This window comes from Ambystoma mexicanum, chromosome 5q (assembly GCF_040938575.1).
Source record: "Ambystoma mexicanum isolate Mex_15411 chromosome 5q, UKY_AmexF1_1, whole genome shotgun sequence".
Taxonomy (NCBI): Eukaryota; Metazoa; Chordata; class Amphibia; order Caudata; family Ambystomatidae; genus Ambystoma; species Ambystoma mexicanum.
The window spans coordinates 1183443772-1183515860 of NC_090933.1; positions in this window are offsets into that span (position 1 = coordinate 1183443772).

A 72089-nucleotide genomic window follows, 5' to 3' on the forward strand; every position below is an offset into this window, starting at 1 on the left:
ATACTCAATATGATTTCAACAAAACAATGTAATCACTTTTCTCTGGCAATCCCCCCCTTTTATGCAATGCAAGGAAATGGAAGGAAAGCACACAGTTCTCAGAAATGCAATCAAATGTAATTCAGTTCACCCCAGCAAGCTTAGACTACAGAAGTTTGAAACACAGGCCCAAAATGCTTTTATATGTGCTGGCAATGAAGTGAAAAATATGCTAAAATGCTTTTAATTCCCTCTAGAGGTTCAGGGTGAGTGGTATCTAGTTAATATTAGTCCAGGCTCACTCTAGCAATGATTCAGGGATGGTTCTTAAGAGGCAAACGAATTTTTTAGCAAGGAAAGCAATGAAGCTGCGGTTTTCACACGTGGAGAAATTTGCAAATCGCGGTAAAATTCGTGTATGGAATAGGAATGCGGTTCTAGGTTCGTTGAAAAGCCAAGATTCCCAGCTTTCAGAGGAAAGTTACTGCAAGTCTCTAAGACAAACGGTCATGGAGATATGAGCGATATGGTAAAGGTCGTTTTTCAGATTTGAAATTTTAAAGTTCAAAGTGACAAGTGACAGCTAGCAGCTAGAAAATGACAGGTGACAGCTTTTAGGCAGTTCTACTTAGATTAAAATAGATTGAATTATATTATTTTAACTAAGAGATTGGTTCTGCACAGTTCTGCTAGGTACTCACAATATATTTTTGAATTAGGCCTCGCCATGGATCTGGTCAGGTTTTGGACTGGACTCCGGTCTGGTCTGGGTCTCTTCACAGTGATCTGGGTCAGCTCTCTGGTTCTGCTAACAGCGGTCTGGGTCAGCTCTGCTCTGCTGGTCTAGCCTCTCTGGATTCTGGAGATTGATGGATTTGAAGTCTGGATCTCTGGATGTTGTATGGTCCGGCAGCATGCTCCGCAGCAAATGGAATTGAATGTCCCTATCTGTCCTGACTGTCTGCTTTTATGTGTTTTGAAAATGGGTGGAAAGGCTAGCTTCCTAGGCCCTACCCCTCTCCACTTGTCATTGGCCACTTCATCCTCTTCCCCTTGATTGGGGGAATGAAATGAAGTGTCATCATGATGAGGTCTGTTTATGATACAGAGAACCCACCCCTGTCAAATTACACACAATCTATATTTTGACCCAAAAGACATATTTGCACAGGTACACATTTGTTTAAAATTACATGCACCCATCACATATCACAGGAGGTATCTCCTGTTCAAAATCTGCTCTTCCTGAGAGCTTGCATTGAGAAATGGCAACATATTTCACTTTTTGGTCAATACCAATATCAGATTCTTACTCAAATTTACCCAAATGTGTGCAAGGCATGCAGGCATTAATTGATGAAGTATCAGACTTTTCACATGCAGACATTTTAAGTAATACCCTCTTAACTGCTAGTTTGCCCCCAGATCATGCCACTGGTTCTAAAAACCTCTTAAAATGTGGGCAGAAAAATCACAAGAATTATGGTATCATTTAAATAATTATGACAAGTCCGTACTATGAGTTATTCATCTTTTTCTAAAACCATATTCTGGCTACAGGGGTGTGTCTTTTCAGGTCACATGGTACAGAAACCAGTCTTTCCACTTTCTTCAAGCTCAGCCTCTGTCTCCAGTTTCTCCCCCTCCCAGTTTCTGCCAAGCCAGCTTGCTCTCACATGCAGTGCTCCTCCCCTTTCCTTCCAGGAGGAAGCCACATTTACGACTCCCACCAATAAAACATTTGCCTGAGTCAGGACAGGGCTTTGTTCAATTTCCTGCAGAGCCCAGGTAATTCAATCAGAGAAGTGTCAGATCCCTTTTGGTGGGAACAGCAAAAGGCAGCTGGCCTGGGAACACAACTATAGTGCAAGTCTCATCTCCTGTCGGGGGTAGCTGGTGGGCAGAATTCAGTTCCTTAAGCCAGGCCCCAGCTAATGTCACTTTTAGTTACCCAGTTTTCTGCATTCAAATAAAACTAACCATTTTTACATATGCAGCTAGAATTCTGATTCTAAGTTTAAAACTATGACATTTAAACAATTGCAACCTATGTGGCACTCAAAAGTAGGTCACTCATTTCTTTTAAACATTTAGGTTTTTAGTGTCTTTCAGTCCAAATTTACATAAACTGCTGAAATCCACAGCTCAGCCAGTCTTGTTATAAACCTTCAAGTCACTTCAGAATATAACTTTACATTGGATCCACCTCTCAGTAAGTCTTTCTTTGGCCTGCTTTGGGTTCATTTATTCAGTTTTACACAAAAAGAGAAAAAAGTCTGGTGTTGTTTTAAAATGCCGGCTTTCTGATAGTGGTGAGTACTGGTAATGCACCCATTTTTGGGATTTAAGAAAATGAATTCCCCACAATTCTAGGTTGCTTTTGGCAATCAGCATTGCCATTCCCAATGGTTTCAGGCTACTGTGTGGGTAGTCCAATGGTGGTTTTAGGCAGTGCCCTTCTGTGCCCATAACATCGGCAAAATGGGTGGCGGCCTATTCTTCATGCACTTCCCTGGGCATTTTCTGGGAAGCTCTGGCCATCATGATGTTTTCCATGTCAGTATTGCACAGTTTTGAGGTAGGGCTTGGATGCATGGATAAAAACATCCCACAAGCCCCCCTCTTGCGATGGCCATTCTGTTTCACTGATGGGACTCGCAAGACCTGGGATGTTTCCTCATCTTCTTCCAATAGATGGCACAGTTCAGCATCTTTTCCTCCATCCGGTCGGATCGATCGGTTCTCCTCGCCGGTCCTGATGGGAGTATTGGGCGGTACACTGGGCCCCTTGCGTCTCTGCTCCCGGTCTCCGGATCGTCCTCCTTGGCCCGTCTCCAGGTTTTCTTTCTCCTAGGACGACAAAGGAAGAGCGGCAATACCTATTCATAGACATTTTTCCCCCACCATTGATATAGTGGGGTGGCATATAAATTTATAGTCAAAACATATGGACATGCAAATTTCTTTTTGCATTCAAAAATGAAAACACCCACATTGAGAAACTCAGAATTTGATAGGCGATATGTAGGATATTTTAAGTTAGAACTGAATTAATCTGAGACAGTACCCTCTAGGATTCCAGAGGATTCCTCCAGTTGTTGCAGAGTGTGCCTGGGATGGCAACACTTCAACTGGTTTATGTGGACCCACTTGTCTTCCCCCTCTGCCAAACCGCCTTTGGGGATGCGGATCTTGTAGGCCACAGGGGAGATTTTGTCTATAATCTCAAAGGGTCCCTTCCATGTAGGCAAACATTTTCGCTGTTTGGCCTGGTTCCTTTGGAAATTGTATAGATAGACCCGGTCCCCCACCTGATATTCCTTCCTGGAAGTCTTCAGGTCATAGTGGGTCTTCATGCTATCAGCTGATCTTTCTAGATTCCGCTGAGCATAAGCAAAAGCATGTTGAAGGTGTTTCCTTAAATTCTCCACATACTCATGAGTTGTGGAGCCATTTATCAGTTTCTGCTCTTGGGTCCGGTAGAGCAAATGCTGAGGAAGCACCATCTTGCGCCCAGTCATAAACTCAAATGGTGACATTTTGGTTGCAGATGAAGGGGTAGATCTGATGGCCATTAGGACCAGAGGTAATCGGATATCCCAACTTGGCCCAGAATCTGCCACAAACTTCTTTAATATGCTCACAATGGTTCGGTTATATCTCTCTACTGCCCCAGAAGAAGCTGGCCGGTAAGCAATATGCAACTTCCTTTTGACCCCCAGTATCTCCCACATCTTTGTCATCACTTCACTGGTGAAGTGGCTACCTCTGTCTGACTCAATCCTTTGAGGTAGACCAAAACGGGAAAAGATGTGGTTAATCATCAAGGCGGCTGCCGTTTCTGCCTTGCAGTTTGGGGCTGGGAGACATTCCACCCACTTGGTAAACAAGCATGTCACAGTCAACATGTACTTATTCCCCCTAGCAGAGCGAATCACGGGGCCTACAAAGTCGATTTGTAAATCTGACCATGGCAGTGTCATCCCCCTCTTTTGGAGAGGCGCACGGTGCGTGAGGGATGATGGCTGAAATTGTGCACACACAAGACAACCCTTCAAATATTGGTCGAGGTCCTGCCCCATGTGTGGCCAGTATGCAACCTCTCTTAAGATTTCCAATGTTGTGTGAAACCCCCTATGACCGGCGGTGGCCGCATCATGGACGTGACTTAACATCAGGCTTCGGAATGAGGTAGGAACCACCCACTGATCGTGGCCAGCTTTGGATTTCCTTACCAGCAAACCGTCTTGGATCCGGAACAATTTTGGACATTTCATCAACACCCTTAGGTCCTCTTTCCCAATGTAATCGGTATCCGTCAGGGGAAAGTTCTCAGGGTCCTCAAGGTGCTGGTAAAATTTACCAATTATTGGATCCCCCTTCTGAGCGGTAATCACATCAGCATCAGGGGTCTCCTTACTCCATTGTGCAATTGAAAGGTCGTTGTGAGCATTTGTCTGGGACCTAGTGATAGCAGTGACCTGGAGTTCCCCCAACAGGGACTCAATCTCAATTAGATCCCCTTGGATGGCCCCGGTTTTGGCCAGCTGATCAGCTAAGTCATTTCCAGTTTTGTCTGGTCCCTCTACTTTGGAATGACCCTTGATCTTTTTCCAATAGATGGTCATCTCATTCGAGGTGACCAGATCATCAATGTTTTGGATCAACTTCCCATGTTTCAAGGGTTTGTTGTTAGCACATAACATGCCTCTGGCTTTCCAATTAACCAGGTGCTCCACGAACCCGTTCCGTACATAATCCGAATCTGTGATTATGACCAGTTCGTGGAGTTGATGCTGGACAGCAGTGAGGATGGCCTGATGCACAGCCATCAATTCTGCCACCTGACTACTTCGGGGACCAATTTTGTATCCAGCGGAGGGTTCTGGGGACTCATTCACCCATGCATTCCCTACGAAGGCCACCAGTTCTTTCTCCCCGTTGTTGTCAACATGGTAAGAGCATCCATCCACATAGACAGTGGGCATTCCCTCACACTTGTCCTCTTCAAAGACTTTGTGGGGGGAATTAAGGTATGCCTCCATGTTGTCCTTGATTTTTAGACTTTCGTCCCTGAGACAGTTTTCTCTGGCACAATCATGCAAGTCAGCCAGACCTTGCGCGAGGGGACTCTTCTTGTTCTGGCCATATCTGACCTCCACAGGAAAGCCTTGCATTGACAGAATCCAGGAAGTAATTCGGGAATTACTCACATTTCCGGCCTGGATTCTGTCACCTTGGAGATATTGCAGAGGCTGGTGTGGAGTTTCCACTATGATGTGTTCCCCCTGGATAAACGGGCGGTAATTCTTCAATGCCCACACCGTTGCCAGGAGTGCCTTCTCACAATCGTTGAATTTTTCCTCCACAGAGGATAAAGTTTTGCTCGCATAGGAGATTACTTTATTGACCTTGTCATGCTTTTGGTATAATACTGCTGTCAAGCACGTATTAGAGAACCCCGTCTCCAGGAAGAACTCCTTGTTTCTGACAGGGTACGCTAGGCAAGGTGCTTTTGAGAGGCTTCTTTTGAGTTGTTTTACTGCCTCGGCTTGTTCTGGACCCCATTCCCACTTGACCCCCCCCTTCAGGAGATGAATCAGGGGTCTGGTGATCTCTGCGTAGCCCTCAATGAACTTTCTGCTGTAATTAGTCAGTCCAAGGAGGCTCCTGAGTTCCCGAAGAGTTGTGGGGTCTTTCAGTTTCTGAAGTGCTTCCACTTTCTTTTCCTGGGGACAGAGACCCTGAGGAGTAATCTCATGCCCCAAGAAATTAACACGGGTTCTACACCACTGTGCTTTCTGAAAGGAAGGTTTTGCTCCGGCGGCCCTCAACTGGGTCAGAACATAACGGATCTCCGCTATGTGTTCCTCCACAGATGAACTTTTGATGAGGACATCATCTACATAAGCCAGGTTACCCCTCGCACCCAGGTCGGGCATGGCCTTATGTAGGAAAATGTTGAATTCATTGCCGGAGTTGAGGTATCCGAAGGGAGTCCGGGTCCATGTGTATTGCTGGCCCCCAAAGGTAAACGCCAGCTTGTATTGGTCCTCCCTACTGACAGGCACAGTCCAGTATCCATTGGTCAGGTCTATTGCAGTGAATACCTGTGACCGCTGGATCTGGGCCAGCCCTTGGTCAATGTAGGGCAGAGGCCTTCGGGAAGTATGGACCTGTTTGTTGAGCTCCCTAAGGTCAGCGCAGAGTCTCCACTGGCCATTTGGCTTTAATATTCCCAGCACCGGATTATTGAAGGTGCTGTGGATGGGACGGATTATTCCCCTGGACTCAAGGTTCTTAATTATTTCAGTAAGGGACTCCATTGATGCGAGAGGCAAGCGATATTGCTTCACAAACACTGGAGTCATGCCAGGGTCCGTGGGGATTGTTGTTGTGTGGATGTCGGTGCGACCACAGTCATATGAGTCTACCGCAAAGAGATCTTGGAAATCCAAGAAAACTTGTTTCAACTTTTGCTTTTGTTCCAGAGTCACACAGGCATCAGCTAGGTTGACTCTCTCTTCCACCATCTGCCTGAAGCCTGGAAAGACTTCTGGTTTGGCTATTTCAGCGGCCCCCTCCAGCTGGGTGGAGAAGTCCCTGGTCAGAGTGCTGATTTGGACTGGGGGCTTCAGGTGGGAAAGGCAGCCCTCATGGACTTGGAAAATCACCTCATCCCTCCTGAAGTCACAAGTCACATCTTCCTTACCATAGGGGCAAGAAGTGTACACCAGGAAGTTCCTACCATGCCGGGTAAAAATACTGTCTGGTGTTGTATTGTCATCACTGTCACTGTCAAAGCAGTCCTTGGGGATTGGCCCTAACAGTTCATTACCTAAATCTATGGAAAAATGTCAGTCATCAATCGCCATTCCAATAATGGTGCCTGCGGCTAGAGTAATACTCTTTAAGTCGCTGTTATCCACCTCTATTAGAATGGTGTCATGTTCTATGTTGACTAATGGAGTTGGGTTTACCCCCAACCCTTGTTGTTGGAGAGAAGCGTTTAGATGTATGTAAGCATCAGGGTTTTGCAAATATTGTCCTCTTTTAACTTTCACTTCCAGGGAGAATTGTCGGGTCCTTTCTGGGATGGTGACTTCCTCTTTGATCTGAATTTCAACTGCATAAGGTAGCAATTGAGCTGACCTAAATGCTTTTTCTGGATCATCAAAGCCCATGGGATTATCCGCTAATCGGGACCAAGCTTTGAAGTTTATTAGGTCCAAACTAATGGCAAAGCGATTGAGAATGTCACTGCCTAAGTAAAAGGCGGCAGGGACGTCTCGCACGACCCAACAATTGTGGACTATGCTCTTGTTGCCAATGGAGATTATGAGCATAGACCTGCTTGGTAGGAGATGTTTGGAATTAGGTGCTTCCAGGTCCATTTCCCATTTGTCTATCAGTTTGAAGGTGGGAATGGCTGGATCTTTTGGGAGTTGGCGAAAAATGGCTTCGCTGATGAAGCTCTTACCATTGTTCACGCACACTCGAGCGAGAACAGAGTCCTCCCATCATTTAACTGAACGGGGATGAACAACTGCTCTCCAATTTGCTGAATATCAGCCAGGCTCTGAGCTGATTTCACATCTTTCTGGACTATAGGAGTGGGAGTTTCTGATTGTGGATTAGTAAAGAATTTCAGAGTATTTCCTTCCAGTGTGGAATACCACTTTAGGCTGGAAGGAAGGTTGATTTTCAGAAATAGAGAGGACCCCCCATCACCAGTCGGTTGTCCTACTGCTATTACTGTTACGTCTGGAATTTGGTTGTTCTGGAACTGAAATTCTACTTGGTCAGATTTTTGTTCAACCATGTGGCATGTGCCGTTTAAACTAACATGGTTGACACTCTGTTTTAATTTTATTGGTCGGCTAGTCTGGGTCCAGAGGACCTTGTTTACACAATCTATTAGAGGTGACAACCTTCTCAGGAGGTCATTCCCTAGTAAACAAGGGGTGCCCCCTGGAGTCACTACTATGACTGGGTGTTTCAACTTGTGTCGCCCAATTTTAATGTCCACATCTGCCGTCCCCTCGATGGGAATTTCCTTCCCGTCAAAGTTCTGGAGTTGTCCAGGAAGTGAGGTGAGAGGAATTTGGTAATTCCCTCCCCTTCCTGCATTCAGTTCATCAAAGGCCCTTCTGGACAGAAGGGTAGCTTGAGATCCCGTGTCCACCAGCGCTGAAATCGTACCCTGCCCCTGTACTTGTACCGGGGCATAATATCTTCCCTCCTTCTCCTCAAGGGGGCACAGATAATGCACATTTTTGGACAACTGGTGGGCTAACTTTCTGGTTTTGGACATCGCTAGCGAAGAGATTTGGCAGAATTCTGTGGAGAGCCTTGGGAATCTGAAAGAAAAAGTTGGCAACTGGAGATCAGAGCCATTGTGGGTTCCCCTGGCTCCGGTTCCGGGCCGCCCCCCCCTTTTTGGAGGCAGTCACCAGGATGGGCTTGAACCAGGGGATTTTCTTGCTGTTGGTTCTGGGATGAGATGGTGGGCGGCGGTAGCTCAGTCTCCACATCTCCCCAGTCTGAATTGACATCCCTTGGGACCCATTTTTCTTTGGGAGGAGTTCCCCCATCTCTGAAGGAGAAGATCCTTTTCCCAGGATCTTCTGAGGATCCCTCTCCCTCAAATTGGAAGATCTGTACCTCCTCCTCAAACTGAGTCTGTTTGGGTCTTTTGTTTCTCCTACCCCCCCTCTGCTCCTTGGGAGGCAGACTTTCAGGGGCAGGATATTTTGTTTCCGGTTCCTGGTTTTCCAGGGGCTGTTTACAAGTTGGGAAGGAAGCTTCCTCCAAGGCTTTACACCCCCCTTCCCTTTGTGCCTCCTCCCTGGGAACCGGTGAGTTATCGGGGTCCTGCCCCCGTCATTGTTCTGGGGCACCAGGTCCAGAGTTGGGTGCGTTCTGCGCCGGCATGCCGATCTGAGGGTTCTACTGGGCCCTCAGTATGTGACCCAGATCCCGTGCCATATTTTGGACCTGGCGCTCTAACTGGGAAACCCGCTCAGGCTGATACGGGGCCCTGTTTTCTCCCCTGGGCTGATCCCGGGAAGTGTAGCTATCCCTTCTTTGGTAGTACCCCTGGTTTTGAAGATTTGGATACCCCTCCACCCTTGGCCTCCCCTCTCCCGGATTCGGTTGTCTGGGCTCAGGGAATTGGGGAAAGAAGGGTGGAGGATTTTGGGGCTGGAAGTTGGGTGGATACCTGGGGAAAAAGTTCTGCCCAGGATTTGGAGAATTTCTGCCCTCCGGTGGGAAGTTAGGAGGGAAGTTCCCTGGGTTAGGTGCTTGGCTGGATCCCCCCCCTTGGGCTGGAGGAGTCCACACATAACCCAGGATGGGTCGACTTCCCTTGTAACGGGGACTTACATAGTCAGGAGAGCGAGGGACCCCATTTGTGGGACTACCTCCTTGACTCCCTGTTTGTGACTGGCCCGAGGACCTTCTGGGCCTAGCATTATTAGGTGCAGGTAGGTTTTTAGGCCCCCCCATCTCCAACTCTAAAAACGGGGGTGACCTTTACCTCTGCCACCTTGGCAGCAGCAGGGGTGTTGTTGGCTTTGGGGTTTTTGGGCGCATTATTTTTATTTTCTATTGGCTTCTGCACCTCATAGATCCGGGTCGCCTGTTCAATGACCCAGTCTAAAGATCTTTTCTCGTGAAAATCCCTCACAAGCTGGGTCATTATGTATTTGGGCAAGACATGGAAAAACGTATTAATAAATTCTCTGCTATCCGTGCGCACCCTTCTTGTGGTCTGTGCAAAAGCACGCTTTAACTCCTGCACAAACTCTTGTGGGGCCTGATCCTCCCCACATTGTAAATTGTAGGCTGCCTTGCGAGCCTCTTGAGGATTTCTATGAGTAGAAAAATGTTTCAAGATGGCCGCCTTATAGGTGGACCATCTTAAATGATTTTGGTCCTCCAGCCCCGTAAAGAAACTGGAGTATTCCGGGGAGAAGGTCCACTTTACATATTGAATACAGCTTTGGCTGTCCTTCAAATGGAAAGTCTCCATCATTTGCTCAAACAACTCTAAGTGCTCCCAAACAGAATACTTGGCGTTCTTATGATAAGGCGTGATGACGCTCCTGATTGCCTTAATCTGCTTTAAGGGGTCCTTAAGCAAGGCCCTTTTTGTCTTATTGGCCCTTTTGGTCCGGGTAACCCTGGTCCATTCATCTTCTGACTCAGAGGCACTGCTCCCAGAGGTTCCCGTCTGTTCTTCCAGGTTTTCCCGGATTCTGCGAGCCTGGGAACGGCTGGCAGAATGTGGGGACCTGGTCTCCTGTGTCCTGTACCGCTCAGAGGAGTCTTCAGATCCCTCCTTGCTGCCAGGATTTGATGGGTACCCCCCCCACTGACCTAACTGGGCAGAGGTTTTCAGGATGCCCTTAATGGGCCTACTCTCCTGGGTCCCATACCCGGATGCCCGCCCCTCCATTCCTGGGTGGTACTGGCCTATGAGCCCCATGCTTCTGGCTGGATAGTAATCTGCCATCCCTGTGGCCCTGTGCTCATGTGCGCCAGGGGACATGGGGGTGGCAGAGTCCAGGGACTGAGAGAGATAACGGCCTCTGGTACTAGGGCTCCTGGGGTTATGCTCAGGAGTTTCTCTTTCCCAGCGAACCTCATCTCTATCCGCCCCTGCTCCCTGTTGCAATGCAAGAGCCTGCGCCTTCAGTTCCTCAGTTAAGGCCTTACTAGACTCTATCAGTCTCTCCTGCATCGCTACCTGTTGTTGGAGTCTATCATTGTGCTGGCAGAGAGCCTCATTCTCTCTCTGTGTTTCCTGATTGGTCCTGGAGCACTGGGCCAGTCTTTGCTGCAGGAGGGTTACCTCCTGAGCTGTGTCCCTATTGGCCTGCTCCTTTCTTGCCAGAGCATCCTCCACCTTCCTGGTGTGCTCTAACAAGTTATGGTGTTCTTTTTGGAGGTCACCCAGTCCCTGGAGGGCCAGGTGATTTTCTTCCATTTTCCTTTTTAAGTGGCAGACTTCCTGGCCTAAGGTATCCCTTTCCTGACTAAGAGCCTGCATCTGTGCCGCCAGGTCGTCCCTTAGCCTTTGGAAGGCACCAGCTTTCTGGCGCTCCTGGTCAAACTCTGCCTGGGTATCCAGGTCTTTCAAAATCTGTTTATTGCTCTCTGCCTTCTCCCTATCTAGGTGGCTTTGCAGGGTGACTACCTGCTCAGCACATACCCTCTTGAAGTCTAACTGTTGCTCCAGCTTTTTCTGGCTCTGCAGTAGGGAGTCCAAACCTTCTTGGTACTCCTTCTGCAAGGCCAGAAATCTGGTATCCTGGTCAGCCTTTTCCTGTTGCAGGATGTCCATATCCCTCTTTATTTTAATGATGTGCTGTCTACTCTCATTTTCTGACTCCTGGCTCCCCTGCAGCCTCTGCTCAGAAGAGACCAGGTCAGATTGGACCTTCTCTAACGCCATCTGTCGCTTATTCGCCAGATCTTGGCTTTCAGTACATTTATCCTGCATGTCTCCCATATATAGGTACAGGTATGCCGCTATCCTAACCATCTTGTCTTGTTCATCCTTAGCTTTAGGAGCCATGTATAGTTCACTCAGGGCCACATGTAAGGGACCCTGATCTCTCCATATATCTGACCCTGTTTCCGTGACCTGTTGCGTGATGGCCTGCAACCAGACCATGCGGTCCTGGTGAGTCCACTCACCTCTCACAAATAACTTATGTAAGAAGTGCTCTCTGGCTATTTTCATGTCTACTAAGGTCGTCATTCTGGAATTTGAGTTCCTTCTTGACTTACAGAAGTTTGTATTTTATTTTTGCAAAACAGACCTTTTCCTCAGAGCGTTCCTTTGAGGAGTGCTTTACAGCGTAACACAGCGTGGTGATCCGACCGATATGTGTATCTGGTCAGCTGGCACACTGTATTAATCTGCACAAGTGATAGATCTACCCCAAACATCCCGGACGAGCCCCCAATTTGTAAGAGGATTCAATTCAACACTACAGCTAAGTCAATGCCTAGTCTGGGATACTGAATGGAAACCCTTATTGATATATCTTTATGTCCAGTTCATGCATTCTGGATGACTACCCCTATATAACACCCCTCTCTTGGAATCCCCCTGACCCCACTGAGCCAAGAAGTAGTTCTGTTTTGCAAGTTTAAAGGTTTATTTGATAATTTAAACAATATATATATATATCACGCTTTATAATAAATTAATAATTGAATATGACACTGAATCTGAGCAGTAATCAATAATGGATAGTCTGGCACTAGCACACTTGTGAATAGGAACAGAAGAATAATGTGGTAGAGAATGCTTTACATAAGTTCAGATGGATGTAATGTTGAATGAAAATGCAATACAGAAAATACTCAATATGATTTCAACAAAACAATGTAATCACTTTTCTCTGGCAATCCCCCCCTTTTATGCAATGCAAGGAAATGGAAGGAAAGCACACAGTTCTCAGAAATGCAATCAAATGTAGTTCAGTGCACCCCAGCAAGCTTAGACTACAGAAGTTTGAAACACAGGCCCAAAATGCTTTTATATGTGCTGGCAATGAAGTGAAAAATATGCTAAAATGCTTTTAATTCCCTCTAGAGGTTCAGGGTGAGTGGTATCTAGTTAATATTAGTCCAGGCTCACTCTAGCAATGACTCAGGGATGGTTCTTAAGAGGCAAACAAATTTTTTAGCAAGGAAAGCAATGATGCTGCGGTTTTCACACGTGGAGAAATTTGCAAATCGCGGTAAAATTCGCGAGTGCGTTTTTCAGAGGAAAGTTACTGCAAGTCTCTAAGACAAACGGTCTTAGAGCTATGAGCGATATGGTAAAGGTCGTTTTTCAGATTTGAAATTTTAAAGTTCAAAGTGACAAGTGACAACTAGCAGCTAGAAAATGACAGGTGACAGCTTTTAGGCAGTTCTACTTAGATTAAAATAGATTGAATTATATTATTTTAACTAAGAGATTGGTTCTGCACAGTTCTGCTAGGTACTCACAATATAATTTTGAATTAAGCCTTGCCACGGAGCTGGTCAGGTTTTGGACTGGACTCCGGTCTGGTCTGGGTCTCTTCACAGTGATCTGGGACAGCTCTCTGGTTCTGCTAACAGCGGTCTGGGTCAGCTGGGTCAGCTCTGCTCTGCTGGTCTAGCCTCTCTGGATTCTGGAGATTGAGGGATTTGAAGTCTGGATCTCTGGATGTTGTATGGTCCGGCAGCATGCTCCGCAGCAAATGGAATTGAATGTCCCTATCTGTCCTGACTGTCTGCTTTTATGTGTTTTGAAAATGGGTGGAAAGGCTAGCTTCCTAGGCCCTACCCCTCTCCACTTGTCATTGGCCACTTCATCCTCTTCCCCTTGATTGGGGGAATGAAATGAAGTGTCATCATGATGAGGTCTGTTTATGATACAGAGAACCCACCCCTGTCAAATTACACACAATCTATATTTTGACCCAAAAGACATATTTGCACAGGTACACATTTGTTTAAAATTACATGCACCCATCACATATCACAGGAGGTATCTCCTGTTCAAAATCTGCTCTTCCTGAGAGCTTGCATTGAGAAATGGCAACATATTTCACTTTTTGGTCAAGTTACCAATATCAGATTCTTACTCAAATTTACCCAAATGTGTGCAAGGCATGCAGGCATTAATTGATGAAGTATCAGACTTTTCACATGCAGACATTTTAAGTAATAACCTCTTAACTGCTAGTTTGCCCCCAGATCATGCCACCGGTTCTAAAAACCTCTTAAAATGTGGACAGAAAAATCACAAGAATTATGGTGTCATTTAAATAATTATGACAAGTCCGTACTATGAGTTATTCATCTTTTTCTAAAACCATATTCTGGCTACAGGGGTGTGTCTTTTCAGGTCACATGGTACAGAAACCAGTCTTTCCACTTTCTTCAAGCTCAGCCTCTGTCTCCAGTTTCTCCCCCTCCCAGTTTCTGCCTAGCCAGCTTGCTCTCACATGCAGTGCTCCTCCCCTTTCCTTCCAGGAGGAAGCCACATTTACGACTCCCACCAATAAAACATTTGCCTGAGTCAGGACAGGGCTTTGTTCAATTTCCTGCAGAGCCCAGGTAATTCAATCAGAGAAGTGTCAGATCCCTTTTGGTGGGAACAGCAAAAGGCAGCTGGCCTGGGAACACAACTATAGTGCAAGTCTCATCTCCTGTCGGGGGTAGCTGGTGGGCAGAATTCAGTTCCTTAAGCCAGGCCCCAGCTAATGTCACTTTTAGTTACCCAGTTTTCTGCATTCAAATAAAACTAACCATTTTTACATATGCAGCTAGAATTCTGATTCTAAGTTTAAAACTATGACATTTAAACAATTGCAACCTATGTGGCACTCAAAAGTAGGTCACTCATTTCTTTTAAACATTTAGGTTTTTAGTGTCTTTCAGTCCAAATTTACTTAAACTGCTGAAATCCACAGCTCAGCCAGTCTTGTTATAAACCTTCAAGTCACTTCAGAATATAACTTTACATTGGATCCACCTCTCAGTAAGTCTTTCTTTGGCCTGCTTTGGGTTCATTTGTTCAGTTTTACACAAAAAGAGAAAAAAGTCTGGTGTTATTTTAAAACGCCGGCTTTCTGATTGTGGTGAGTACTGGTAATGCACCCATTTTTGGGATTTAAGAAAATGAATTCCCCACAATTCTAGGTTGCTTTTGGCAATCAGCATTGCCATTCCCAATGGTTTCAGGCTACTGTGTGGGTAGTCCAATGGTGGTTTTAGGCAGTGCTCTTCTGTGCCCATAACATCGGCAAAATGGGTGGCGGCCTATTCTTCATGCACTTCCCTGGGCATTTTCTGGGAAGCTCTGGCCATCATGATGTTTTCCATGTCAGTATTGCACAGTTTTGAGGTAGGGCTTGGATGCGTGGATAAAAACATCCCACAAAGTTTAGGACAGGACAGTGCGTGACCTGGCATGTTCTTTAAATAATTAGTATTTTGAAAATGTTGCATCATATCAGAATAAACAGTAACATAATCAATAGGGGTCCTCCTCTTTTTCTGGAGTTGGAGACTCAGATATGCGTCAAAATGACTTAATGACCTCGCTGACCATCAAAGTCGGTTACCTCCATTTTTCAATGTTACACACTCTTGTTGGTATAACTTATGGTCAGCTACAGTAGTTGTAAAGATTGTCCATTGTACTACCAATTGATTATAGTCACTATTAGCATTTTCAACTATACAAAAATCGACAATGCAAGGAAACTGTTGGGTATTAACATAGACAAAATTAATAATGGAAGAGCAAGAACCTCTTTTCCAAGTTGGACGTGGGGGATATCAGATGGAAAAGCTCCATTAAGATTAATCAAGCTGTGATACGAAACAAAAGCTAGCCATTTTGCTAACCTAGGATTACTGGTAGATTGATACTCAGATGTGCAATCAAGATTCAAATCACCTGCAATAATAATTTGAGAAATAGAGGTATCCAGGGCAATCAGATTAAAATATTTGCTCAGATCTTTAAGAAAGCTTCCCACCGATATACCCGACGGATTCCAATATACATTGATTAAAGCATAGGCAATGTTGTGAATTCGCACTTTCACCAGTTGCATGTATTTGTTAGGACACACCTATTCTTGGGCTACAATACCTTGATCTATTTTAATGGCTATTACCAGCCCAGAAGTTGGTCTACCAGAAGTCACTAAAGAAGCAGGATTTAGGAAGACGTCATAATTGTCCCACAGGGGGACCGTTGTCATCCAAGTTTCCTGAAACATAAGGATGTTATGGTGTGTTAATGATTTTAAGTTATTATTGATCAAATGAGTGCATCCTCTGGTGTTCCCGCTGATTAGGGAAATATTTTGGACGTTTGTGGCATGTGCTAGCTAGTTTGATTGTGGTAATACTTGACACGAGCGTTCTGTTTGTTTACAAGTTGGTTTGTTTTGCTGTGTTGTGAGAGATTTGGTGTTGATTGCTTGATATGGACATTTCTGGCCAGATTATATTCTTTCCACAGCATCAGTAGTAACTAGAAAGCCCAAGGAAAGTAATTCACCTTTAGCCATCCATATAGTATTCTGAATGACCCTGGAGTTCATCCAGATCCTAATTGAATTTAAATTTGTCTTGGACAAGAACCCTATTAATGCAATATCAGCAATGTTAATGTCCTCGAGCGATGGGATGTCAGAGATGGACAAAAGTGAGCTTCGATTCAAGTCATATTGAACAGATTGACTCGGTTTGCAAGCCAGTCTGTGTGAAAAATTGGCTGGAAATTTCTTGTTGTGATTTTCTATAGAATTGTTGTTCACTTGATTAGACTTTTTATGAGTTTCAAGATTATCCATCGGCAACTTTGGTTTAGTATTTATGACCGACTGAATTAGTTGCATAATTTCAGGAGCTACTTGCGGCGATAGGGCATGCATATTCTTGTTCGACATTATTGAATTGCTATAAAGCTAGTCGAAAGCATGCAGAGACTGATGTTTATGATTAGGCAATTGTGGGTTGTTCGTTAAATTGTTCAGTGAGGTCTGCTCTGGCTTAGGTGCAGGCATGGATTTTTGCTCTGCAGTATGTGAAGCAGAATTTTTTGATTGTGACTTCACTTGAGCATCTATGATCTTTGGATGGACCATTGTGCCAACATTATTTATTTGCTCAATATTGATTGGAATAGGGTTAGGTGTTTGACTGCTCATATAAGCATCAAAGGCCTTCCTAATTTTTTGACGATGGAATTCTTTGATACTCAATGTTGGACAAGGATTATCATCCATGTTAAGTGGTTTGACTACCATGGAATCCATTGAGGTCACATTGCCAATGTCCTGGTTTCGTTGTGCCAATGCTGCCTTGACGAGATCGTCAAGAGGAGCATAAGGCACTAAGATGTTAGGTGCTTCAGACGATGGTTTCACAGCTTTATCATGCATGATTTGCTGATACTTTTTTGTCACTGTGCATGCGGCCACTATTGTATTTTTTTGGAATAATTAAATCTCTTAGTAAATAGTTTCGTTTTGGCACTGTTACTATTTTGTGATTGAGTTTGATTCTTTTGCAATTTAGTTTGTGGCAAGGAGGTTGATGTAGAGTTTCTCTTGGTATTTTTAGAGAATATTGTGTATGCTGTTCTAGCAGATGTCTTAGTCGCTTCCTGTGTAAGACTAGGACTCTTTTATGGGTACGATGGGTCAATGTTTGAGCCTATTTCAGGGCGCATGGGATTGTCACTAGAACCTTTTGGAACATCAGATGGTTCAATATTTATACCAGTTTAGGACACAGAAGTTCAACATTAGCGCCAGGAACACATATAGGTTTGTCAATTTGCGGAATGGTGTCAAACATAACTTCTGGTGCAGATGTTTGGGTGGCTACCGCATTAAAATTGAGTAACCTTAGAAGCCTCAGAAGGTGCAACCATAGGAATGATGGTGGGATTAATTATGGGACATGAAGGACACTTAAGCTGCATCAAAGATACAATTCTTTTTTACCATGAGAGTAAACTTTCAATTTGTGCGGTCTGTGCCTTGAGTTTTCCATCAAGTGTTTCATATAGCTTGACTAGTGTAGACATGGATAACTGCGCAGCATTTAAAGCAATTTCAACTAAACCAGCCCCACTTTCTGAACAATTCACAGTGATGGCATCAGTGATAGGACTCTGGGGAACAGTGGGTCTTCGAGGGGTTGGAACACAGTAAGAGACATTAGCACCAGAATTGGAAGTACCACTGCTAGAAAACATCAAGGGAGATTTAGAGAGATTTTCAGAAAGCATTTGAGTTGAAAAGCAGGAATTAGATAAATTGAGATCAATTACTGCTACATCAGAAACATACATATTGGATGTACCGTTGCTTAATATTATTTCAGCAATGGAAGGTACATTCTCGAGCAGGCTAATGTCAGTAATTTCATTATGCTCACCAATATGAACACCTGGTAAATCAGGGCAAGCATTTGGAATTGCTCCAGTTTGTTTACCATCAATGTTTCCATGGTTCCCGTGGGCGCACTTAAATATGTTGGAATTTTGGACGTTAACTCTCAGGGAGTGCGTAGTTGCAGTTGAATTTATGTGTTCTTCAGTTGGTGTCATCGAGGGTGCAACAGGATGTGATTTCCGGCAGTATTTACATATGTCAGGAAATACAATGTCTTTAGTACCTGATTTCATTAGTCTCGTTCGCCGGGAGACTCTTGGAGTGGAAGTTTGACTGTCAAAACACTTCCGTGTGTCAACAACGAACCCCCTTATGGAGGCTGGTCGCATATCAGGTAACAAGCCCTTTGGCATGCCGTTTTCAAGGTTGAGCACATTACAGGGATGTCAACTCCCACGTACCAGAGGAGCCTGCAAAGTCCCATCCCGCTGCAACGCCGCGTTGCAGAGGCGAAGAGGCAAAGAGGAACTTAACAGGGCTTGCCTCGGGGTGCACGTGCTGGTGCGCGCAAGGAGGTGATTTTATAACAACATAGGTATGGTGGCGTGGCTTATGCTTGGTGAGTGATTTTTGGCCAAATTTGCGTTGAATATAACGCTATATGGAAATATAAATAAGAGGCATATATTAGAAGGACTTGTGATGGCTATACATGTCCTTTTGTAGACTCTTCAAAAAAAATAAGTACCAGTTTTCACGTCGAAGAACAGCAGGCAGGCAAAGAGGGACTTCACAGGGCATCTCTCAGTGTGCGCGTGCTGGTGTGTGCGAGGAGGCGATTTTATAACAACGTAGGTATGGTGGGCGTGGTTTACGCCTGGTGAGTGATTTTTGGCCAAATTTGCCTTGAATATAATGCAGTTTTCACGTCCAAGAACAGCAGGCGAGGGAGGTCGGGCAAAGAGGGACTTCACGTGGCTTCTCTTGGTGCGCACTAATCATTATAACATGTCCAAGCCTCAGGTAAGCCCCAAACAGTTTCAACGTGAAAGTGTTGTTTCACCACGTCTTCATCAGGGGGTTAAAAAACAATTCTACAACCAAAAACAAAAATTACAAATATATACTTGTGGGCACAAAAGGTTCAATGTAATTAAACAATAGTTGCTACCTGTTATAGCCCTATAGCAATGTTTCACATTCATGTGCATGGGGAGGGTGGGTGAATATTGTCATGATTAAAATAACCCGTGAAGGGTACCCCTACAGGACTGTCAGAAACACCCTCAGTGACTTGGTGCCCAAAAATACCTGTGAATGCAGTGTAGCAAGAGTAAAGCATGGAAAAGTGAGACCGCTCAATTTCTACGTGACCAACAATAAGTGCATGATGAAAACAAGGTTACTACCTGTGGTGGTCATGTCACTTCATAGAAGAGACACCTGAAAACTGCAGCAGTGAAATTGCTGAAAATCACATCTTAATGCCTATTGGCCCTTGCAACGGAAACATGAATTATTCCTACAATGATTGGATGGTACATAACTTACACATAACTTACTTGCATGTGTAAATCCTTTCACATTTTGATTATGACTCCCATCATCCTCTTATTTGCAGCACCTATGTGGATCACCTTGTGAAATCCCATTGAAGCCATCCAAACAGAGCCTCACAGTTCCTAAAATCGCCAGAGATATTGCAAAATGAAAACACTTATTAATATGATGCCCGGGGTGGTTGTGATGCTCTAGAGTGGATATTAAGCATCTGCCACTGCACAGGTCCAAGGTGGAATGAAGCTGGCATGACTAAGCAAACCGTCCTAGCACCTAATACTAGAAAGCAGGATGGAAATTATCACTGTTCTTACTGAAAGAGACATCGGGGCTCATTACAATACCAGCGGTAGCTCTGCCGGTATAACAGGCACGGCTTCCGGCGTTATCATTTTTATTCCAGCGCCCACAAACGGGCAATTACCAGGTAATTACGGCCCCGCCGGACACGGTATTTGCCCATTCGCGGGCGCCGGAAAAAGGGCTCAATTGGAATGGGGAGGTCAGATGCACCAGCACCAATGAGAATGCAGAACTCGTAGTTTGGCGGTCCGGTAACAGCAGTACCGTCAATCTTACCGGTACCGTTGTTACCGGAGCCGCAAACTTATAATGAGGCCCATCATATTTAAATTGCATTTCCCCATATCAAAGCGGGCTGTCTATGCAGATGGCTCCAAGTGACATGCTAGATACCTCGAGCAGCATGGTCTCAGGAATTCATCTCGAACAAACAACTACAGACACGGGCCAAGTGTGCAGTACTACTATTTATTACCTCTGAAAGTCGTAACCGTGGGAGCGAATGTCTGCGGCCTCGGGCGGAAAAGTCCTGACCCGGAAATGGAATGACTCCAAATATAAAGGAGTCATGTGTTTAACGACGTGTACAACTGGGCGGGGTCCAGAAGGCTGGAACATTCGAGCTTTAACAGATGATCATGTTCACTGTGCGCCTGCGCACTTGTCTAGTTAGTAACCCGATTGCGTTACGATCGGAAAGCATCAGAAAACGAATCAACTCTGAAATCATGTGGAATATTGTACTTAGCCATATGGGAGACTGAACAGCATCATATTGGCCAGTCGTATTGTGTAACGTAGAAATCTTATGACTATTCCATATGCTGTGTGACCCTCCATGGTGTAATGAAGTGGCTCAGCAAATTGAGGGTGGATGTAAGGAATAGCATATTCCAAAGTGAAGACGGAGGGACGGGTGGCAGTGGTAATCTCTCACTTTATAATGAGTGACTTTAAACTGCTTGGGCATTACTTGAAATATTTTATCATGAAATTCAGCATACAGGAGAGCTGGAAGCACAGATGGTAAAGTGCAAAGAACGATTCTACTAAATCATGGTCTAAAATCCCATTGTTCCGTCAAATTCAATCCCCTCCCGCCAGTTTTCAAATTTAAAATCCATACCTGCTCTTTATAAGAGAGTTTGTTGGCTTGTTGCACACTACATACTAAGAGTATGACCCCCCCACTGCTCCATAATATAGTATGTGTATGACCTTGATGCAGTCACATTTCGATCTAGAATTTTTTTCAACCAAAGATTATCAACCTAAAATATAAATTTTTCTTTCCCAAGAAAAGAAGTTTGATTTGAAATATGTGAAATGTTGCAGACTTCCTCTGCTGTGGTTTTATATATGGGAAACAGTTATGTGATAAACCTAAGGTGCTAAAAACCTTCCAACAAAAGTTGACTGGTTGAAAAAGGAGGGTCAATTGTGGCGAGTACATTTGGACCTCCCCTCAGGCATTCCAATAGTTGTGATTCGATATGAATTAGGCCTTCGGTTTTTGGAAGTCCCTGCTATTGTACATGAAGATACTGGACCATCCCGCGTCATCCTTATATAATACCCTTCACGACGTATAACAGAATCAATCCTGTTTGGCCCTAAACAAATGAGCACATCAATTTAAAAAAATTGGATAACTCTGATGAATATCTCTGAGCAGGATTTGGTGGATAATCTCCAGAGTGTATAAAAGAAACTCTGTTTGAGAGATTGGATCCATACCAAGGGTCAGATGGGAATTTGTAAGTTGTATAGAAACTTTCAAGTTTGAAAAACCTCTGGGTAGTATTTCTATCTTAATACATCCGCCAAAGCTAACAGAAAATGGAGGTTAAAGATTTCGGGGCTGATTCATGGAATGTGTGCGCCGAAAAATGGGGATTTGTGCGCCATTCTGCCCGCAAATCCCTGTTTAACAAATGGGGATTTGCGGGCAGAATGGCGCACAAATCCTCGTTTTTCAGCGCTCAAATTCCATGAATCAGCGTGTTTGAGACTTGCAAATCTGGAGATTTTTCCATGTGGTTTCTAAAGTTAAAACATTACATCTCTTTCTAGATTGTCCTCAACTGCATTTTAGACGACTCATTTACTTTTCTGGTTTTGTTGAACATTTTAATCACCTGGCCATGGATTTGATGTGACAACCTATCACGTATAGCAGAAATAAATTATGTATTTGAAATATTAGAAATAAAATAAATATAGTAGATGCTACTTTGCTTTTACATTACGGAGATACAATCAATGATATCTTGTATTTCTTGTGTCTATGAATTATGTATTTGATGTTTTATAATATTGTAAATGTACACTTTTGTGAAAAGGTTTTTTGTGAACTGTCTCACAATAAAAATAAAACAAAAAAAACACATGTTTTTTTTCAGAGACAATCTTGATGTTTTTAAAGCTATTTCTGAAAGGTTGCGAATGAACTTTACTTGTAAATATAAAGCATGAGGGAATCCGAATGTTTACTAAATTAACAGTACCTTTATGTAGCAATCATTACTCCCATGCTCCACAGATGTCTCTACCCAGAGCATTGGCAATGCCTATGCAGGAGAAATGTCAAAAGGGCAGTTTTGATTGTAGAAAACAGTGCTTGCATCCTAATTTCAGTAGCTATGAGCAAAGGGGAGCAGCTGTGAAAAATAAAGGTTGGATAGTTTGCCATATTAAGTGGAACGTCGGGCGAAACAGCTGGATGTACGTTTTAAAGCAATGTGAACTCACAAACAACATTCAACTAATGCACAGCCTGCTTTTCAAACGGTAACACATCATACACTTATCATACACACGCTGCCAAGAGTGTGTGACAATAGCAGCCACTGCCTTAATATTATAGTTTCAGCATGGCACAGTCAGTTTGAATTCAGTTTAGTTTCACAATGTTCTGCAATTTTCCAACTTAGTCTGACAGTTTCTCATGCCCAGTCCCTATAGCCGTGTTGCCCTTTTTCGTAAGTGGGCTTCTTGCAGAAACTTCAGCAACAACAAATGCAAACTGGAGTGCCAGTTTAAATGAGCCATCAAACAGGGCTGCCAGCTGTTACGGCCTATCATTAAAGCGCAATCAGTGGTCGCTGCTGTCAGTGGCAGCCAGCAATTTCTTCATCTTTTTTCGTCTGTCCCTCTGGCTTAACACCGGTCTTCGCTCACTGCGGCATGGAACGAGCAGCTAGCTATCTGATGGCCACTTTGTCTCAACAATTCTCGAGCTTGTGCTAAAAATGTCGGCAGATGTGGACCCATTTTGGAAAGGGCCCTTTGATGACTACCCAGTGCGGTGCAGTAATGATCAGTGGAAGTGTGTTAGATGTGTTCATTTGGGTGTCTGACATGCGAGGATGGAGCTGCAAATGTGCAAATTGTGTTCCTCGTCTGCAAGGTGCTGTATGGCCGCTTTCGGTGAAGATGTCCATATCACTTTCTGTGCGCCTTTGCTGTCGTTCTTGGCCACGCACCACTTCCGGGAAAGATCATGTTCAATAGCCCGGTCTCCGTGAAGAAATCAACTACCCAACGGTGCCCGTGACATCATGGGCCTGAATCCACATAAGCCGATACCCATCAAAAAAGGCTGAAGTCGGATGTTGCTCCACAGTTCTTGCTCTGAATGCCAGAAAGCAGGACGCCTCACTGCGCTTGCTCTTTGACCTTTACTGCTCAGGGTTACAGTTTTGGTGGCTTCCATTTCTCCTCATCTTTGGTGCTGCAAAAGCATTTAATTTCTGTGTAGCTCGGATGTGACTCAGATTGTGTATTAAGTCACATACTTGTCATGTAGAATACAGTTCTCACATTTAAGTATTTGACATTTGTATGGCGCACTTAGCCCAGGGGCATCAAGGCGCACGTGCTTAAGTATATGGTTACAGAGTGCTTTTGGTATAGTCAACCAGTTTCATGAGGCAGATTACATACAAAAATGCTGTTACACATTTTTGTACCCGGCAGTCAGATTATTTGCAAGGGTGCTGTTACATGCTTACACAATATTGCAAATGTACACAATGTGTTAGGTACAGGCTATTGTTTACTGTAGTCCTGAACTGAATAATCTGGTTTTGTGACTTTTTCGGAAGGACCAGAGAGAGGTGTCATTTCTTATGTTAGGTGGTAGAGTGTTCCAGAGGGTAGCTGCGGCTACCGGGAAGCTGGACCCACCTGCTCTTACTCTCTTGAATCTTGGGACAGAGACAGAATTGGTATAGGAGGATCGGGTCAGTCTGTTAGATTGTGTTCTCTTGATCAGACTGTTGAGATAGACTGGTGCCTTGTTGGCTAGGCATTTGTGGGTCAGTGTAAGTATTTTGAATTTAATTCTGTCATGGACCGGGAGCCAATGTAAACTTTGCCTAGTGAAAGAGATGTGATCTTTCTTGGGTATATTTAATGCTGCTCTGATTGCCTTGTTTCGCACTACTTGGAGATTGTTTATGTTCCTTGTGCTAGTGCCTGCGAAGATTGAGTTGCACTAATCTATCCTGGATAGGATCAGTGCTCTTGCTAAGGTGATGCTATTGTCTGTTGAGAGGAATGGTCTACTGGATCTGATAAGTTTAGACGTGTTGGCTGCAAACAAGACAATGGCCCTCATTCTGACTCAGGCGTTAAGGGGTTTACGGCGCCGTAAACGGCGCCGTCCCTTAACGCCTGATTACAAGGTTCCCTTTGCGGGATGGCTTTTAACGGCTGCTTTTTTGCATAATTTTGGCGTAATTATCGCCTTTCCCCATTCCCATTATGCCCTATGGGGCGAAAATGGGAATGGGGAAGGGTAACATGGGAAATGGGGATTTACTGCCCCACTCACCTTGGAATGGGGCGGTAAATCCGCCAACCACCATGGCGTAAACGTAGTTTACGCCATGGTGGTAAGGGTACGACCCAGGCGGTAACTTACCGCCTGGGTCGTAATGAGGGCCAATGGAATTGACTTGTCTGGTAAGTGAGAGAGAGAAGTCTATGTAAACTCCCAGAGTTTTTATTTCTTTGTCGACTTGGATGTTATTGCCGTCTATGTTGAAAGACTTGTATTTTTTGGGCAAATTGTCCAGTTTAGTTTTGTTTCCCATTAGGATGGGCTCAGTTTTGTCATCATTAAGGCACAATTCATTTTATGCCATCCAGGCCTGGATGGCAAGGTATATTTTGTTAATGTTGAGGGTGTCAGTATCATGACAGCCTGTTATTGGGATGAGTATTTGTGTATCATCTGCATAATTGGAGTATGTAATGCCTATGTTGTAAAGTGTGTCGAATAGGAGCTTTGTGAAGGCATTGTATAGTGTTGGTGAAACGCACAAGCCTTGTGGAACACCACATGTCACTGGCGAAGGTTTGGTGGCTGCTGTGGTTGAGAACACTCTCATTGTACTTTTGGAGAGAAAGGACTCAATCCATTTGATGGCTTCTGGTGAGAAGTGTACTGCAGTTTCAAGATGGTGGCATCATATGTTATGGTTGACCAAATCGAAGGCTGCCGAGAGGTCTAATAAGGGGAGAATGCAAAGGTCTCCTCTATCTTTGAATTGGTCCATCTGTATTTTAAGATCGAGCAGTGCTGTCTCAGTACCATGACCGGGTCTGAATCCTGATTGTCTTAGTCCTAATAGTTTGTTGGATTCTAAGAATTGTTGATTTGCAGATAGGCTGACGGTTGAGGATTTTTAGTAAGAATGGTACTGTAGTGATGGGTCGAAAATTAGTGGGAATGTTAGGGTCGAGAGTCGTTTTTTTCAGTAAGGGTAATACCCAGGCTTCCTTTAACTCGTCGGGTATGGACCTGGAGGCAAAGGAGCTGTTGATCACTGCCGTGATGAATGGCGCTGGTTCCTGTATGCATTCTTTTATTAGTGTGGCTGGACAGGTATCACCTTTGCATCTGGATGGTTTTAGGCCGGTGATGACTTTAATTCTTTCTGTAATGGTCACTGGTCTGAAGGTGAATTTGTTTGTCATAACTGGTTCTGGTGTCTTAGGTGTAGAGGGGTGATCTGTGTCAAGGTTAAGTTTTGATTTTTTGCTTTCTATTTTTCTTTGTAGGAGGGTGATTTTTTCTGCTAAGGCTTTTTGTACGTTAGTGCACCATAATTGGTCTTTGGTAGAGTGATCAGGGGTTGGTGCAGGTGACTCTAGCTCACGAAGGATAGTGAACAGTTCTCTGAAACGTGATTGGGCATTTTGAATTCTGGTGTAGAGATTACGTTTGACTTTGATGATGGCTTCCTTATATTTATTGGCTGTGGATTGGAATGGTATTTTGTTTGTAGTTGTAGGAGATTTCCTCCACTTGCTTTCTGCTGATCTTTTGGCTGCACGCAGCGTTTGGAGGTCTGATGAGAACCAAGTATTGGTATGGGCTTTAGGTTTAATTTTTCTGTTTTCAAGGGTGCAATAGAGTCCATAGCTGTTAGCATTATTTTGTTATATAGTTTGACTAGAGTGGATGGATCATTTTCTAGATCGGTGTTGTTTGTCATAGGTGCAAAGAGAGGAAGCATGTTGTCCCGGTTAATATTTTTGGAGCTTCTGGATGGGAGTGTGGAGGTAGTGTGAGTGTTTTCTTGTTTTTAGTGACTATGGAGTAGGAGAATATTATAGTGTTATGGTCGGACCAAGGTGTTAAAGCATTGGCCAGGATATTGGTCTCACAATTAATGTCAGCCACCCAGTATAGGGTGCAACCTTTTTCATTTGTAGGAGTACTGATACGGTGGGAGAAACCTTGTGCTTTTATGGTTTCAATAATAAGGCTGGCTTGGGTATCTGAAGGGTCGTTCAAGCCAAGGTTGAAGTCACCTAATATGATGACTTTGGATTGTGGTTTCATATTGTCTGCTAGGAGCACAATTAAGTCCTCTTCAAATGTATATAGGGTTCCTGGGGTCTATATATAACATGTAAGGTGCATGTGCAGGTGTGGTTGAGTTCGATTTTTAGAGTAATCACTTCCGCTGAAGTGATGGCTGATTCTCCTGTTATTCTGATGTTGAATGTGGCTTTAGCTATGAGGCCTACTTCACCTCCTTTCAAAGTGATTCTGTCCTTCCTATATATTGTGTATCCCTCGGGAATAGCTAATGATAAGGTGGGGCCAGAGGCAGGATGGTTTCGGTGATAGCCAATAGATCTAGGTCATGGACTTTGATAAGGTCTGCTATATCTAAAGCATGGGCTGTGACAGATCTTGCATTGATGGGGGCTCCTTTGAAGTGTATGGTGGAGTGGTCAAAGTTGTGTGGTGTAGAGGTGTGTCCAGGATGGGGTGTGGAGGGGCATTGAGGTACTTTATTAATGGTTAAGTTGTTTGGTTGTTGTGGTGTTGGTTGTAGGTTAGTGGCTCCTACAGATGGTCTGGTGCTGTAAGTTAGTGGAGGGGGCATCTGAACTGTGGGCTCAGAGGTTTGTTGTTTGGAGTATATTTGCCCGGCATGTGGGGTGATATGCAAAATAAGGTCATATGTGTTGTTACGTGAGTGAAGAGTAGGGGTTCGTGAGGAGTGTCTATATTTTCTTATGTGGCCCTTTATAGGTTTAGTAGACTGAATGTGAATGTTAGATGAAGTGGTAGGATGGTAGGTTTCCTTGGTGTGTACACGGATGATCGTTGGAAATGGAATGTGCGAAGAAGGTGTCGGGAAAGGGTTTGTGGTGGGAAGGAATGGAGTGGGGCAAGGAAGGGGGTAATGGCGTGCACAGTATAGTTGGGAAAGGCCATTTACAGTGTAGGTGGAGGTGCTGTGTGTGTATAGGGTGTTTCTGAAGCTGTAATAGGCCATAATCAATGTTAGTAATATCCTGATTATGGTCATAGTTGGCAGGTAGAGGTGTCTATACCAGTATTGTACGCGTTTGGCAACACAGTGGATAGTATAGGGTTCACTAGACTGAGTGGAAGGCACAATATTCAGATACGTTAGTCTGGGCTCAAATTACAAAGCTCCAGTTATGTCATAAAGTATTATCAAATGCATTCATGAATTTCCCTCAATAAGATTGAGATGAACTATTTGGATTTGTGATAGCAGGCCATTAGCAGCAAAGGCAGTATCCAGCATGAAAGGATGGGCTGGGAAGCAAATAATGGAAAAAGTCCTGATTTTTTTTTGGCAGGTCAGAGTGATCTGGTTCTCCCAATGCGTGGTCAATGAAGGAGTGTGATCTAACCAACTATCTCCTTGAGCTTCTAGAAAATCTTGAGACTGGCCCCAAAATAAATACCAGTATTGCCACTGTAAAATAAAATACATTGTTCTCCTAGTTGTGCAAACAGCACCTTCAAATTGGTATTTCTGATAATGGCAAGCCTTTTAAAGGCACAATGCTGCATGTTGCACTGCTCAATGGTTATACTACAGTTTGCTATGTTAATTTTCCTACCTAAAGAGTTCAGATTTATTTCAGTGACACTTCAGTGGTTGGAGTGAGAATCCGGGTATGCAGGCCCTGGGCTGTTACTTTAATTGAGGTCCTCGGTGACATGCACATGCTTCTGCTGCCTGCACGGAGACAGGATTGATAGGAGGGGAATGCAAAGTGGGAGAGTGATATCCCAAACGTTTCCCCCCGAAAATTTGTGATGCTTGATCCTTATTTAGAGGGATAGAGGGGATACTGGTAGTCTCCACTGTGCAACTAATCAATATTGTTTATTGTTAGCTGTTTTTTAATACACTATTTTTTTATAATGTTCAGGTTACCTCTTTTAGGTTGATCTATTGGAATCAGAACACAACTTATAATGTCAGCTCTTCTGCTTCCTTTCTCAATATCCACAGATTATGAGTCTTCTCATGTTATTTGGCAGAACAACCCCCCCTTTCAAACTGCTTGTGCCCAAATCAATTGTAATCTGTATCTCAACATTATATGGCAACATTGCCTGTGTAAATTCCATTGTCATGATGTTGGTGAACAAAAATACATGCCATTGTTTCCACTATAAAACACATTTTCACTTTTGTAGTGCACAAAAAAAACATGCTTCTTGTTTAAAGAATACCTTTGTGTGCTGACCCAATTGTTGCTGTCTGTGCCCAAATCAAATAATTTGGTCTGTCTCAGCAACATACTCCCAATACTGCGCCCCCTTTTCCTGCTAACAATGTCAACAATGTATTCCGGTACTGCCCCACTCCTTCATGATGCTAGTGCCCACGGAAAATCATGCAGTCTGTATCAACAATGTGTGTCCATAGTGTTTCCAGTTCTGCTGTATGTCTCTCTGTGCCTACAAACTGGCCCATCGTGCACACCCTGTTAGGACTGGACTTCTATACTCTTCCCTGGTGGACCAATGTGTAGGAGGCCAACCTAGTATAGACAGGGAGAACTATGGGAGCTGTAGCCAAACCAATTCAAGGTAGAGAGGTAGAGAGGTGAGCGGTCAAGGCTAAGTCTCAGGAAGGGTGAGCCTGGTAAGGGGCCCTCAATGAGTACACACAGTGAAAAGTCCATGAACACGGTAAGACAAAGCAGGTCTTCAGAAGAGGGTCCACATTTCTACATTTCTGGACTGGATGCAGGAAAGCTGTTTTGGATGACACCACTAATGCATGGCGATGCAGGGGACTCACTTGTCACGGTTGGAGTACGTCTCATATCTCGGGTCCTCTCAATGTTGGAACAACAAACTTTGGCAGTGACTAGTCCAGTAGAAATGGCTGTCGATCGCCAAAGTTCCATGCCTCCACACAGAATGGTGACGTCTGCAGCGTGGAAGCCCATACTCAGAGCTGGCCAGCCACTGGATGATCCAGGGGCATTTCCGACAGCTCTTCTTCGCAGTACACCGCGCTGATGTTGAGGGTGATTGTTCTTACCACTCCAAGGGTCAAAGCTCACTTGCAGGACTTCTAGAGATCACTTACAAGACAGACCTCTTCCAGGACAGCAGTAGAAGTTGGTCGGCAGGCCTTCTTCGGGCGGGTCCATGGCATCCTTACATATCTTGCAGCTAGGCAGGATACTTGGCACCCTCAGGTTTCTTCAAGGATCTCTCTGGAATGGATGCACGGGTCCCCTTCTTATCCAAAAATCAGGTAAAAGCTAAAACTCCCACTAGATAATCTAAAATATGGCCCACACACACCCCAGAAGTGTTTCAATCAGGACCACTGGTGGCGCAGCTCATGCATAACACACCTGAAACCAGTTTGTGGATTGGGACAATAAGGTCCCAACCCAAACAACTGTAAGGCGATAATCTTGCATGTCGTCTATGCTATGGACCTAGAAAAACACTGTAACATGTGAGCCTTTTGTGCCCTTGTATCAGAGATTTAAGAATAACATATCTAGGTTCTTTTATGGGCGCTTGACCGACAAAAACACTGATGATTGGTGGTTGAAACTATGTGAGGGAAATCCTTTCCGTTTGATATTTGCCCTAACAAAAATACTGGACAAAACCTTTGAACTACCACTATGGGGCCAAGATGAAATTGGTCCTGCCACACAGAGATATTGCCTAATGATTAACAACTGAAATAATATTGTACAGGGAATGTGATAACGTTTATGTAAATCTCTCTTGACTATCTACCAACTAAAGTTGAGATGATTAAATGTAATGTGAAATGGTGAGTTTTAGCACAGCTTTAAGAAATTAGTAGCATTTTAATTATTATTGTTTTATAGTGGGGAGTTCAAATCGTATTTGGTTTTATGTTTTTTTTTAATTTTCTTGTTGCTCCTATTTTCCAAAATTTGCGCTGGATTAGTTATTTTTTTTTTTTTGTTCTCTCTCTTCTCTTCTTTTCTTTTTACTTGTATATCGTATTTTGTTTGTAATTGAGGTGTATATGCCAATAAAATAAACACTGTGCCTGATTCACCACTGACTTTTTTGCATCTTCATTCTCAAATGCCACCCACACACCGCCACTCCTCTCTACCTGGAGCCCCCGAAGCATACCACACTCTGACGCCCTACTTCCTTCATGCTCTCACCTCACTGCCTCCATGCCTCAGACAACCAGAGGAGGCATCTGGCTCACCAGAAACCATCCCTGCCCTAACAAAACCCCACCCATATCGGCTTGTGCTCCGACCTTGTGCAACACCTCCACCTGGTCATACACTGATAATAACCATCTCCCCACTCCACCACAAGCCATGTACCATGAACTTCCAAGCCAGAGGAGCACTCTGGCAATCCAGACACAACCTCCAAACCACCACAACAACATCTACACCTCCGCCATGGTCTCCACTCCCTACTCCTCACCCTCCCAGATCCACTGCCTTCATCCCTGCCCACATCAGCAAGAACCACACACCATGCTACAGCCAACTCCCAAGCCAGAGGAACACACTGGTGCTCCTTCCAAATCCCCCTTGCCATCACTGTTTCATCTGCTCCTCCCCATGGAACTTCACCCTGTAGGTAATCAGCACTGCCCACATCCGTCTAGCAATCAGCCCAAATCCTCCAGACTCTCCCCTCCCCTCAACCCAAAGAAATCACTATTTCAGCCAGAAGCCCATGACCCACCACTAACCACAACCTTCCGCCGACACACCCACCCTCCCACCCCTTCAACTCCAAACTGCCTTTCCTCACCATTCGCCCACCTCCAACCAATACCCGATGTCCCCTCAGCAGACCCAACCCACTCACACTGCACCCCACCTCAATCTCCCCTCAGTCAAACCACTTTCACTCTCCACCGGCTATGCCCATCTCCCTGCACGAACACCCACAACATCCACTCACCCTCCACCTCAAGACATCCCCCTTAAATCCCCTTACCTTCTCTCAACATGGCACAACTTGCTCTCTCTGAAACTATCACTTCATCCCCTTTCCCCTTCGACCCCCTTACCCTCTCTCACACTCCTCTTTCACCAGAATACTGTAAACTCAAGAAAAACGACTGGCCTACATCAGTCCTCCGTTTCAACCACCCATATCCCGGCAGTCAGGGACTACCCGCTAGCAACTCCCAGATTGTCCCTCTTCGATCATGACCTCTCACCTACCACCTCTACACCTCCACGTCCCTCCAGACTTGCAGCCCATCTATCAGCCAGTCAGTACCCTCACAACACACTGACACCACTCACTACCTGTCCACCCTCTGTCCTTTCATCTACCTCCATCGAATGCAAACTGGCTACCACACGCTCTCACTTCCTGCTACAACCCAACCTCTCTCCTCCCAAACCTCAAACACCTCTCCCACCACCCATCCCGCGCTGGCCCTGACCCCCTACCCACCAGCCACCTAGTCCCATCATGTCCATCCTGTCACCAGCACTATTGGAATCACCTCCCCCCACCAAGTCACCTGCCTCTTATTCGATGCCTGCTCAGTGGCCAGAAACAACCACAGCATCTTTGACCTATTATCCTCTGACAAATCCGATTTCATTTTCATCACCGAAACATGGTTCAGCGATGGCTTTAAACCAGTCGCACACAAGGCTTTCACTCCTGACTAAACTCTCACCCCCCACAACAGAGCTACGAAAGTTGGCAGAATAGCCATCCTCCACAAAGCCTACATAGCCATCTCTCTCACTGATACCCAGCGTTGCACAGCTAACTGTGAATCCCTGCTGGTCAGACTCTCCCTGTTGCCCACTATCCCACACAGTTTCCTACTCAGCTATAGGCCACTGGGACATTTTGCCAACAATCCCTGTGACTCACTAGCTACCATTCTGGTCAACCATCCTTCACTCACTCTACTGGGGGACTTCAATATCTGGTTTGATATACCCAACAACCCCATGAACCAACCCATGGTTGACAGCCCAAATGCACACACTGGATGCCACACCCTTGTTGCAATCTTTATATCCTCTGAGCTCGGCTCACCTTCCAGCCCCAAACCCCTCACATGGACAGAGCACTGAGCCCTACCTTTCTGTATCTGCACACTTACCCCATGACCCATGGCACGCCCAGTCTCACCACATGACCACAAATGCTGGAAGAGGGTCAAGGTACTGCCTGACCTGGCTGAAGCCTTGCTGCACTCACTCCTAACCACAGACAGACCTCCACCTATTGAATCCTATGACTCTAGGCTCAGCAACTCACTCCTCCCTCTCACCCACTTGTGCTCCACTCGCATCTGCCCCCAAATGGTTCATGCCCCACCTGAAAACTGTCAAAACCCATAACCGCTCCCTTGAGCGCATATGACGAGCATCAAAAAGCCTGCTTAGTTAATCCCTGTATGCCCACCATCACCATAACTACAAATCCGAGATCCATAGGCCAAAAAAAACTACTACAATAAAAGAATCCTGAACTGCCACAGCAGTAGTAAAGAGCTCCCAGGATCATCTCAGAAATCATCAATCCCACTTGCACCACTGCCCCTACAACACCCACACAAGCACTCTGCAACCCCCTCTCCCTTCCCTTTTTCGGAACAGCACTGGACAGGATAGCCACCATTAACGCCAAACTCTCCAACCTCACTCCCCGCCCAGCAACTGCTGCTCAAGATTTACCCCCTGCCGCAGCACTGACTTTCAACTCCTTCAAGCCGATCTTGAGCAAGGAATTCCTCAAACTACTGTCCAGCAGCAGACCCTCTGAGTCCCCCCTTGGCACTTGCCCCACCTCTCTCCTCAAAGAAATCCTCTCCTGCACAGGAGAACAGGATAGGTCCATACCCCATGACTCCCGAAGACAAGCTCTGATCATCCACTTGACCTAGCAGCCTGCCTCAGTGATATAGACCTATAGATGACCAGACACCCCCTCCTTCTCAACCCAGGGAAAACTGAGATCATGGTATGTGGCAACACATCTCTACCCTGCAACCACTCCCATGGCCTCCCTCCCTCGTCATCCCCCCAATTCCAACAAAGTCAAAAACTTTGGTTGCACATTGTACACAGGCCTAACCCTCTCTTATCAGATCAATAATGTATCAAAGTCCTGTCACTACCACCTCAGGCTGGTTAGACACATTTTCCCTTAACACACACTCCCCAACAGACTGACTTCTATTATGTCAATTGTCCTGTCCAGACTGGACTATGTGAACTCCATGTACCTGTGTCCTCCGGCATACCAACTTAACAAACTTCAAAGAGTCCAAAACGCAGCTGCTAACCACCACCTTGCACTTTGATGAAAAGACCACATCTTGCCTGCTTTCCGCACACTCCACTGGCAACCTATTGCTCGAAAGGGCCACTTTCAAAATCCTGTGCATCACCAACTTGAGCAGTGCACAAGGCCAGCCCGACATACCTCCAAGTGAAGACTATGTGCTACAGTCCAACACGCACCCTAAGGTCAAGCACGGCCCTCCTACTAATGATCCCAGCCTCCAATTCAGCCAGACTTGGAGGGACTGCCTACTCTTCCCTGGCACCAACTCTATGGACTTCACTACCTGCCCATATTCGACACAACCAGGACTACATGGCCTTCCATAAATTAGATTAAACATGTCCTTGCCAAATCTGCGAAAGGGTCTGCCTAAGGCCATAAACCCATCCCTAATTGTCAAAGTCCTGTGAGAATCAGAAGTAACCTGAAACAAAAAAAAAAGCCACAGAGACAGCTGACCAATTAACTAATTAGCTCACCCCAGAAAGCAAGAACACCCAGGGCACGGAAGTCAGCCTATAGGCCAAGGACTTCTGGCCTATGCAGCTGCAGGCCACACTCACCTAGCTCAGCTGCCAAAGCATAGCTGGTGTTATATGATCAATATAGGCGACCCCTAGCTAAATAGGAACAAGAACCTAGATCCCTGCACCTAAGGCACAGAAGCAAATATGCTTAGCCATACTCACCTGAAAATCATGCAAAACCCCAAGAAGCACCCAGCAACCCAGCATAAAATTGCTCCAGAGACCCAGAAAATGGGCCCTCTGAGTCCCAATAAAGAGCGCCTTTAGTATGGAACAAATTGAGTCTAAATTTCTGAAACAAGTTTCAATGAATTGAGCTAGAAATGTAATTAAATAATTCGGAACCTTGTTTAGGGCTTTAATTTCTGAAACTATGCACGGATATTGATGACATTTTACTTTTTCTGATTCAGTCAAAATCCAATCTCTCTGTCAGATTTTTTTGTTGCCTTCTTGATTGGATTTTAAAAGATCTATCATGATTTATGCATTTCTGAGGATATCAAAACATTGACCACAGATCCAAAGCCCAGTCTACCATTGTCTCTCCTTTTTCTTTCAGGTTATCAAATTGAGCTGGAACGTCTCCCATCATTAGCTTCCGAGACAGAGCCACTGAGTTCCACACCACAATTGCGTATAAAGATTGCATACCCAGCTCATGCCTTATTATACACATTGGGACACACTGAGAGAGATATAAATTGTTCGTCCAAAATGCACCCTCTAGAATTGGGCAGACTTTTTACTTATAAAACTTTAATATTGGTGTTAGAGAGAAATTGCCACATTTTCTGTGAATCACCTTATCTTGTGTTGTCACTTTCCGTTTTAGATCGATTACTCTTTGGGAATCACAAAGGCTTGAAGTAATATCGATTCCCAAGTATCTTACGTTTGTTACCTGGTTAAGATCCTCTTTTGCAAGATTCCACTTGGATTTATTTATATTTTATGTTCCTGTTGCATTCCAAAGAACCAGAATGGCAGATTTTAAGGCATTGATTTTAAGAGCATTGAGTTGCACGTATTTGTATAATAGATTTAGTTTCCACTGCAGGCCAATCAGGCACAGTGTTTATTTGCTTGCCTGTGTTTTTCTTTTGTTTGTTGGTTGGGAAGTGTGAGTGAGAAGGCTGTGTGCAGGGTTGCTGTTCTGAGCGACTAAGTAGTTGATGGGTCAGTTGAAGGGGTAGAGAGGAGGTCTTGGTTCTCGCTCTGTTTTTGTCAAGTTGGAATTGTCAGTTGTGGTCGTGTGGGGGAGCATTGTGGCAGGTGGGGGTGGTCAGGCCAGGGTGGGTCGCTTCAGGTAAGGAGCAACGTGGTCAGGGGTGTTTTGATGGAGCTAGTCACTCAAGTCGAGTAAAAGCCATAGCCACTAGATAACTTGATTTGGATCACAAAAATTACAAGGTTGTTTATCATTCCCATTCGACCAGACCACCACTACAGATCTCACAAGAATACAATAACCATGCCCTGGTAATAACAATGTGTGTGAAGGATTCTGGGCCCACCGTAAATGTTCTAAGATCTGGGCCCGCAATAATCATATGCTTCCTATTGTCAGTGTCTTGTAAGGAATCACCTATGCGGACCGCTTAGGCGATTCCTTACAAGACACCACATGGGCAATAGAGCCGGAGACAATATTGGGTCCAGAGAATTCTACAATTTGGCGCAACTGACCAGAAGTCACGTAAGCATTTCAGGAGGATTTATGCCATCCATATATCACACAGTTGTGTTGAAAAGAGAGCATAGCCGTGAGGAAGATGATTCTGTCAAATCATGTGTTTGCTGCTCAACAAAGACTCATAGAGAATAAACTTATGGATGAAGAATATGATGAATTGTGTTATGAATATATTTGGAAACATCATTATGTACTATAATTGAAATTCACCCAAAACATTTTGGGATAGTGCGAAGGTCTGGCAGTATTCAGATATCTAACAATCCTCTATGGCTTGGGCATTGTACTCTTTGACCTGGGGGTACCCCTAAACATCCTACCGGGCAAGCTTTGGAAAAAGATCTTGGGGTTAAACAACTCAGTGCCAAACTTGGTGGTGAGAAGGTCTCCTTAGCAGCTAGGACAGTGTGGAAAAAAGCTGGCGGAATATGCAAAATTCCTAAACACGCCTGACAATTTCATTTACCTATGTTTAGGGGAAACATTGATTATTCTGTCAGCAATTACAATTAGCGAGTTTAAGGGAAACATTGTTTGCATCTTGCACCAGATCGGTGCCTCAATCGATGAAAGAAGGGCTACCCCATAGCTGGTCAAGAGGAAACTGTTTGACGTTGATTAGGCCGAAACATCTGACTTGCTTGCTACTTACTCCATGTACACGGAATATGCAAAGTTTGGGAGGAAATAAACTGAGACATTGATCTATGTGTCATTGTTTCTATTTCCTAAAATCCGTGGTACATATATGCGTTTTCCTTTAAATCAATTTTCTCTTCTAAAGTTGAGGATCAAGTGGGATGAATCTGTATTGTGTACTGACTGTAGATTCTGTCAGGCGAAAGCCATAGAAACCTTAAAACACACTGTATCACCATGTATCGCGATTGAGGAGGCTAAATTGGGGCCTTGGAGTTATCTGAAATGTTTTGGATTAGACTGATATGAGGAAATGGGGTTTCATTGATATTAGCATTGCATGCATTTTGATGTGTTGTTTTAATGAAATTGGATGCATCTTATATTTACTAAAAACTTGATTGTCTTCTTATTGTGTAAACTATTCCTATTCGTGAAAGGCTTGTTCTTGCAAGCTATCAAACAATAATAGAAAAAAAATCTAGATTAGAACCTTTATCCAAATGTGGCATTTGTTAGGCGTGAAAACACAAACGCATAATTGATCCCATTGTTTAATAAAGCAGTACCTTCATGTTTGTGGTGTCAGATCTCCTCATGAGGGCGTTAGAGCTGGTATTGGTAAGCATGTGTGTGCTTATACAAAAATGTGTAGTTTAAAAAGAAATAGGAACATGCATGTCACGTTTGTACTTCCAAAAATCGTCAGCAATCATTGTTAGTGGGAAAATCCAGTTAAATGTTTTCGATGTTAATGGGCCATTTTCTGGCCTGTGATATTTCTGGGGAAGTTCTATAGTCTATGTCTGCTTTGAAAGTTGATATGAACTGATTGTGCTATTGTGATGATGTGAAGCCTTTTCCCGGGCGGTACATTTCCAGGACTTCAATGAAGGCATGGGATAAATCATGGAAGGATCTCATAGAGGCCCATTGCAAGATGTCTTTTGTAACGAGATCTTGCAACAGGCCATTTCTGGATGGGCTCCAACCTATCGCACTCATCGTGAAGGAACAACCAACAAGTGTTGTCTATCGGGAACTGGCGCTTACCATGTCCTCGTGGTGCTAACTTTTGCTACTAAGGACCAGATGCTTCCTCTATGTGTCAGATATTTTGAATCTTTTCTTGATCAATTGCTCTTTGAATTATAAAAATCATTACATGATGAGCTTGGTGACCGTAGCTGCCGAGGTTGCTGTAACATCTAGACCTTAGCCTGGACATCATGGAGCACACATAAATGGGCAGTTTTATGTATGATGTGGCCTTATTGAGATGTTTTGAAGAAGCGTAAATCAGCATTGTATTACATTTATTCTAAAAAGTGTGTGAATGGCTCCATTTCTTGTTAGTTGTATGGGATCCAAAATAAATCTTGCTTATGCCACTAGTGATTGCCATTTGAATAAGTTATGGGTTGTCCAACTCCAGGCCTGGAGGGCCTGGAGTTGCCACTAGTGATTGCCACCAGTGATTATGCCACTAGTGATTGCCATTTGAATATGTTATGGGTTGTCCAACTCCAGGCCTGGAGGGCCGAATCCATGTCAGATTTTCAACATACCCTGCATTAATATTCATGAGTTAAATGTGCATACAACGAGTCTAAATGTTTCCACAATTTTCCTCATGAGTATTAATGAGGGATATCCTGAAAACCCGTCAGTATCCCGGCCCTCAAGGCCGGAAATTGGATGTTCTGTGCATGTTAAATATTTAAGTATATCTATGTTCCGTTCTACTTAGCGGAAGTTAAATTGAAAGGTATCTTTTATTTCATCTTATGGCTCCCAACTCCAATCCTTTTGAGATTGTTTTGGCTATGTCTGGTAGCAAGGAAGTTCTCAATAATGGCATATTAATTTGTTAGGAGTAGTTTTCTGAACATTGTCGACTGATTAGTAAATTGGCTGATCCCACTGCCATGCCAATGTAGAGGTGGTAAAGTGGGCCTAATTTCCCATTAATAAAATGTTTAATTTAACAAATTGTAATGTTTTTCCATATGCCATATGATGTTTTTGTACTTAAAATGGTTCACACGGGTAGTGGAAGAACATGCCACAGAATCACTGCTTGGTAAAAAAGATGTCTTATCACTGGTGGGAGTCCTCAGGTGGCAATGATAGTTTTGGCAACTTTATTATTTCTGCCAATAGTCGGCCAATTATTATTTAAGGGTTTCCAGTTTTAAAGCAATGTGTTTTTCTAATTAGTTCATCCTGTATTTTTAGTTCAATTTCATAAATTGAAAACGTGTTTATAAATCTGCAGTAAATATATATAAAATGAGGAAGCACATACTGTTGGGGAGAACTCCCAGGTATGCCAGAGCGCTGCTGAGAGTCTGCGGACTTAGGTGAGCCCAACTCCCTATCACAATATTCATGGAGGACTCAGTCAATGGGAAGTTCATACTGCGGTTTATTGCAAGTAAAAACCAACAGGGACCAGCACAGGAAAACAGAATTATTCATGTACATTTTGCTCATTCTCAGCTCGCAGGCCGGTTTTACCCTCAATTGGCATCTTCACTTCGTCATAACCTGGACACTTCTCCAGAAAACCAGGTGATTGGGTATTGAGTCTTCTATAACCTACACAGGACACAAAAGGTGTTATTTTACTGACCCTGGCATGTCAGGTGGCTGGCCTGTCCCGTCTCCATGAAGTCTATCTACTACATTATTGCAGAGTAGTGGGCTTACCATTGGCCCGTGCCTTTTCACCATTGACCCCTGGATACTAAACTGTGATTGGCTAGGACGGATACACCCTAAGCCTGGGACTCAAAAGTGTTATCAGTCCTCTGTGCACCTCTTCAAGGTGATGGGAACGACTATGTGTGTGTATTGTAACTTGTGTACACCACATTTTGCTCATGAGAATGTGCCCTGAACGTTGCAACAAATGTCGCCATCTGCGTTAGTCTCTGCTGGGATCGGCTCCCTCTCCCACCACGGGAGAATGTCCATTGTCCTCCTTAGCTGCATCACGTGTTTAAAGACCGTAAAAATGAGCTTTGCAGGATGTATTCTCTTTTCTGATGCTACCCATTACGGGGAGGCTACAATCAGGTGTAGCTGACTGTGCTTTTTTCAAGGTAATAATATACATCTATATCTCAATCTAGTTCCACCCACAATGTGTGTTCATAACCAGCATGCTATGCAATTGCAAAACAAGAGTGTACATACATGGTTTACTTGAACAGTTTTAGTCCCCATGACTTAATAAGTGAAAGAACCCCTTTTGCACACATGCCATAAGCAATATCCTTCTTCATCAACAGTGACTAGAGCGTTGGTACTCTGAATGGAACAGTATGGTAGGTATGTGGCCTTTCTCTTAACTGTATTTATATACAGTAATATACAGGTTTAAAGGAGAGGCATGATGCAGAGATCTTATTTATTTTATTAGTGCACTGTACTGTATGTACTGTACTGTACTCAGACTTTGGATTTGGGAGTGATTTGTACAGTACAACCTAACTGACCTATTCATTTTAATACAGCCCCCATGATTTTTGACATGATCTTGTTTGATGTCCCATCTGCCAACAGCCCACTCTCATTCTCAAATGTGATTTATTTATTCCGCTGCTTTTTACCAAATGTTTTTGACTAAAACGTACATAAGCCGGACCAAAAATTATGAAAAATGTGTTTTTTGTGGAACATTCCATCCATTGACATTAATTAATTCTCAGTTGTGCTGTTGTGCGGCTATGCCTTGAACTCTGACCTCACTTTAGAAGTAAGCAAAGCCATTTCACTTCATCTTTCTTTGTGAGTGACTTATTTTGGGGGCACTGGCTAGCCCTGTAATTTCCAGTGGAGGATGGTCGTGTCCCTTTTAGTGATTCCTGTTTTTATAGTGAAGTACTTGAGGGGTACTTAGTATACTTGTTGCTTTAGTTTTTCTGTAACATCTTTTAATCTTTTGGGATTTTTTTTCCATTACTCTCTTGTGTACTATCTTTTTTTAAATCTTTGTTGTTACCGCACAATCCCATTTGGAGAACTGTATACTTGAACTGGCTGTGTCGTGTGTGCTAAGGCCTGTTCTTTTGCATGCTTCCTGCCCTCTCAGGTGTGTAAAAGCCATATAAGGTACGCACTTTTGAAGGGTATGTCTTGGATTCCTGGGCAAAATGCCATGTATCAGATCCAGTGGAAATGGAGTTCACATGTCTCTTGCTGGGCGGATGTTTCTATTTTTTTTGGAATATCAAGTTTTTATTGGCATTTTTTGGTTATTACAAGATGCATTCTGCTTTATCAATATTCTCCTTCAAAACATTTTAACAATAACCCTTATCTCCCACCCCCCACCCTAACCCTCAGCCATTAATCGAGCATTGGCGTTTAGTTTGTCCAACAGGTTAACAGAGAACGTTCCTGGTCATAGTCTAACATAAAATTCTTGTGCACAAATGTCTTGGGCTGGCTTGTTGGTGTCCCTGTGGGGAGGTTATCTGTCAGGTATCTCATGCCTTCAAGGTGTCGATCCCTGTGCTCCTTAGTGTCTGGTTAAGCCCCTAAGCGTGCCTCTATCGCTTCAGGCCATGCGCTCATACTTCTCAAAGAAGGGGAGCCAGAGTTCTTCAATGTTTCACCTAGATTCATCCAGGACGTGTGTCAGAAACTCCATGTCATAGATAGCCCGGACATTAGAGACCCAATCTCTCTCCCCCGGCATGTGTGGGTTCTTCCACTTTTGGGCTAGGTAACACCTCGCCGCCAACAACATAACCTGTAACATGTGGCCCTGGGTGTCCTCAGGGTCATCCCCCACATCAATCCCAAAGAGGAGCAGACAAGGGCAGAGGGGCCTGCTGATTCCTTCAACCCCTTTGATCCAAGACAGAACCTCACCCCAATATGTTTGTACCTTGGGGCATGTCCACCACATGTGAAAGTCATCACCCTCCGTTTTACGGCATTTCCAACAATGTGGGTCATATCCTGGTCTCATTCTGGCGATCCTCTGGGGGGGATAGTGCCATCAGTGCAGTACCTTTAGAGCTTGGTGTCGGAACTGAAGTGACGTTGTTGAGCGATGGGCTCGGATGCACATCTTAGACCACCTCTTATCATCTATTGCCCCTCCCAGGTCCCTCCCCATTGTGTCCAGGCTGGTGGAGGTTCCTCAGGGGCCAAGAACAGGAGGAGTTTATAAAGGCGAGATATGACCCCCTTGGACCTCTGAGTGGAAATGAGCATATTCTCGAAGTCTGTTAGGTCCCTCCTAAGTGTATTTCCCCATGAAGGCTCAGTGAGAACTCCCTTGAGCTGGAGGTAGCATAAGGGTGGCAGCTTTCCCAGCCCCAGGGTCTCCTCCAGGTCCAGTAGGGGCATAAAGGAACCCCCCACCCACAAGTGACCAGCCCTGGTGAGTCCTGCCTCGTACCATTGTTGGAAGGCGGCTGGTTCGGCCACCTTGTCTATAAACGGGGGGGCCCAAATGCAACTCAGCGGGGAGTGCCAAGTGGTGAACCACCTGTAGTAGCCTCCTTCCTTCCAGATCGACCACAAGACCCCCAGCACTGGGTGGTATAAGACCCGTCTCGGGACATGTCATCTTGGGACCCACAGCCATTCGTCCAGAGTGACCAGGGCGAGTAACTTATTGTCCATTTGTCAAAAGTGAAATTATATCGTGCCTCCTATTGCAATAAATATATTAATATTGGCCTACGCCAAGCTGCTAAAAAGTTGCTTACAAAAGAATCTGTGTCGCAAGGTCATGACCGTAAAACAATGTAAGCCGCCATTTTAGGTCAATCCGCCATTTTAGGATTCACTTTGTAAAAGTCACCCTGTGAGTTAAAATGGTGGACGATGTCATTCCAGAATACAATATGGCCGTCTTGACCTCTGTACATAGCTAATATGTAACTTGCCTGCATGCTACTTGTTGAGGTCGTGAACTGAGACCTTGTCTTTCGTTGACCTGTGTGTAGAAGGATTACTCATGCAATGAAACTAATCCACGAGCATATGTTGAAACAATGTATTCAAATACTGAACGCAGAACATCTGATTAACTACATTGTATTAATGTTTGAGAAGGCCTGCATGGAAAGTCTTAGAATACACAGTTATTGCATAGGCTTGTTGATACATGTATTAAAGGCAAAACCAGTTATATGCGTTTGTTCGAGACTTGGCACGAACCCTAGATCAGTGATGTATTAAAGGGAATATTAACCCGAAGTGGGGCTGGACATCGTGCCCACCAAGAGTATAAAAAATGAATGCATTCTAATGTACAACATCTATCACTGAACACACTGAACCACGCTGGAGTTCGTTGTGTTGTACTGAGGGCCGATAGCTATCTGATTTTGTTTTGTTTTTGTAACTTGATTCAGTATAAAATAAAGTACTTTGTATGTTCCTTTGTAACCCATGTTCGGTGTATTTCCTTTTAGGGTACTCAGCCTCGATATTTTGATTTTGTTTTCACAGTTGGCGCCCGAATAGGGACCCTCAAGATTGATGCCGGATTGTTGAAGGCTGACGCACACTATCGGACCGGGATCGGACGGTGTGACATAAGGGGCCCCACTGAACGAGACACGACACCTCAGCAGCGCTACACGACCCGATCCTTGGACGATAAGCGTGTGGTCCGAGACGGCATCTTGACAAGGGTCCACTTATCGAGGCGGGCAGATTTGCCGAAATCACCATACACGAGGTAAGATTAGTTAGGTAAGATTCTTAGAAAGCCGATCGGACGTCCTTAGGTTTGGTCAGGTGAGTCGTGACCAGATTCTTAATTTAATCCTGATAATTTGAATTTTTGGCGCATTGTATCTGCAGACACAATTATTGACCAGGTAACACCAAGAATTTGAGATATGCCTGGGAAATTGTCTACCTACTTTAGGGCATTATTCCGCAGTGATAGACAATCTTTGGAATTTAGCCATCCGGCACCACAGGAGGGGTCGCCGGCATGTACTATGTACTGTAAGCATGGCATTGGAAGTATAGTATTTAATGATATTTGGCACAGACAAACCAGACATGCCTCCGAACTTCAGTGGCCAATCAATGGTAGTTTTGAAATCCCTCGTATTGAGTATTTAGAGTCAATTATATTAAAGAAAAAGGCTAGACCTGCAGCATTTGATGTTTTGCAGAATTGGAAAAAAGAAGCGTTGCAACAACTTAAAAGTAGAGTGAAGCATGCGCGCCGTCACAAGACGAACGCCGAAAAAGCACTGTTGTATGAACAAGATACATATTCTGAATCGTCTACAAATATGGATAGGGCTTTCTCACTCGGTATTCAGATAATCTATCCTTCTAAAGATCTTCATGTTTCTGATGAGTTTATAGACAAATTATTAAATGAACGAAGGCCTGGTGCTTCTGCACCACCTCCGTATGTTCCTCTTCCTGCTGCTTTGCCTCTTCCTCCTGTTATTCCTTCTCCACCTGTTGTTGTTCCTGTTGTTCTTGCTCCGCCTAATGTTCCCCTTCTTCCAGCTCCCCCACCTCTTTTTATCGCACCAGTTATAGTGCCTCCATCAAATTTGCCTGCTCCCTCTCTTCCGAGTGGTCCTGAGCCGCTTGTAATCGATCGAGGTGCAGGGTCAAAGGTTGTCACTCGCAATACTGTACCACCGGAGAAGAAACGTGAGTTAATTGCATGGGATAAGCATTTTATGGAGAAGGATGATCAAGCTAGCGTTTTTGCCACACTTTGTAATATGGATAATTTTCCTGAGAAAAATGTTTTTATTGAAGGTTTAGGGATTCAGTTATGCCGAATGTGGGGAAGATTAAATAATGCGGATCTTCCGCAAGGGTTAAGGGATCTAAATACTCTAGCACTTTCTAGAGACACTGTGGAGAAGGTAAATGAATATGTCGAGAGGTTGTTTGGGTATAGAAAGGAGTTAGAAAAGTTACAGAATGAGGATGACGAGGAGGAAAATATGTATTTACAGAAACGGTTCCTTCCGTGTCGTAAATCGATATCAGAGGAAACGCGAATTTGTAAGAAAGACGCGATTAGATGGATTTCAGACATATCGATAACTCCTTTTGAGGTATAGGACACATACAGTCAATATACGCTAGAAATGTAGAGGAAAGTGATACAGGTTATGGTAGAGTACTGTTACGCTCACCTGGCTCCCCCAGGGGCGTCGTTGGGACCCGGACTGCTGCGGCCTCCACCCACATGATGCGTAGTGCAGCGATGACTGACTGGATCTGCCCTCCTGATCTTGTTTGTTTTGCCCGTAGAAATATTCTCCTACAAGTGGAGAGATAGATTTAGCCACTTGTGGATTCAAGTGATAGCACCCCCACTGTCCTCCCCACTAATCACCTCTGAAGCGCCCTCAGCAATCTCACCTTATATTCTTGAAGGATGAGCCCTCCATCCTGCGAAGCACGCAGGGGCACGTTGTTGACCAGTTACTTCACTGGCCTGAAGATATTGGAAGAGTTGTAGACAAATCCTGACTCCAAAAGGTCCTGGCGAAGAGCCATAAGTATATAGTTCGTAAGAGTTCAAAATGTCTGGAATTCACTCCTGTCCAATTCCTCTTTTATCTTGCAGCTTTGACCCAATAAGAAGATTGACAGCTGAAAGCGCTCCGGTAAAAGTCTGATGTTACCCAAAACTGTCCAAGCGTTAAACTTGCTGCTTTCTCCTTATCTTACAGGTGCGGCATTAGAAGATGTGGCATGCTGATGAATTATACCTCCGGCGGTAAAATCAGGTAAGCATATGGCGGCTAAAGAGATTGTCTCTGTCTGTTTTCTCTGCTCACCTTGTTGTTTCTTGTCCCACTTAGGTGCCGGGATTCGGCGATGTAAAGATGGAGACAGCACAGGATCGAAGAGATGCTGCGTGGAACGGTGAGTATGGCGCAGCGCTGCTGCTGGCAATGCGAGTCGTTTAAAACAAAGTCTTTCCTCTGGTTTGAAGATGCGATGGATCCGGAATCAGGTAAGAAGTCAGGTAATACTCTTGTTCTAACCTTTGCTTCTTTCCTTCTTTCTAGGTGCTCCAGGTTCGAGGTGGGCGTGGCAGAAGGCTGGATGCTGCTGCTGGCACGGTGAGCGTTACGCTGCTGGATGCAGAATAACGTGAAGCGTGTGCTGCTCTTCGGGCGTGGTTTAAATAGCCTCCTAAATAGTCCCAGGTAGGTATTCCTACCCGACCACACCCGAGTAACAAAATAGTCCCTAAGGTAAAGTAGTCCCTTCCAGGCCTCACATGGGCTTGGATCTTCTTGCAGCATGGTCTGCATCAGGTAAGTGTGCACCTATGAGCCTGGCACCTATGGCGCCAGGGCTGATGTCCCATATGAGCCTGGTGCCATAGGCGCCAGGACTGAACCCAGACAGCCCCTAGCAGGGGTTGCTGGGTTTTCTCAAGGCGACATGATGCCTGCTCCCGGGGCTGATGGACGTGGTCTGGATGCCTGGGGGTATGCATCATGACAAGTACCTGCAGGATGAGTGTGTAAAAAGGAAGATTAGTTGTCCCACAGAGTTATTGAGGATTTACAAGAGAGCTTTTTCACTTGACACTTCTTCGACTGCTTTAGCGCTCGATTTAGCTCTGTTGCTTAGTAAGCATTTGGAGTCACCTACTTCTCAGTTGCCTATGAGAGAGGTCCCTCCGATATTTGTCCCAAAGGTCGAGATTGTGGCTAATACTGCACATAATATAGTTGCTGTGAACATTCCCGCACATTATGTATCACAGTTTGTTCACGTCCCGTTTTCATGGAAGGAAGTGAACACCATTAGACAGTCTATTCCTGACATTAGGAAAAATCCGACAGGATTCTATAAAGAGAGAGAGTCCGTTTTGCAGTCCTCAGTGTTCACCCTAGGCGACATTGATTTATTGTTTCCTGTACTCCTACCCGTAGATTTGTGGAAACAGGTTAGAACTATAGACGACGTATCTGGGTTGGGAGATACGTGGGCTAACATAACTAGGCTTGACGGAGAAAGGCCAGCTGGAGAGAGACCGCCTCAGGTGATACTAACTTTGCCTGACAGAATTGTTGCTAAATTAAAAACCATAATTCCCGAAAAGAGAATTATTTGGGACAAGCTTACGGCCTGTGTCCAAGGAAAGTCTGAGGGTGCTACCAAGTTCTTTAATCGGTTCGAACAGGTATTCTCGGATTTCAGTGGACAAGACTTAGGCACAGAGTCTAGGAAAAGATTATTTGTGGACAAATTTGTGCATGGATTGCTGCCTGACATCCAGTCGCAAATGATGTCTTCTGAGGGAGCTTGGCAGGCGAAATCACAATCAGAAGTACTGCACATGGCTCAGTACTACGAGAACCGTGTCAATAATGAAAAAGATAGTGTTGAAAAACGAAAAGGCGATTTGAAAATTAAAGTGCTATTGCAGCAAATTGTTAGAGGCCCTAGAGGGGGTAGTTCTCAGGTTAGAGGTCAGTATGTCCCACAGGGGAATGTGCTCTTGGGTCCTGTGAACATTAATCAGTGCGCTTATTGTTGTCGAGAGGGTCATTGGCAAGCACAATGCCCTGTCCTTCAACAAAGGTCAAATAATAATATGGGTAGGCGATCCAGAGGTCGCCCGGGTGTAGGGGGCCCTGGTAGAGGTCAGTTCACACAGGACCCTCAGAAACCTTTCTCGCAGGGCAATCAGACTCCGAGAGTGGACACCAGGAACATATTTGATCATCCTTCCGCTGCATATTTATCTGAAGAGCTTCCTTTTGATGATATTTTGTTTTGTTAGGATTGCCCGAAGCAGGGTTTGGAACCTACACCTATTCCCGTCAATCAGAAAGGTCCCTACGTTGAAATGGTGGTGGAAAATAGGAGACATCAGTTTTTGATAGACACTGGAGCACAGACGTGTTCCATTGATCATTCACGGGTTCCAAACATTCCACTGTCAGGGCAAACCAATGTTTCTGTAGGGTTTTCTGGTACACCAGTTGTTTGTCCGGTTTCTTTGCTGGTACCTATTTCTTTGGGTCCCTTTACGGACCATTGTCCAACCTGTTGACTTCAGATTGCGGAGAGAACTTGCTGGGGTTGAATCTGTTAAAAGAATTAAATGCAGCAATTTATTGTTCTTCTGATGGAGTACGCTTGACGATTTCACCACAGCAATTTTCTGTCTCGCAATTCTTGACTAGACCTTTGCCTCCAGAATTCATTCATGTACCAGAGAGCTTGTGGGCTGTCGACGACAATGATGTCGGTGTTTTACAGATTTAACCTGTCAAGATAGTTTTGAAACATGGAATTGAGCTGCCACGCATTCCTCAGTATAAGATTTCAGTTGAGGGCGAGCGAGATTTCAGTTGAGGGCGAGCGAGCTTTGAAATGCATTGTTTCTGATTTTGTGCATCGTGGGGTGATTGAAGAAATTTCAGGGAGTTTGTGTAACAGTCCGATTTTACCCGTGTACAAGAAAGGCGCTAATGCGATTCCATTCCGTTTCATAATTGATTTACATGCCATTAATAAAGTTGTGGCACCACAATTTACAATTGTGCCTGATGTAACGACGATCCTAACCATGATTCCAGCTACAGCTACTTACTTTAGTGTTGTGGACCTAAAGAATGCTTTCTTTAGTATTCCCATACTACACAAGGAGAGCAGATATTTGTTCGCGTTCACCTAAGGGGGACGCTCGTTCACATTTACTCGTGCACCTCAAGGGTACACAGAGAGTCCTAGCATTTATAGTAGGGCTTTGAAAGAACAACTTGATACCCTTGAATTGCCCTCTACCTGTACTTTGCTTCAGTACGTTGATGATTCCTTCTAGCTGCTGACTCTGAGAGTGCCTGTAGGGAGGGCACTGTGTTATTACTTATACATCTAGCTAAGCATTGTCACAAAGCTTTGCTTAAAAAATGTCAATATTGTTGTCAGGAGGTCGCCTACTTAGCCTATCTCCTGTCAAAGGAGGGAAGAAGATCGACACCTGAAAGAATAAAACACATTTCTGGCATGTCTGTCCCAAATACACAGAAGGAAGTTAGAGCCTTGATAGGTATGGCTTCTTACTGTAGGCTGTGGATCCCAAATTTTTCACTTGTGATCAAACCGATGTTGGCTTTAACAAAGAAGGGCATTTCTTTGCCATTGCCATGGAACGCGGTACACCAGCAGTCGTTTGACTTGCTTATGACTGCATTATGCTCTGCACCAGTTTTGGGCACACCAAACTATGAAAAGGCCTTTGTGTTGTTTGTGCATGAATGTGATTGATGTGCTTTGGCTGTATTAACGCAGGAACATGGAGGGAAGAATTGGCCGTGCGGCTACTTTTCTTCCTCCCTTGATCCTGTAGCATGTGCTTTGCCAAGATGTTTGCGAACTGTCACTGCTGCTGCCGTGTCTGTAAAACAGAGTGAGGGAATGGTCCTAGGCCATGATCTAACCCTGATGGTGCCTCACTCTGTAGATGTTCTACTGAACCGAACTCAAACGCAACACCTCACTTCTGCACGGTTGACAAGATATGAATTGATCTTGTTTGCTCCTCACATTCAAATTAAGAGGGGTTAATCTGGCTGAACTCCTACTTTTCCCGCAAGATACTACTTGCGACGATGAAGTGCCACATGATTGTTTGTATACGACTGAACAAGAGACAAAGGGTAGAATTGATTTGAAAGATACTCCCTTGGATAATCCACAAGGAGAGCTGTTTTGTGACAGTTCCTGCTTCAAACTTCCGAATGGTAATCCACAGCTGCTGATGCGATCACACATTGAGCACGGTTGTGGAAACTAAGAGAATCACGCATAATTCTGCGCAGGCCGCAGAGATTATAGCATTGACCCGAGCTTGTGAACTTTCCGAAGGGCTTGCAGTAAATATATATATATACTGATAGTCAGTACGCCTTTGGGGTGGTTCACAACTTTGGGAGGCTTTGGTCAGAGAGAGGGTTCCTAACTTCGCATGGCACCAAAATTCAACATTGCTCCCTAATAATACAACTACTCTCAGCGCTTGCGCTCCCTACTCAGTTAGCAGTTATGAAATGTGCAGCACATCGAAAGATTACAGATGATATAGGGAAAGGGAATGCCTTCGCTGATCAGATAGCTAGGCAAACTACTACCGATCTCCTTACAGAGATGTATGTCTCAAGGGAGTCTGTAGATGCTTATGCAATGGATGAGGGTGTTGAGTCTGTACGGGATATCCAAGCTGATGCCACGTTAGAAGAATCCAAAAGGTGGGCTGAAGGCTTGGGGAAACTTGATGATGACGGTTGTTGGGTGGACATAGTAGAAGGGAAATGGCTACTCCCTGATGCGTATGTCATGATGATGGTCATCATGGCCCATGGTCCTACGCATGTATGTGCCCAGAAGATGACAAAAATGTTAGAGAAAGTTTGGGTGAATGACAAAATTTCGAAAATTGCCCAGCGCTACATCTGGGAGTGCATGATTTGCCTGCAACACAACGTGGGAAAGGGGACAGTAACTCCAAGGGGTAGTTTTGGGCCACCCTCTGTCCCCTTTGAAGTGATCCACTTTGATTTTATTGAAATGGAACGATGCGATAATAAGAAATATGTACTGGTAGTTATCTGTGCTTTTAGTAAATGGGTTGAGGCTTTCCCTGTTAAAGATGCTACAGCTATGACTACTGCAAAAATCATGTTAAAAGAATACTTCCCGCAGTTCGGTTTGCCAAGAGTTATCTGGTCGGATAATAGTCCACATTTTGTCGCTGCTGTAATTCTGCAGATATGTACAGCATTACGAATTGACAAACGGTTCTATTCGGCCAGGCATGCTCAGAGTGCCGGACTAGTAGAAAGACACAACGGTATCATCAAGAACAAGCTCGCTAAAACGTGTGCCGGCACCAAACTAAAATGGCCGGACGCCTTACCGATCGTGTTGTTATCCATGCGCACAACCCCTCAAACTAGACTGGGCTCTCTCCATTTGAGGTGGTAATGGGGAGACCTGCCAATATTTGGAACCTTCCTAAATGTAACTCATTAAGAAATGTTGAAAATGTATTACTTTCAGATTATTGTCGCCAGTTGACTAAAAACCTGTATTTGATTTATCACCAGGTACGAGAAGCTTTACCTGTGCGATACGAGGGCCCGGGCCACAGCATACGGCCTGGAAGTTGGGTGCTCGTCAAATCTTTTGAGTGCTCCTCTTGCCTCGCTGGCGTGGGCCATTCCAAGTCCTGTTGGTCACCCAGACAGCGGTGCGGGTCGCTGGGAGAAAGGACTGGATCCACGTGTCCCACGTCAAGAAACGTCCTCAGCCTGTGCCACACATTACAGAAGAAACAGAACCCCTCGCTGACACTGCAACCAACGATCCCAAAGCAGTAAGTAGCACTGAGAGTGTGTCCGAGAATTTCTCTGAGCCTAGCCTGTGAGGCTTGGGGAAGCTGCCATTTTGTCTCCTCACTCTCCACAAATTTTGCATCCGGAAACTGCTATTTCGAATTCAGCACCTTCACTTGTTTCCGACATGTTGCCTCCAGCAGGATGTGACGACATATTGTTTCCGGATCAATCAGTACCGGGAAAAGTAAGGTACAATCTACGACCACGAAGATAGACGTACAGCACGGTTTTGCTGTGCACCTTATAGACTTACGGCACGGTTTTGCTCTGCATCTGACAGACTTACGGAACGGTTCGGCTGTGCATTCGGAGAAGGAAAAGAGTCATCGAGGGCTTGCTTTTTGCCCAATTTTGAGAAAGGGGATTATGTTGGCTAGGGTTGTGGAAGGACTAAGAAGTCACTCGACCGGGAGGTCGCCAGCAACGAACTTTGGAGTATCCGTTTGAAGACTACAATGCCTGCTACCGCTACCGCTCGTATGGGACTTGTAAATAAGGGGGTGACCAACCGGGACGATGGACAAAATGCCTGGGCCCCGAAAATGTATTGCTGTATTTTTATAATGATATTTGGGTTTTTAATAGTTGCTGCCTTAGGATTGTGGTACCTCGAGGAAACTCGCTCTTTAGAACTTTTGTTGCCTACTGAAAGTGCACCTATTGTTACTACTTCCTTTGTACATTTGCATACTCTATCCCCTAGGGATTCTCAGCACAGACAAAGGTACCACAATAACACTCTACAACCTATTATGAATGTTACGCATACCATTTTTAACAAATCTAACTGTTGGGTCTGCTCACATTTACCGCAACACGTGGATAAGGGGCTAGGTTGGTATATTCATCCTTTACCTTTGACAACTGCTTGCTATGCTTCTCGTAGAGCACTGTTCTTTGGCCGGTGGAAGGATAGCATCTCAGGGAACTTTGATGGCACCAATTTGAATAGTTTTGAGAAACGTGTTTTGACTCCCCTGGGATGCTCGCTTTTCGCAAACAGGAGTAAACCGAATGTTGCTTCTATTAGGCTTTCTGATAAACTGTCTCGTCCTTTCCAATCTTTGATTTCCTTTAAGATGGCTCCAATAGGCAATAAGGATGCCATGCCTCCTTCTTACACTGTTAACCATAGCCCCGATTCATTTTCTTTTTGCATACAGAGGAATGGAACTCAGCCAATGGGAAATTTTCTAGGTTGTGCCAAAGTTGCAAATTTTACTTGGGAAAACAGACCTTTGTATGTAGGCGAACCTGTCTACTTTGTCTGCGGTAATGTAGCATTCCCATGGTTGCACAGGGATTGGCAGGGAACCTGCTATTTAGGGATCCTGTAACCTGGGCTGTTTATAACTAGTACAAGAGAAGTTTTGAAGGCTCGTCCACGGCGGGACGAGAATGGTGACACCCCAGCACAAATTTTGGGAGATATAGCTAAATCAGTTGTGCCATTTTGGGGGCAGATAACGAAATTCAGAAGATATCAGAAAACTAGCGAGAGTACTAGAGAGAACCATCAACCGGACCACGGACATACTCTATAATATGACATTAGAACAAAAGGCAATAAGATTAGTAGCACTTCAAAACCGAATGGCATTAGATGTCATTCTGGCTGAGCGTGGTGGAGCATGTAAATTAGTGGGGTCCGCTTGCTGTGTTTTCTAACCAGATTCCTCCCCAACTATCTTCAAGGCAGTACAGAATCTGTATGTCCTTAGTTCCGAAGTGCATGTTCCCGAGGGAAACTGGGATCTAAGCGCTTTGTTTTGGGACTTCTTGCGATCTTGGGGTTGGAAGATGCTTTCGGTCTTGCTAATTATGGCAGTCGTGGTTCCAAAGGGAGCTCCTCAAGGACGTGTCTGTGGCGTGGGGCATTGGGGCACCACACCCGTTGGAGGCCTCGGGGGTGTGGTGACCCGTTAAGCAGGCAGCTAAATGTTCTTGTAGTGTTCGCGCTTAGGGTCCCCGGGTGGGGGCTGCGATTTCTTATTGTAGCCGCTGGTGGGCCACAGCGTGTACCTGGGTTGGTGGGGTCCACAACATGGATATGGGGGGCGCTGGTCGCAACCAGGAGGGCCCACTCCACCCTGCTCTGGGCCCGTGGACACGTTGGGTCACCGCCTCCAGGTAAGGCTCTAGGTATGTCCCCCCCTGTGGTGGTGAAAGGGGTGCACTCCCGCGACGGCCCCGGTCAGGGAGGGACTCTGCCAGGGGTATGAGACTTGCTGGCAGTGTTGGAAGGCCTCCTGGGGCCGCCCCCGCGGTCAGTGGGGCATATAAGGTGGCAGTCCCCCGAGAATAGAGGCCCGGATAACAAACTGTATGCTGGGGGGTCCTCGTGCAGGCACTTTATGCATGTTTGCAGGGCAGCACCTGTATGGGCAGCAATGGAGGCCTCAAGGAGGTCCCACTGGGGCAGCGCCCACCCCTCTCCTCACCTTTCTCCTTAAGGTTGTGTGTGCAGTGTCTGGGCGCACTCCTGCGTCGGCCCAGACGGTGATGGGCCCCCATGTGAGCGTAGCGGGCCGCGCCGTGGGACACCCGTGCCGTTCGCGGATCTTTGCTGCTGCCTCTTTGGGGCTGTGGATACAGGTCTCAGCTGATGCAGCCCCGGGTGGGGGGGCCCTCCAGGAGCGGCACGGGCTCGAACACTGCGAGTTGCACCACTTGATCTCTCGCTTCAGGGCCTCTTATCATTCTGCTCGTGATGGCCCGGGAGTGCTGGTGGCCAGTTCGTTTAGCTTTACAGGGGCTCTGCGGATCCACAGCCGGTGCTGGCATCGCTGCACGTTGCCTGAGGCGTGCTGGTGGGGGAGGGGGATTGTTTCCTCTGGTGCGGTGTGGGTTCACCAATCAGGATTGTGTGCTCTTTAACGGGATGGGGACCGTTCTCTGTGATTTCTCCGCCGTTTTCCCGGGGCTGGTTTTGGAGCTAACGGCTCAGGCAGCCATCATGCCTGTGCCCCCTGGTTGCCTCCCCGGACGTGGTGTTTGAGGCTGTCCAAGACTGGATAGCTATGACAAGTTTGAATGGTGATGATCTTTAGATAAAAAGAATTCCTTCAGCTGCTTCTCAGTTCATCCACTGGAGCCAAGATTCTGAAAGAGAGGGGCCCATGCTGAAGACCTAGAGGAATGCCGTTGCAGACAAACAACATTTCCAGACCCATCTCCTGGTGAACACTGAAGATCCTGCATCGGAGTGGCTGTGTCGAGCTGCCGGAGACACGGGTAAGTTCATATAAGTAATATACGTTGTTCTATGCTCTCTGGTTTCTTCTTGCAGGTTGAGGCAGGTCGTGGGCAGGAGTTCCACGGAAAGTGTTACGCTGCTTCATGCAGAATAATGCGAAGCACTCTTCCAGGCAAGGGTGGGGTTTATATAGCCAACCACACCCTGCAACGCCCATTGTGTGGCCTGCTAATACTCAGAACCTCATGGCCCAGAGGTTGGCCATGTTGCAACACCCGGTGGCTGCTTATTGTAATTTAGCTTCATGTGCCTGGTGCCAGAGGTACCAGGACAGGGTCCAAGTGGTCCTCCTTTGCCAATCCTGGGATATTGTCCATTTGGACCCCAAATATGTCTCAATGCCCCCACTGCTGAGGCAACCGGGTTTGTGTGTTCCTGAATCCCCAGTCATGACAAATGGAACCATCATGCTCCAGGGCTCTCAGTCCAATCTCACAGTCCAATCTCATCTTTCTTGATAGGAGTCTCCTGTGTCTCATCAATTTCCACCCTTCTCCTGCCAATCCTTCTACCACCTCTCTGGCCCTTCTGCCACCTCCTTCCTATGCCGCCGCTCTGGCACTCACCTCCTCCTCCACTCTGGCACTATGCTACCTGCGTCTACTGCTACTCTCAACTCTCGCTCTACTGTCAAACATTCCTCTGACATCTGTCACCTTTTTAAAGACCTTGACCTGGATGTCCTCGCTTTCATCGAGACATGGTTCATGGCCAGCTATGTCAAATGTTTTGACAATGTCCTCCCTGAGGGATGCAAGATCATCTGCAAAGCCCGGAACCAACAGGCCGGGAGGTGAAGTGGCCCTGAACTTTCCGGAAAGGGTCCCTACTTTTGTCATTCCTATGCAGGCCAACTTCTCCTTTGAATGCCTAGTCTGCAGGCTCTCAATCTCTCCTGCCCACTCTCTGACTGTGGCCACCATCTACAAGTCCACCTGGCCCTTCACCCTCTTCCTCTCAGAATGGGCTGCCCTCTCTTCTTCCCTCCTTGCCGCAACGTCTCACCTTCTGCTCCTTGTAGACCTCAACATCCACCTGGATGCTTCTAATACCTTCTCTGGGCTCTTCCACAATCTATGTGAATCTCTTTCCCTTTCAATTCTACTCTCTGGTCCGACACACTCTGATGGGCACACCTTGGATGTTCTCATATCCTCAGACATCCCCCTCTCTAATCCTCTCATCACTCCTCTCTCTTGGACTTACATGTTTCAGCTCTTCTCTCACCTGAAACATCTTGCCCCTCAAGCAAAGCTTACCCTGAAATGCAAGTGCAGGGTGGCCGCAAGGAAGTGGAGGGCTTCAGATGAATCATCTGACAAACTGGCCTGTCGCCTGCTCCAAAGGTAATACAGACTCTGTGTCCTCTCCAAGAAGAGGGTCCATATACAAGCCTGTGTCTCTGCAGCCTCTAACAACACAGCCAAACTCTTTAAAATGTTCAAGGAGTTGGTAAATCCTACTGCAGTCTCCGCCTCTCCTGTTCCCTCCCAGGCACTCTGTATGGCTTTGGCCTCTCACTTCACCACTAAAACTCAAGACATCCTGTCCTCGCTTTCCACTTCCTTTCGCTCTACCTCTCTCAGGCCACCGTTGGCCACCTATCACTCTCCTCTTCCTTTTTCCTTCTACGCTCTGAAAACACCTGGCGATGTCTCTATCTATGAAAGTGTCATCCAAACAGGGGCTCTCCTTCTCCGCCAGAACCATCAAGGACCACTTTGCCACTCTCACTCAAGCCTTAGCCAGTTTCTGCAATCACTCTTTCCCCTCTCTCCTCAAGCACCTTGTGCACCACCTCCTAAAAAAGCCTGTGATGATCCTACATATCCAGCAAACTATTGTCCAATTTCTAACACTCCTTTCCTAGGCAAACTCCCGGGAAAGCTGGCCATCTCCCATCTTATCCTCCACACCGAATCTGTTGGCTGCCTCCATGAACATCAGTCCAGCTTTGGAGCAGACAGAGGCATGGAAACTGCTCTCCTGGACACCCATGAAGATATGCTCTCTAACATTGACTCCAGCTCTCCCTCTTTCCTCATCCTCCTTGACCTTTCCTCTGTTTTCCACGTGGTCATTCACTCTACCCTGATCAACCTGTGAACCTCGGTATCACAGATCAGGCCCTGGCATAGCCGACCTTCTTCCTCCTAGACCGCCCCTCCCAGGTCTAACTTGGGTTCTTTCTCTCCACCTCCCTCTCCACATATGAGGTACCCTAGAGCTCTATCCTCTCCCCTTAGCTCTTCAATATTTACCTGGCCCATTTGGCCCACCTGATCTCACCTTTTCTGCTAACTTTCAGTGTTATGCGGATGACACTCAGCTCTTATTCAGGCTTCCTTCAGCCTCCTCCCCTCCCTAGCTTATTCCTGACAGGCTATCTGCGATTCAGGATTGGTGTGCCCCCAATGTTTTTTTTCTTAATGCCAGTAAGGCAGAGATCCTTCTCATTGGGACCCTTGCTCCTGCTCTCCCTATCTCACTCTGGTCGCCCTCCTTGGGCCCTCTAACCTCGCTTTCCTGTGAGGCAACAAACCTTGGCATCATCTTAGACTCCACTCTCTCCTTCTCTGCTCACATCACGGAAATTGTCAAAACAGCCCACTTCCAGCTGCACCTCCTCAGAGGTATTCTACCTTTTATCACCTTCCCCCAGATGCTCACTGTCTCCATAGCCCTGGTCCTCTCCAGACTGTACTACTGCAAAAGTCTGTTTCTCAATCGTCCTACAAACATCTTCAACATATCCAGAACAGAACTGCAAGACTTATACTCTGGCACTGAAATCACAACACTGGCTCCCTGTTGCTGCAAGGGTCAAGTTCAAATCCCTCTGCATTTTCTACAAGGCTTTCTGGGGCTAGGGCCCCTATTTCTTACAACACTCTATTCCTAAATACTCTCCTTCTAGAGCCATCTGCTCGGCCTCCTCCAACTCTCTGTTGGTGAGCAATTTTACCAAATGGAGATTTGGGGTAGATCCTTATCCTCTGCAGGTGCCTCCCTCGGGAACAGCCTTCCTGCCTCTCTCTGTCTTGTGCCAGACCTCCTTAAGTTCCAGAAACTCCTCAAGGCCTTCCTTTTTGCTTCCTCCTCTCTCCCTCTCCCCTGCTAAACTCCTCTCTCCTCTCGTCTTTCCCATCTTCCTTCTCTTCCCAACGTGCTCAGCTCATTGACTGGTCGCCTGATGCCCCTCAAGAGCCCTACAAGTCCCAGGCTCCCCTGCCAGTCTAGCACTTGCCTACAGGCCTCTGCACTTGCCTTGGCGCTACTGCATTATGTTCCTTGAGAGGAGCAACCACTCTGCACTTAACCCTGGCCCCTGCTGGACTGGGCACACTTGTCCCCCTCCCTTGCACTTCTTTTCTCTGTGCACTTGCATGACCATGAATGTACTACGCCTTGTAAGTCTGCCTGTCCGGTCCTCCCTCTGTATCCCTTCCCTAGCCAGGCCTAGTACTGTAGTTTATTGTACTGTACGTCCCTTCCCCCTTCTCTCTCCTCTCTCTCTATCCCACACTTACACTAGTAGATTTGTCTCTGGCCTAGTATGCTAGTGATGCTAGTGATTATTTGGAATCTTCAAGGCCTAAGAATGATGACTGTAATCCTTGTTCCCTTCCCGCCTTGAAGAGCTTTAAAACACTTCGGTTGTGTATAAGGGCTTTATGAATAAACAATTCCAATTACAATTACAATTAAATACATAACAACTGACCCCTCAATAGTGTGCACATACTGCAATACAAAGCTTGACAATAACCAAATGTCATCACAAGCTATCACTAATAAATATTCCCACTTCCAAAGGCTCTCCAACAACTTATATATTTGCAATACATCTTAAAGGAAATGTTGAAAATCTAGGAGTACAACGACCAATAGATCAATCTTTGATTGTACTATTTGATGGGGTACCAACAAAAGACAAAAACATTTGGCAACAACTCAGTGGGCCTCATTCCGAGTTTGGAAGTAAGTCCCGGTCATTACCGGCATGGTGCAAATAGCGTGTCCGAGCTGGCAATAGACCTCTAAAAGCGGCCTATTACCACTTCGCAGGCACAAGCTTTTTGCCATGCCAATAAGGTACCTAGCGCCATGCCACAAAAGGGCCCCAAAAAGCCCTTACCGGCATGAAGCGCACCGTAGATAACACTACCGAGTAAAGCGGCATTAGCGGTGACCGAAAATAGCGGTGACCGTAATTAGCGGTCACCGCTATTTACAGTCACCGTTAAATTGCAGAACCGGAAACAGCATTATCGCACAGTAACTGGAGGGAGCACGGCGGCCATCTTTAAAAACACAATCCATTGCCATCCTCACCAGACAGGAACCCTGCCAAACTTTCAACACCGTGGAAACATCCTATCATCAAGGAGGAATGCCAAAAGCACCAAAAAAGGGAGCTGCCCGCCTCAGGAAGGAGCGCTTCAGCCCTGATGAGCTCCAAGTGATGGTGGACACCCTCCATGAGCATGCCGACACCGTATTCAGCAGTGACAGCCGGAGGGTGACGTTAATCAAGAAAAAAGAGATTTGGGCTATGGTAGCGCAGAAAGTGAGCGCCGTGGGAAACACTCCCCGCACCACTAAGGACTGTAGAAAACGGTGGGGCGACCTGCGCCTGAGGGTGCAGAGCATCCTCTCAGCCAACAGAAGCCAAGCCCTGGAGACAGGAGGAGGGCCAGGTTCCCCCATGAAATTGATGCCGTGGGAGGAGACGTGTGTGGCCATGATAGATCCAGAAGCCATTGAAGGGGTTGGAGATATGGAGAGTGGGGCAACGTCATCCGTTGATGGAGGTGAGTGTCCAAAGTCAATACTGCCAACGCATTTGTTATGAAAGTCACTGCTAAGGGCTGGGCAAGGTGTCACGGCATGGTCGGCCACACCCCCCCTTTAAATCATGCCAAAACAAGTGAGACCCAGGCTAGTGCCAGGTGCAAGGCTGTAACCTATATGACACATACCACACAAAGAGGCCCATTCCGTGAGGCACACAGGGCAGTTGATTTAAACAGTGTGGATGTGAGCCAGCACAGTACCCGGCTAACATGAGGGACACAGACATATGCATGCATCTACCACCCAAGCATAGATCAATGTGCCGTTCACCACCCAAATGCCGACATCCCACCAGAATCTGATTGTGATATTGTAGGCATGTACAAATGCTGACTCTCAAATCATCACTCATGCCGTCCCTCTCTTCCACCCCCACAGGCAGCGAGCATGACAGCGAGGACCAGGCAAGCAACCGGCCCAGCAACTCCTGGGGCCAAGTCAGAGCCCGCCATCTACCTGCGAGCAGGAAAACACCTCAAGCCACACCACTGGCTCCAGCAAGGCCCGTGGAGGGTGCACAACCCCCACCCCTACCCCACTCTGTACTGGCGTCAGGCACATGCCCTACGCCGCACTCTGAGGTGTCTAGTGTGGCTGGGGAGATAGCAGCCATGGGCCCCCTCGATGTTCCCGACAGCCCCTCATTCATATGCGGAGCAACTGAGGAGGACACTTATGAGATTTTGCACACCCCTGATGGCCAAACCAACCCCCAGGTCTCATATAGTGACTCTGGTGAGAGTAATACACCTGGGCTTACGGGGCAAGGAGCAACACTGGAACATGCCAGTCCTGTGGCCAGTTCCCTTAGTGACGCACCGGATAGACATGTGAGCCCGATTCCCAGCGGGCCAACCACATCAACCACATTAGCCATTGATGCAGAGCAGGCTCAGCAGCTCACAGGCCTCATAAATGACTTCATGCAAGACAATCGGCAGCCCAGGGAGGAGTGGCAGAATGAACTGAGGCCACTGGGCAAGGTCATTACAGTCAGCAGAAACCGTCTCTGCGAGGTCCTTGGCCGGATTGCAGATGCCCTGGAGGCTGCACCTCCTGCACGACAGCCCCAGCAGGAGGACACACCTTCTCAATGCTCCTCCACCCAGACCAGCCCGCTCCGTTGCTCCCAACATACATTGTGCCACACGGACATGCCTCCCCCTGGCTCTGGGAGGGCACAGTGACAATGCTGACATACACACGTGGCCTATGTGGTCCTCATGGGACTACTGTGGGGTTGTTGTGGTGGGAGGGTGAGGGGGGTAAGGGTTTGTTTGGGAGTTGTGGGGGGAGGGGGAGGGGGCGAGTGTGTGTTTGGGAGTTGTGGGGGGAGGGGGAGAGGGATGAGGGTGTGTTTGGGAGTTGTGGGGGGAGGGGAAGGGGGGTGAGGGTGTGTTTGGGAGTTGTGTGGTGAGGGGGAGGGGGGGAGAGTGTGTTTGGGAGTTGTGGGGGGAGGGGGAGGGTGGTGTAGGGTTTGTTTTTCACGTTTGAACCTTCTAATTCAATACACCAGTTGTTCATAAAAAACCAATAGAGTGGACATTCATCATTGCGCATGTGTCATTTAATGTTGCACAGTGCATAGTGTACATGTATCCCCACATCCAGTGTCCGATGTCCTGACATCCTCACACCCTCTGCTGACTTGTGTCAGAAATATTGTCCAATCAATGATTGCCGCACGGCACGTCCCTCCTGTGCATCTGCAACGTGTTGCTGTCCTGCCACTTCTTCCTCCTCCTCCCCTTCATCATCATCAGGTGGTAGCAGTTCCATGTCAGGGGGCAGGGGTACGTTCCGACGAATGCGCATATTGTGCGACATTACACATGCCATGGTGATCTTGGCCACCTCCTCATGGCTGTAGATAAGTGCACCACCAGACCGGCTGAGGCAACGAAATCGTGCCTTCAACAGGCCAACGGTCTGCTCAATCACCACACGTGTATGGGTATGGGAATGATTGTAGTCCTCCTCGTGCCTGTTCTGTGGGTTTCGGACAGGGGTCATGAGCCACGGCTTCAGGGGATAGCCACCATCACATTCATGAGAGGGGAATGAAGGTAAGTGTTCGTACATTCATGGCGGACAACTGTACTAGTCTTACATGGCAGTAGGTGATTTCTGCCCATACACACATGTCCCTGGATGCATTGCCCCCATTTCTGGCCCGCTATGTGTCCTGTGCAATGGGATGATGGAGGGGGTAGCATACTCAAGATTGGTTCTGGTGTGCACTCACATCTTGTTGCACGTCCATCGTATATGCATGCAACAGTGTTGGAGTGAAATCATTGATGTGTTGTGTTCTGTGATTTGGTAGTAGGGAGTGTTGGCTGTTGTCAGTGGCATATTCGTAATTCTGCACTGATCAGTACCATGGTGACTTGCAGCACTCCTATTGGTGTGCGGAACCAGTGACACGCTGTGTTATCCCTGTTAGGCTCAGTTCAATGCACTCCCAGGGATGACTGTCCGGTGTGCTGATATGCTGGAGGCAGCGACATAGTGCATATGCAGTGCATAGTGCTAGATGCCCTTACGGTGTGTGAGGGCCACTGATGAGTGGTGCATGTGTTGTGGGATGTGGCCTGGTCACCTGTTAGTCATGTAGTGTTAGGTGTCGGCCTTACTTCCTCACTGTGGGATTTGGTAGTCATGTGCCATTTCACTGGCTCTGGGGCACAGTGTTCGGTGAGGTGCACATCGTGCTCTGGCATCAACATTTCTACCCAGGTGGAGAATGCATCTCCCCACCACTTCCCACCCAAGTGGAGTATGCAGGCACCCACCTCACAACCCCGATGCACTGCCAGGGCCCAGTCAGGTAACTCACCAAGCAGCCAGGCACGTCGTTCAGCATGTCGCTCCATATAGAATGGTAGTGTGGAGTTCTGCAGGACTAAAGAGTCATGAGTTGATCCTGGATATCGGGCACAGCAATGTGTGATGATCTTGCTGGCATTGCATACCATCTGCACGTTGATGGAGTGGTATTGCTTGCGGTTGCGATACGCCCCCTCCATGGCATGCAGGACCCCCAACTCCACGTGGGTGCAGTCAAGGGCACCCATACAATTTGGCATACCTGCCAGTGCATGGAAGGAAACTTTTGTATCGAATATCTCCTGGGGAGTCCGTGGTAGGGATATGTAGTCCCTTGTGTGCTTGAGGAGGGCATCCGGCACTTGGTTCAGTATCCGGGAAAATAAGGATTGTGATATTCCATGCATGTGCCCCACTGTGTGCTGGTAGGTGCCTGTGGCAAGGAAGTGGAGCACAGACACTACCTTCAGTAGAGGGGGGATGGCAGTGCATATTTCGATGAGGCTCACTATGTTGTCATGTATCAGGTCCACTATAGTGGTGATGATGTCACTGTCAAGCCGGTACAGGGTGTGGATCTGCTCTGGTGTTAGGTTGAAGGGGGTGGCTCTGATGTGAGGGATTGGGGGCTGCCGGCATGGTAAAGGTGGTTGCACTGGTGGGGCATGCTGGGCCTGTCTCACCCTCCTCCTCCTCCTGTGTATCCTCTGTGGTGGGGGCTGTGGTTATTGTTGTTTCTGTTGTTGTTGTTGTTGTTGCTGCCTTGCAAGCTGGGCCTCCAGCTCCAGTAATGCTACTACTATTGGTATTATCTTGGTGCGGGAGGGGTGTGGTGTGTGGGTGTGCTCCTTTTGTGCTGGGCCAGACTCCATTGCCTCCACCTGTACTGATTGTGTGCACCTGTGGCTCTTGGAAACACTGCTCAGGGTTCTTAACACCTTCTCGGAGATGCCGGCATTTATTCCATGCCGGTAAGGTACTTTTCGGGCTTCAGGAGGGGGTTATTTGCATGTCCGCATTGCTTGGGATCAGCTCCGGCTAACGGCATGCTGCTAATATCAGCATGGTATGTCGCGCGTGTGACCCTAGACCGTTATTTATGGCATTGTACTTTACGGTGCCGTAAATAGCGGTCTGGTTGGTCAGAATATCCCGTAGCGGTAAGTGATGCCGAGTCCTGCAGGCGGGAGGTGATGTTCCCTCCAGGTCTGACCTGGCGGGTTTAACACTGCCCGCCTGCAGGCGGACGTGGAAACACCGGCACTATCACAAGATGGTGCCGGTGTTTCCACTTCCCCAAGTGTAACTCCGGAATTCCCGGGATACCAGGGTCGTAATGCCCTGGTAATTCCGGGGGTCACGGAGGCGGAATGGTAATACGAGTCCGGCGGTAACCAGGTGGTTTTACTGCCTCGGTTACCGCCGGACTCGTAATGAGGCCCATTGTCTGGCTAAACCTTGGTCCAGCTTCATCCTCAAAAAGAATACTAAAATCCTACCAAGAAATAGAAACAATAGCCACAAATGATCCCAACAGTCAGGACATTTAAAAAATAAAACTATTTAACTGACACTTGTCATTGCGCAAATTACATATAAATGAGTGACTACACACCATTTATATAGAAGTCACTGAAGAAATTGAACATGGTTTTAAACATGAAAACAAAACTTGTACCTGTAAAAATTATAAACCGCGGCTCGTGTATGTAAGTGGTGAAGCTGGTTCTGGAAAAACATTCTTAATTAATATAATCAGCACATTTCTACAAAACGTAACAAACAACAACCTTTTGGCTGTTGTAATAGCCCACACAGATTAGCTTAATATAATTTAGGAGGTGTATCTTTACACAGACTACTGCTTCTTCAGTAGAACAACCCACAAAAAAAAAATACTACAAATGATCAGCAGAAGCTGCTACTGAAGTACAGAGAATTCTGAAAAAAAGAAAGTGCTCCTCATGAAGTAAGCATGGTTTTGAAAACTCATGTTGGCTTTAATTTACCTCAGAATGCAAGAAGTCCTACAAACCGACTACGAAGAACTGTTTGGAGGAAAGCACACTATTGTTTTCAGGCCTCCTACCGTTACAACCAGTAATAGGTCAAAATATTTTCAAAACATTAGGACACAAACAATGATGCAACACACTCGGCAGCATTGGAAATGTAAATCTCTGGCAACATTTTCAGTACAGAGCACTAACTCAAAACATGTGTCAGTCTGCAGACCTCGCCTATGCTAACACTTTAAAAAGAATTAGAACAGGACTGCCTACTGAAGATGAAAAATCCATCATAAATAGTAGACAAATCTGTGAGCTATATGGGAAAGACACTTTTGCTCCGGATATCATGCAACAATGAACTCAGCAAAATATAAAATGCATGTGCTTAATGCAACCATTACAGGCTGTAGTGAATGCAAAGAGACAATTTTAAAACAAAGAAATGCAACCCATACTGCAGACGAGCTCCACAGACAAACTAGAAGTGCATGACTTGACAGTCCCTATGTGTCAACAAGCAACAGCATGACTAAATAGCTTAAAAAATATATCTCCAACACAGCTGGATTGGAGAAAATGTTAACTTTGTGTCAAACTGCCAAGTAATTCAAAAACATAACCTTGAAGTAAGACAATTTTTAGTCAATGGAGTAATTGGTACAATTGTTGACTTCCAAACATATCCACATGACAACAACATTCAGTTTGTCAAGATCCACCTTGACAAACTTGCAAAGGTTATCACGCATTGATCAAAATTGGCAGTGCAGTCTTTAAAGAAGGTATGAGTTACATAGCACTTCCACGTCTCTGTACACTCAATGGTCTATTCCTAGTTAACTTTGATGCAAACAAAGACAACGCTGACATTCCTTGTGTCCTACATTACAACAGGCTATGTGCACTGTAGACCCACATCTGTACCTCATAAAAGAAAACCTTTAAAAATAAAACTAATATAAACAGAACCTATAACAAATTTCCCAACAAATCAGCTAAAGACACAACAACCAACTGCTTCTCCATCAAATAATACAACCACAAAATTGTCTAGTACAAACATAACTGCACGTCCATCAGAAGACAAAGAGACACATATCTCTTCTCAAAAAACAACTGCAGGCCCATCAAAGGATTTTTTTAGTTTTCTTTTTTTAGGTTTGCTTTATCCTCCTGAAGAACCACTGAATATAAGTGGGGAAACACGTGTTGAGGAACAAATCATATGAGGTATTAATAAAGATCGCCCCCAAAAATATTTTGATTATACTTATGGAAACTCTACAATAAACTTTTAATTTGGCACAATTTTTGGATTCCAAATTTTCCTTTTTCAGCCCCATCAAAGGATGCAGAGGCACAACTCTCATGTCCATTTAAATTCAGCAAAAATAACTGAAGAGCGTGCAACCCCACTCTCTGGATTAGCAAAATTCAAAGCTTTTTTCATAAAGAAAGATTCCAGAGGATAACATTTAAAAAAGTAAAAAAATATTTATTTAATTAATATGTTGAATCAATCAAGAACAAATCAAAAAATAATAATTTAATGCAGGGAAAGAACAACAATTATCTCTTACATCCACACTTGCCTCAATCAAAACAAGTATATCCAGATCTGCATCCACTCTTCACAGTCACATACATACCTTATATAATTTTAATTTTATTTTAGCATTTTTAGCAGCGCACCAAACCCTCAGGCATCAGGGCGCTAGAAATAGAAAGTGCAAAAGTAATTCTTCATAAGCAAACTCAGATTGAAAAACCACAAGCAAGTGGTATTACATACATAGATAGACGTAGGTATGCCTCATGGTATCGGGCTACTCCAAGTATTCGGTGCAATAGTCAAATCCGGTAAGTATGTAGTCTGGCGGAGGTGTGTCACAAGGCGAGGGCCATTAAGCATTTTAGTAGTACAGTACTAAAATAGGAGACATAAACTGGTTGATAGGATGCAGGTGGCAGGTGCAGAGTATCGCAAAATCCAATATCATGCACTAGGGGAGACGAGGAGACTGGCTGTTGATCCGACAGGTAGTTAGCTGGGGTGGTAAGGCTCGATGTGAAAACCCAGGGTAGCAGATTGATGGGTGCATGTTACAGACCAAGGATGATATGATATGATAGGTTATTTATAACGTGCTTAATACCCAGAGGTTTCTAAGCGCGGACTCAGGGATCGTACCTGTGTTGCTCTGTGTCGTCTTCCAAGGTGAGCACGTTGCCCCTGAACTATCCTCCCGAGATGAAGGACTGTGGTGTGGTTGTGTAGCTGGGCTCGATTGGGAAAAAGGGGATAGTGGTGAACTGCATATGGCATACAAAACAAAGAGGAGGCTGGGGATCTCTCTACCAGCATGAACACAGCCCAATGACCTGTTCTTGGGCGAATAACCCCTGGGAGAGACTCTACCAAGTCTTTAGCTCACTGTCCCTTTCACAGAGAAGAAATGTCCCTGCACATCAGTGTTTGTCCTGCCCAGGGGCAGTCCAGCACCGAAATTCTAGGCAATTCTCCTCTGAACAAGAGTTCCAACCGCAACCCTATACTCTTATCCACACAAAACCACTTCAGATCCTCTAATTTATGTCCCATGTTTAAACAAATGAATTACCAAGGGAGTATTCAGTATCATTGTGTGGATTTTGGAACAATGTTCGTTAATTCTTAGATGGACTTTGTGAGTGATTTCAATCCGGCACATCACCTAAGTCAATGCCTAGAGTGGGATGCACAACTGAAGCCCTTTAATTATTTATTTGTGTCTATAAGTTTTTTTTTATTCTGAACGATGTACCACTTATATCACACCCCTCTCTTTGAATCACCCCGGTCACACTGAACCAGGAATCAGGCTGGTTTGCAAAGTTACAATATTTATTTATGTATTTCACAAGATATATCACACCATTTTCAATGGTTATACAATGATCACCAATGGGGTGATGTCACACTAAACAATCTCTTTAATCATAAGGAGTAAAAATGAGTAAAATAATGCAGCACAGCAATAATACTTTTGTGGGTGTGTTTTCAATCAAATGACAATGTGATTACTCTTACCCCCTGCACACCCTTCAATCCCCCATAATGCAATGTAGAGATATAGGAGGAGAGAAAACAGGTTTCAGGAATGCAGAATTCAAGCAAATATATCAATCCCAATTCCCCCCCAGCAAACACAAGAGAGAAACATAACTAATTGGCAAACTGTCAAAATGATTTTAAAATTGGCTTGGAATGAATAGATAAAACACAAAAAATGGTCTAAATCACTAAAATGGTTGAAATACTAATCAGAGCCACTTTGTATGGTTGCAAACAAACACTTGCAATGATTTGAGAGTAATAAGCAAGTTGAAAACTTAAATTTGAGGTCGGGTGTAATGAAAAGCTATTTTACATGTTATAGATTGTGCCAAACGAAAAATTATCCGCGCGCAGTATCGCGATCGTGGGAGAACTATAAGGATTTGGGATGCGGTTTTGGGTTATTTGGAAAGTTTAGGATGTTAGCTACAAGCAGACACTAGTTCGTTTCTAGCATGACATTTGAGGAATTTATGAACGTTTTCGTGGAGGTTGTTTTTTTCAGATAGAGGCAAATTGTAAAACAAGGATGTGCTTTTAAAAAGACAACCAGGATTTCTTACACTAGGGATGGACTATGAAGAAACAAACTACACAACAGCACAGCCACCAGCCCAGGACGTCACTGGATGGTTTTTGCCTGCCGAGACGCTCGCCTTCTTCAGATGAAATATATATCAGCGCAAAGATCGGTTTAACACTACTAGTACAGAAGATAATAGGGATGAGATGCAGAGTTCAGGCAGTTAAAAAATATTCTAACAATGCAGTTCTGGATATAATAGAGGATGGGTTTGGATAGGGATGACTATGGACAGTACATAGGCTAGTGACAGTCCTATACTAAGGATACTCACTACACAGGTTTTAACAGAACCGTCAGGGATTCAGGTCAGTCAAGAATTCTGGACAGGAATTCTGCTGGGCACACCGGACTGGACGGCAAGGCACTCTGGTCTGCATTCAGCAAGGCGCTCTGGTCACCGCACGGTGGGACTTGACTGGATCTGCAATGGCTCTGGTTCACAGCTATCTGGACACAGAACTGTTCCACTGGGTTTGGTCTTTGGATTCTGGCAATAATTCTTAGCAGGAAAGCAGTTACAGCACAGCCAGGCTGTTGTTTGGTTTCCCTTAGAGGTCTGGGGTAAATTCTGGTTTCTGGAATTTTTGAGGCCAAGCTGAGAATGGTTCAGCTCTGGAAATGGGCCTTTCTGCTTGCCAAGTTTCTGGAGTCTGCAGCAAGGGAGATGTCAGGTCCTCTGGCAGGGTGCTCCGCCATAAATCGGTTGGTGGGTGAATCTGTGTGTTTCTAAGCCGTCAGCTGTCTCTATTTATTCATTTAATAAAGGGGTGTGTATGCTGAATTATCCTAAGTGCACGCCCTAGGCAGTCTATTGGCTGGAATCCGCTCTTTCCCTTGATTGGAGGAGAAGACAGTGTGTCATCATGATGATGTGGTTTTATGAGGCAAAACATCCTCCCCTTTGCCTTTTGAACATGAAATCTACTTTTCATATAATACATATTTACAATTTTACAAACTTTATAACAATAGAATATCTAGATCAAATATTTTGTGGAGCAAATATTCTTCCAAGCCCCGTAGCTGTGGGATCTTGGATCTGGATTTGACAGACTTTTGCACTTTTTGTCCATGACACAATGTCCGATTTGTCCAAATATTGGTACATATTTGCGCATTATCTATGGGCATAAGTGTGTGAAGTTTCATACTTCTGACATAAATACATTTGCTGCAAAACCAGAATTTTCACTGTGCCTTCCCAGAACATCGCACAGAGTTATAGCATCTTTTAAAATGTGCACCCAAGAATCACATTAACAATGCTATTAATTATATAATTTCTACAAATTCGCACAGTCCTTTAATCAGTCTTTTTTTAAAAATATGCTTTCTGTTCTTGTGAATCCACAAGTGACTGTCTGTCCCTGCCTCCATTTCTCCTGGCAGCTCTGAAGCAATCCGCCCCCTTCCTTCTGGGAGAGGTCACTCTTGACACTTCACAATCTGGATATCTTTCAGCCAAGGAAGATCCATTGGCTCTTTCTGCTGCAACCCCAGATCTCCTCCCCTGATTTAATTCTCACAAAGGTATGACTTCCTGACCTTGGTGGGAAGCAGGAGAGAGATGCCCTTTGTTGGGGAGAAGCTGTGGAACTGGTTTGGGTAGCTTTGAGTTCAGCTTAAATTCAATGTCAAATTCTTACATTTTTCTTGGTTTAAAATCAAACTTGCAGTTTTCATACAAGCAGCTAGAACTCTTATTCCTGCTTCTAAACCATGGAAATTAAATAGTTACAACCTTTGCTTCTCTTAATGACAGGTCACTTAATTTCCAGACATTTGATTTCAATTGCACAAGTTTAAACTTCTGATGCAAGCTAATGACAGCTGTCATACAAGCGGCAGCTAGGACTGCGCCCATATTTTGACAGATTTTCACAGGCAGGCACACTTTTTACTGTGGATATTTTGATGACAGATTCTGCTTTCCATGACATTGTAGGTTCATAATGATTTCTTAAAGGAGGTGACGGATAACACCCAGCAAGGATATTGGATGTTTTGTGGTGTTTTGGACCGGTATTTTGTATTTTCAGCAACCAAGAAAAAGGGATTTTAGAAAAATTTCTGGGTTTTCTTCAGTAAAGCACTGCCTTTCATGCAGTTTCCATTTTTACTTGGTGGGCAGCCCAGTGGTGTGTTTCAGCAGTGAAGTCTCCGTTCCACCACTGACACAGGCAAGGTAGATTTGGTAGCCATCTAGAGCGCAATTTCCTTAGGTTTTGGTGTGCATGGGGTTTTCGCTGCCATTTTGCTGATTCTGGTGCCACCAGCACACAGTGATGCCGCAGGGCAGAGCAGAGTGGGTTAAAACATCCCACAACTTCTTTGGATGTTTTGCCAATATAGATCTTTTTGCATGGACATAATACAACATAGACATTCTTACTTTTACAATTTGTCAAAGCACATAGTTGCCATACTTGTCCCTCATGTTCAAAGGATTGCATTTTCATTGAGTATCTACATGCTACACAAGATGTGCAGGGGTAGTATCCAACCATTGGGACATGCTGAACATTAAGGGTGGTCACACATTTGACATGTAATAGGCTTGCCTTCATGAGCTCCTGTTTTAAGTTTATTTTTATTTTTTTAAACCAAACAAGGTTTGTCCATTTTGATTCCTATTGTGCTCAACACTCTCCAGTTTTTCATAATTGCTCCCTGAATTGCCACACTATGTTGGCAAAACATAGATGAACATACCAGCCGGTCCGTCAAAGAGGTTTTTATTTTTGGAAGGAGTAGACTGTCCTGATTTGTAAATCTTACCCTTTTCCTACAATGTCGGACCAGTTTTTTCGGGTATCCCCATTCCACCAGTCTGGTTTTCAAACTATCTGCATGGGCATTACATTTGGAAATGTCTGAACCGTAAGAGCAAAACATGCCATAAGGTAAGGTGTGCAATAGACTTTTGGGATTTTGACTGTCAAAATGTAGGGTAGTATTTCTCTCAGTAGCCTTCCTAAACAGTTCTACCTGGAGGGTACCTTCTTTATGAAAAATTGACAAGTCCAAAAAGGATATTTTCCGTGATGAATACTCATGTGTGAAATGTACATTCAAGTTAATCTTATTAATCCACTCTACAAATTGACTTAACCTCCCTATGTAACCATTCCAGATAATTAAGATATCATCAATGTACCAACGATACAAAACAATTGATTACACAAAAGTATTTACATCATTTAGGATCAACTGTTCTTCAATCAAAGACATCCAGATATTCGCCAAAGTGGGAGCAAACGTACAGCCCATAGCCGTATCCTAGAACTGCAAAAAATAATCATCCTTTAACATATAGAAGCTATTTTCCAGCACCAAAGCTGAACATGCTGTCAAAAAGTCTGTTGGTACATCACAGGGTATCAGGCACCTGTTATCATTATCTCTATACTTGGTATTGCTTCCTCTTGAGGAATGTTTGTGTATAATACCTCTATGTTATGTTATGTTATTTGGCATGTATATCGTGCCCTATATATCATTGGTGTTAACACAATGCGCTTGTGGGATGAACGCGCTTGAGGACCAGATTCCATGTCAGTCGAGAGAGTAGGGTATAATACAGTGCTTGGGTGCACTCAGTATGTTTGCAGCCAGTGTGATTTGTGTGATGGTGGCTGCATCCTATCACTAGGTGTGGTGGTAGTGAGAGATCAGTCTTATGTGTGCAGTCAGATGGGTGGTTTCAGAGACTGCATTCTTGCGGAATTAGGCTAGTGCAGGACATTTACGTGTGCAGCTAGGCTGATTTTTTCATGGGCTATAGCTGTGTTTTAACACGTTGTTGTGGTGTTCATAGAGAATTATTCATATGTGTGCAGCTAGGCCGGAATTGATCGAGGGGTATAGCTGTGCTGTATTGTTTGTTGGTGTAAAGTGGAGAGTCAGCATAGTGGTAGGAGATGTCAGTGTCTGGAGTGGATGATGTACTCTTAGGAGCCCATTGTACCCGGTTACTCTGAGTCTGAATGAGCTGGCAGTGATCCTCCTCTTATTTCACTGTGGCGGTACTCTGAGGTAGATTCACAGGTTGGACTGGAGTAAGTTATGATTTGCACGCTCAGAGTGTCATTAATCTTAGGCTCAGCATTATGTGTCAGGGAGCCTATTTTCTGGGTCCCTGATTGTGGCTTATGGCTGGTTACAGGGTAGGTCTTGGCAGGATACTGGTTATAGGTCAGGATATATCTTGCAGCAACCTAGCACTACCAAGGCAGTGGTGCTAAAGGACAGGCAGGACAGAGGTTTTGTAAACAACAGTTGTTTTGGTGCCTAAGGAAACACTTGTGTATAGGCGCGTTACAAATGC